Below are 57,004 nucleotides of genomic sequence, written 5' to 3' on the forward strand. Positions count from 1 at the left end.
CAGCATTTAGTTCATTTTGAACTTTTTGGAGTTTATTGAACAAATCTTTATTAGACTTACTCCATGTTTTTATCTCTTTGTCACATTCTATTCAGACATCATCCAAGGATTTTTTAAGTTTATTAATCTGATATTTCGATTCATTCTCAACTCTTTCTAATATTTCTTTATGCTCCTGATTCAAAACTTTAATACTTTTTCTCATTAGCATAATTCATAATTTTATAGTTCACAATACTCTTTTCCAGCTCAACAATCTTCTATCTCGTCTCCTTTAGAATATCTGCCATTAAAAAAATTGATCAGTTATAGGCTCTATGCAGTGAAAAAAGATCAATCTTCATTAAGCTCCATAATCATGGCAGATCTAAGATAAGAACTTCAAGAACTTCAAGAACATATATGAGATGAGAATAGAGAGAGAAAGTCAAACATTCAATGCTCTGGTCAACTCTCTTATTACGTATCAGAATATACAATAAGCTCTCTTCTTACATTTACAAAGACAACACCCTATTTATAGGGTCAAACTTCTAAACATAGTCAAAGTCAAACATGTCTAAGAAAAGTCAAACACGATGACTTTTACAATTATAGACAATATTTAACTTTCAAGACGAATATAATTTAATACTGATTTTCAGTCCTAACATGTGACATCCATCATTTTCGGAGCGCTCGGTTAGCATCTTTAAAGGGTTCTTATATTTAGGATTATAATTTATTAGGGTCTACTCATATTGATTAGAAATCAATTGACTTAGCTCCCAAATTATAGTTCAGAAAACACTGTTCCAACGGGTAACTAATAAAGTAACTTATGTAATGACAAATATATTAAAAGTTCTCTTAAAATAAATAAAGTTGATATTATAAAAATTCAAATTTAAAAATATAAAAGTTTCATTTGAATGTACAAATGATTTTTATAAAATTAGGAATTTTGATTTAATAATAAATAATTTTATCGGTGTTTGATAAAAATTTATTTAAATTAACTTTTAGTTGGACTGTAGTTTTATAAGAAAATAAAAATAAAAATAAGGTGGTTTGGGCCTTGAATGGGCCGGCCCCTTTATCCACATATAAAAACTCCACTTCTCTTGAAAACTTTCATTTCATCTTCATTTTGTATCACTCCCTCTCTCTCTAAAAACTTTTTGTCTCCCACACAAGCCAAACCCATTTTCAACATCTTCCTAGATTCTTTAAATCTTGAAGAACATTCAAGTGTTCAAGAAAAATCAAGCAAAAAGGTAATAAGATTAGTCTTATTAGTTTTGAATCTTTTACAATAATATTTCTTGTTTCTTTATACTTCCTTCTCCTCTTTAAGCTCAAAATTTTATGGAGAGTCTAAGATGGGAGATTATTCATCAAGACATGAAAATGTTTCCAAAATGGTGATAATCTATGATCTAAAAACTTTGAACTCAAGAAAATGGGGAAAATCGCATTGCATGTAGTATTTAATCATTAAAAACGATATTTTGAAAACCAACAGATTGTTGGTCAACATATTCACTGTTTGTATTTTCTAAAAATAAGAGTCCAAAATATTTTAATCATCTTTTGGAATCATTGAAAAACATCAAGTGTAGACCTTCCATTTTGACCTCAGTTTTGATAAAATGCAATCTGTCCAGATTGCTTGATATGAAGAAAATAAGTTGAACATATATAAATATTAAAATATTACTAAAAAGTTAGAAGTTGTTCAACATAGTAACATTTGAGGTATAAAAAGTTAAAAGGAAAATAATTTTTGGACGGTTCCTTTTGACAATGATTGGCGAAACCAAGATTCCAAAATCGGACTTTGCATGTCTGTCCAAAAATTAACTTTTGGTGCAAAAGCTTTAATCTTTAAATGCATAAATATTGGACTATTGAAAATATATCAGCTTTAATCTATAAAAACTCATTGGCATTACATAAGGTATAAATCTCACTTTATCTTTAGTAAAACCCGATAGGTGATCTAACTGGATTTTGGGTGTTTAGGACATTAGGGCGGACGTTTGGAGCTCTAAGCATCATCAAAACCTTGGATATTCATCTATGAACTTGTGAGTTTTCACGGCCCCACTTTTACTGCTTTTAGTTATTTTTAACTGCGGGAAAAACATGAAAGAATGCAAACTATACTGTTTAGTTKTAAAACTAATGGACTAAAGAACTGTTTAGTCAAAAGTTGTGAAAATCATGAAAAATTGATTGTTATTGCACTACCTATAAATGATAAATTGATGTGCTTGAGAGGATATTTCAAAAAGTCCCCTTCCGTACACGCTACTAGTTATCTCGGGCACGTCCCTGGGCCGTGGTAATTGTGGATAGCCGCTATTGTGTTGACAGTCCCACCCAAAAAAGGGTGCACATTACTTATGTTTTTCATAGTCTACTCATGTGTGCGAATGGGCCACCGTTGAAGTAGTACTGATACGAACCGTGGTACCTAAGTGAGTGAATGGGCCACTTATGGTAGTTCGTAAACTAATAGGGCACATTGGTCAGGTAAGGCTCTGTACCGTCTCAAGTTTTTAAGCATCGATGGAAAAATTTACATTTATATTGTGCATGTTTTGTATAAGTTTGCAAGTTGTGATTTATGCATTGTAAATATTTTGTGCATATGAAAACCCGTGAACTCACCAACTCTTGTAGTTGACGTCGTTTTATGTTTCATGCTTTTCAGGAATTTAAGTAAGAATGGAAGTTTTGGAAAATCTTATGTGATAACACATGTTCACAAGTTTTAGAAATCTCTTTTTGTAAATGATGTTGTTTTCATCGTGAACCGTAAATTTATGAATTTGTAAATTATCATGGATTATGTATTTAATGGTGTTATCTATCGATTCGAGCTATGAAATGCTTACCTGTTACGCCTCTCGTCTTTTCGCTTTAGCGGGGTGTGACAATTGAAAAAGGGAAGAACTGGTTTGTAGAGAGTGTTCTTGGTGTTCTTGCTTTGCACACAATAGAGAGATAATTTGTGTATAGCTTTCATTGTGTAAAGAATAAATGAAAGGGTAAGGGAGGTATTTATAGGTGAGGTGAGAGAGAAAGAACAGAGAGAAAAAAGACGCTTCGAAAAGATGTGTAATTATGATATCTTATGCCCGTCATTTTAGAGTGATTGGTTTGGGAAGAGTAATGGACAACATGTGTCAGAAAGACGCGCATGAAATTAGTCCATTTATTCAAAAATAATAATGACGTCATTAAATATGAACGGTCATTAGCTTTTTATTTTTAAACATTTGGATCACTGAATAAGGAAAGTGTTCAATGATAGTTTTAAATTTTTAAGAAGGAAGGGATGAGAAACACTGAATCATTTCACTTTGTATCACTAAGTGATGCTTAGTGCTAAGAGGGTTAATACTCAGTGTTCAACATTCCAAGTTCGCTGACTAAAGATTGAATCTTGTTTTGTCAAGAGGTTTAATGAACAGGTTAGCTAGTTGGTACTCAGTGGGTGTAATATTTTGTTTCGTTAATAGTTGATCAGAAAAAATTAGTATGGAAAGTTTAGGGTTAGTGTTTGACAATCAAAATTTTGAAAAGAGTCGATCTATGATTCTTATATTATAAATTATTCTTGATTAAAGTGTTGCGTATCCTTATGTATTAATATGTGAGAGGGATTATTTTAAGGTTGAATAAGAAAAAGGAGGGGCGGCTATGCACTTACTATTTATAGCAAGTGCATATGAATGGAAAAAGTTTACTGATTTTGGAAAGTCTTACTCTCTCTTCAAAAAAAGTCTTCAAGGATCAAAGAATAGTCAAGTTCCCAAAGATTCAATTCAAACGAAAAAAGTGAGTCATTGCCTTATATGTCTGGTTATCGCACTCTTTCTACAATTTAGCATTTGAATTAATCTTCTGATGTTTACCTATATGGGTATACTATTATATTCATTGTCTGGATTGTTTTATAAACCAAACTCACCAGATAAGTAATGTCCGGATGAGTCCTCTCATCCGACAAGCAATGTCCGGATGTAACATCATCTCCGGCTAAAGTATCATTCGGAATACATCATCTCCGACTAAAGTATCATCCGGAATACATCATTTTCGGCTAAAGTATCGTCCAGAATACATCATCTCTGGCTAAAGTATCATCCAAAATATATCATCTCCGGTTGATGTGTTGACCGGATACAATGCATCTCCGGTTGATGTGTTGTCCGGATTGCAACATCTCCGATTGATGTGTTGTCCGGATTATAATATGAATTTCACTATATTATCTCTAGAGTAAATAACGGTGTAACCGTGAGAGAGGAAATGGAGGTGTAACTGCGAGAGAGTAAATGGTGGTGTAACCGCAAGAGAGGAAATGGCGGTGTAACCGCGAGAGATGAATGATGAAATCTTATATAAGATTCAGATTTAATATATCTTGGAATTTGAAATATACATGTTTTGTATAAGGTAAATATACTCACTACACCTTCGGGTGTAATACTCAATTATTGGACTAATCTATTTTGCAGGTCTTCCGTCATATCAGGATAACGACAAGGGAAAAATGTATAGAAGTGTTAATTAGATGAGTGGATTGAAACTGATAAATTTTTTGTTAATCCATACTGTTAATTAGATGAATGGGTTGAAACTGATAAAAAAATTTTAATCAATACTTTCTTATGATATGTAAACACGAATTTTTGAATGTACTATGACTTTTATGTTGTCATACAAGTATATGTATTGTGTTTTTGTATCAATATATGTTGTGGGATTGTTAAAGTTGGTATCAGAGACTTAGTTTAAGAGATCTGGGTATTTTATTAATAGTTAGACTTAAACTAGAGGTGTGGAATATGTGATAATACGTTTCCCTGGGACTATGAACATGAGAATGTTATAGTTAAACCTGTTGTGGGAATAATTATGATAAAGTTAGATTACATGTGATTAATGTAATCGTAAGTTACAAATACTTGACCCATGGATAATCATATTTTCATACTTTGGTATGTGAATAACCATGTATGTGTTTATTGTTACAGAAAGGACGTGAAAGTATTGTGAAAACTAAGAAAAGATGGCAGATAATCTTAATCGATTTGGAAGGACTTCTACTGACCATGGAAGAGGTCGGGGAAGAGGAATGATAAACAGAGAAGAGGATCTAGAGAATGCTATGACTAGTAAAACACGAAGTCGAAGTCGGGGACAAGGAAGGGGAAGAAATACTCAACAAGAAACTCATATGGAACAAGAACTATCAGCACAAGAAAGTTCCAGGTCAGGCCGTGGAAAGGGCAGAACAAGGGGTAGAGGTCATGCTTATGACCCAGGTTATATTACGCAGGAAATGTTAGCAGCTGAACTAGGAAAACTTCAGGAAAGTTTGGTAAATTTGCTGGGACGTTCTGCACATCATGACCCAGAAGAAATAAGGGATCCAAATTATCAAGAGGAAGTCGGAGCTAGTACACCGACAACAAATACATCTGTACCCCCTACTTCATCGTCAGTACAAAAAGGAGGGGATATCAAGATATTTCTTTCTTGTAAGCCCCCTAAGTTTTCCAGAGAAAGTGACCCTGTTAAAGCCATGTGTTGACTTAAATAAATTGAATTAAGTATGCAAACCAACAAAAGTGCAGAGGAAGATAAAGTCATGTTTGTTGTGTCTCGATTGCGATCAAGCGCACTATATTGGTGGGGGATTTTGTCAAGTTTGGATCCAAATAATTTAAAGACTATGTTGTGGGAGGAATTTGTGGTAAAATTTAAGATTCAATATTGTCCCGAAGCAGCTGTTCAGAAACTAGAAGATGACTTTCTTCATTTGGAACAGGGTAACATGTCAGTTCGTCATTATTCAAAAGTTTTCATGGAACAGTCTCGGTTTGTTGAAGCGTATATTTCAACTTAAAGAAGTAAAGTTAGAAAGTATATCTGGGGTTTGGATTCTAATCTCCGAAAATATGTGATATCTAGAAATCCAACTACATTTCAGGCAGCGGTTGATGCTTCAGAAATTCTGGAACAGGATATCAATCGCCAACCACAAGAAAGGGTTGGGGATAAAAGAAAAGGGGAAGCTATAACAACTGATTTTTCGTTGGCCAAAGATTACTGAAAATCAAAATCGACCAATCTCAAGGTTTGCGGATAAAGTATGTATGCAATGTCATAAAGTACATCAAGAAAACTGCAATACAGAGTCACGAACATGGTTCAAGTGCCAGAAATCAGGGTATATTGCTAGAGATTGTCGAATGGTACGAAGATGCTTTACATGCAATTCCTCTCAAAATGTAAACGCTGATTGTCCCCAAGCTAAGGGACGAGGATCTAGTTTTGTTGGGGGCTGAGGACCTGGTTATTCTAGAGGCTAAGGATTTGGTTATGTTCCACCTAATCGTGGGCCAACAGTTAATCGTAAAGCTCCGAGTGGTCTTGGGGAAACAAAACATGGTGAGAGGACTGCTAGAGGACGAGTCTTTCAAATGACGAGGGGCGAGGTAGAAGACCACCCTAAAGTGGTGACAGGTACATTCTTTGTTAATTCAATATGTGCCAAAGTTTTATTTGATTCTGGTGCAAATCGTTCTTTCATATCGCCATCATTTGTTAATTGCGCGTACTTAGAATCTAAAGCGTTAGATGAGGTATTGATAGTAGAAACAGCAAACGATAGTGAAGTGTCAGTTAAGGAAATAAATTATAATTGTACCATAAACGTAGAAGGGTGTGAGGTACCTATATACAACTATTTTCCATACCGATAAGAGAGTTGATATAATCGTGATGGCGTGGACTGGTTAGCTAAAAATCAAGCTAATATAGTCTGTATTGAAAAAATGATTCATATAGATCTAGCGGGGAAAGGACCAGTTATAATCTATGGTGATAGGCGGGATTGTCATTCCAGCCTTATCTCTGTTTTAAAGGCTCGAAAGTACATACATGTGTTAGTTTTCTTGCCTATGCAATTGACATGAAGAAAGAAAAGAAAAAGATGGAGGATATTCAAGTTCTAAGGGAATTTTCGAAAGTATTTCCAGAAGACTTGACAAGTTTACCTCCTGATCGATCAATAGAATTTCAGATTGAGTTAGTACCTGGGTAGCGCCAGTTGCACATACACCGTACAGGCTAGCTCCCTCTGAATTAAAGGAACTGATGTTGCAGCTGAAAGAGTTGCTAGATAAAGGCTTTGTTCGACCAAGTACCTCTCCATGGGGTGCGCCAGTGTTATTCGTGAAGAAGAAGGATGGATCAATGAGAATGTGCATTGATTACCGGGAATTGAATAAATTACCAATAAAAAATAAGTATCCTCTTCCGAGAATTGATGATGTGTTTGATCAATTGGTTCGGGCTACTTATTTTTCAACGATTAATTTACGATCCAGTTATCATCAATTGAATATTCGGAACGAAGATGTGTTAAACGGCATTTTGTACACTTTATGGACACTACAAATTCTTGGTTATGTCGTTTGGACATACAAATGCACTTGCAGCCTTTATGGATATGATGAATAGGGGGTGTCGCCCATATCATGACAAATTTGTGATTGTCTTCATTGACAATATTTTGATATATTCTCGATCGGAAGAAAAACATGCTCACCATTTACGATTACTTCTGAAATTACTATAACAAGAAAAGTTGTATGCTAAGATGTCAAAATGTGAGTTCTGGCTGCGAGAGGTTCAGTTTCTGGGTCACGTTATTTCCGAAGTGGGCATCAAAGTAGATCCTTTTAAGATTGAAGCCATTGAAAAATAGGAAGCACCAAAGACCCCAACCGAAATCTGAAGCTTTTTGGAATTGGCAGGGTATTATCGCAAGTTTATACATGAGTTCTCTCATATAGCCACTCCATTTACTAAATTGACAAAGAAGAATGTAAAGTATGAATGGGAAGAGGCTCAAGATCAAGCTTTTCAAATGATAAAAAACAAGTTATGCAGTGCATCAATTCTATCTTTGCTAGATGGAATGGAAGATTTTGTAGTTTATAGCGATGCTTCGAAGATGGGTCTGGGTTACGTATTGATGCAACGTGGGAAGGTAATTTCTTATGCTTCAAGACAAATAAAAGATCATGAAAAGCAACATCCTGCTCATGATATGGAGTTAGCAGCAGTAGTGTTCGCTTTAAAGATATGGAGGCATTACTTATATGGGACGAAATGTCAAATTTTCACAAATCATAAGAGTCTAGAACATTTGTTCCATCAGAAGGATTTGAAAATGCGCCAAAGACGATGGTTAGAATTGGTTAGTGATTATGACTGTGAAATATTATACCATCCGGGAAAAGCAAACACGGTGGTTGATGCTTTAAGTCGTCAAGAGAAAAGTGGTATCATCAAAGCTATAGCTTTATTGAGTTATTACCAAGTATTCCAGGAAGAGTTGCAGGAATTTCAATGTGAACATATGGAGGATAAGATTAAACAAGAAAGACTTGGTGGAATGGTATATGAATTTTCAAAGAATGGTAGGGGATTATGTAATTTTCAAAACAGAACTTGGGTACTGTGTTATGGTAATCTCAGAGAACATATTTTAATGAAGCTCACAAATCACGTTTTGCTATCCACCCAGGTACAAACAAAATGTATTAGGATTTGAAACAATATTAATGGTCGCAAGACATGAAGAAAGCTATAGCTAAAAATGTTGAGCAGTGTATGACCTGTTTACAGGTAAAGATATAACACCAACGTCCATATGGTAAATTACATTCCTTTGAAATTCCGATTGGAAATGGGATCATGTTACTATGGATTTCATAACCAAATAACCGAGAACACCAAGAGGTTATGATGCCATATGGGTTATTGTAGATCGATTATCCAAATCTGCGCATTTCTTATCGATAAAAGAATCGTATTCAATGGAAAGATTGACAAAATTGTATACTGATGAGATAATGACCCGTCATGGTGTTCCCCTATCAATAATTTCCAATCGACACAGTCGATTCACTTCTATGTTCTGGAAAAGTTTTCAAAGAGAGATAGGTTCACAGATTAAGTTAAGTACAACTTATCATCCTCAAACGGATGGACAAAGTGAACGAACTATCTAGACTCTATAAAATATTCTTAGAGCTTGTGTTATTGATTTTGGGGGATCATGGGATAGCATTTGACTTTTGTAGAGTTTGCATACAATCACAATTATAGTTCTAGTATTCAAGCTGCACCTTTTGAGGTTTTGTATGGACGAAAATGTCGAACTCTTTTGTGTTGGAATGAGATAAGTGAAAAATAGTTAGCTGGACCTGAGATAGTGTAACAAACAACGGATAAAATTTGCCAAATCTGGGAACGAATGAAAGTGGCTCAAGAACGTCAAAGAAGTTATGCAGATAAACGTCGAAGGCCATTTCAATTCCAAATGTAGATAGAGTAATGTTAAATGTATCACAGTGGAAAGGGGCAGTCTGTTTTGGAAATAAAAGAAAGTTGAGCCCAAGGTATATTGGATCCTTTCCTATCATTGAAAGAATTGGAGAGCTAGCTTACAAACTAGAACTTCCATTGGAGTTAAGTGGTATTCATAACATTTTTCATGTGTCAGATATGAGGAAGTGTTTAGCAAATCCTAACATAGCGATGCCTTTACCACAAATTAATATTGATGAGAAATTATGTTTTGATGAAACCCCTGAAGCCATTACTGACTTCAAGGTAAAGAAACTGGGAAATAAGAAAATCAAATTAGTGAAGGTTCAGTGACATTATCATAAGGGGTCGGACGCAACCTGGGAAGCAGAGGCAGATATGCGAATGAAATATCCTTATTTATTTACTTAGTAGAATTTCGTCCTGAATTCCGGGATGAAATTCTTCTAAGGAGGGGATATTGAAATATTTGGTTTCGTTAATCATTTGTTCAGAATAAATTAGTATGGAAAGCTCGGGGTTAGTGTTTGGCAATCAAGATTTTGAAAAGAGTCGATCTATGATTCTTATATTATAAATTATTCTTGATTAAAGTGTTACGTATACTTATGTATGTATACGTGAGAGGGATTATTTTAAGGTTGAATAAGGAAAAGGATGTGCGGCTATGCACTTGCTATTTATAACAAGTGCATATGAATGGAAAAGGTTTACTGATTTTGGAAAGTCTTTCTATCTCAAAGAAAGTCTTCAAGGATCAAAGAATAGTTAAGTTTCCAAAGATTCAATTCAAACGAAAAAAAGTGAGTTATTGCCTTATATGTCTGGTTATCGCATTCTTTCTACAATTTAGCATTTGAATTAATCTCATGATGTTTACCTATATTGGTATACTATTATATTCATTGTCTGGATTGTTTTATGAACCAAACTCACTGGATAAGTAATGTCCGGATGAGTCCTCTCATCGGACAAGCAATGTCCAGGTGTAACATCATCTCGGGCTAAAGTATTGTTCGGAAACATCATCTCCGGCTAAAGTATCATCCAAAATACATCATCTTCGGCTAGAGTATCATCCGGAATACATCATCTATGGCTAAAGTATCGTCTGAAATACATCATCTCCGGTTGATGTGTTGACCGGATACAATGCCTCTCCGGTTGATGTGTTGTCTGGATTACAACATCTTTGAGTAATGTGTTGTTTGGATTACAACATCTTCGATTAATGTGTTGTCCAGATTATAATATAAATTTCATTATATTATCTCTATAGGAAATGGCGGTGTAACCGCGAGAGATGAATGATGAAATGTTATATTAAGATCCAGATTTGATATATCTTGGAATTTGAAATATACATGTTTTATATAAGTAAATATACTCACTAGACCTTCTGGTCTAACGCTCAATTATTGGACTAATCTGTTTTGCAGGTCGTCCGTCATCTCAGGATAAAGGCAATGGAAAAATGTAATGAATTTTTAATTAGATGAATGGGTTGAAACTAATAAAGTTTTTGTTAATCCATACTTTCTTATGATGTGTAAACATAGATTTATGAATGTACTATGACTTCTATGTTGTCATATGAGTATATGTATTGTGTTTTTGTATCATTATATGTTCTGGGATTGTTAACTTGGGTACGAAGTAAAGTTTAACATCACCATTCATAACATGATCTCTGATAAAATTAATATATGATCTCTATATGTTTGGCCTTAGAGTGAAGTACAAGATTGTTTGCAATGGCAATAGCACTAGTACTATCGCAATAGATAGGGATTTTAAAGGGCTGAAGATCATAATTACTAAGCTGATTTTTTCATCTAAAGAATTTGGGCACAACAACTTCTAGCGGTTACATATTTAGTTTCAGCAGTTGATGTGGACACTGAATTTTGTTTTTTTTTGCTTGTCTAGCTGACCAACTTTCCACCAAGAAGCTGACAACCTCCTGTGTGCTCTTTCTCTGTATCTTGCAACCTGAAAAAAAAATCACTATCTTCATAACCTATTAGGTCAAAACCTTAGTCTTTGGGTTCAGATTGATATCGTGCATAGAGACAGGTAGAATACATGATGTCAGGTCGACTAGCTGTAAGATATAACAAGGAGCCGATCATTCCTCTATAAGCGATATCATTTACAAGTTTCCCATTTAGGTCATTATTCAGCATTATAGGGAGGGGGAGCCAGGGGAGTTTTAATAGATGAACTGTTGGTTAGTTCAAATTTATTCAACATATCCCTAACATACTTACTCTTACTTACGAAATGCCTTTACCAGATTGCTTAATTTAAAGACGTAGGAAATATGTTAGTTCTCCCATCATGCCCATCTTGTATTCTTTCTTCATACATTCAGAGAAATGAAAATACAAAGAGGGATTAGTGGATCCACATGTAATATCATCGACATAAATTTGGACAAGAATGATGTGACCCTTGACTTTCCTAAGAAATAAGGTTTGGTCAATCTTTCCACGTACAAATTTATCTGAGATGAGAAATGAAGAAAGGGTGCCACACCAGGCTCGGGGGGCCTATTTTAACCCATAAAGATCTTTATCCAATCGATAGACATGATTTGGATACTTAGGGTCAAGAAAACCCTGGAGGTTGTTCAACATAAACTTCATCTTGAACTTTTCCATTTAGTAAAGCGCTATTTACATCCATTTCATAGACTTTGGAGTTCTTATGGGAAACATAGGCTAAGAAGAGTCGAATTGCTTCGAGTCTAGCCACTGGTGCAAAGGTTTCATTATAGTCGATGCTTTCTTTTTTTATGTATCCTGAGCAACAAGTCGAGCCTTGTTGCTCGTTACAACACCTTGTTCATCCAACTTGTTTCGATAGACCCATTTTGTGCTTATAACAGTTTTGTTGAATGGATGTGCGACAAGATACCACACTTTATTTCTATCAAACTTAATGAGTTCTTCTTGCATAACATTGACCCAACTTGGGTCAGTGACAGCTTCATTGCTTTTTTGGGTTCAACTAAAGAAAAAAAGTTAACAAATAGACAGATATGTGATCCCATATTTCAAGTCCAATTAACAACTCAATCAATATGTGTCGACAAGCTTCCATTGATGAACTTTGGGGAGAACAGTGTTCTTGATTACAATCTATCAATATGCGTATGAATTGCATCGGTCAAAATGTCCTAACCTACAACTACCAACTACCAGTTGCTATTTATTGCAACCCCAAAATAGAAAGACATCAAACCAAGCTTACAAAAGGAAACACTAACTAAACAATTACAAAGCATATTAAAACAGTTTAAGCATCGGGACTTGAATACAACATTTTTGTTCCAACAATCTCCCCCTTTAGATTCAAGTCCAAAACAACAGCAATCTTCAGAGAACTTTAATTCTTTAAGATATGGTCTTCAAAGCTTTTAGCAACCTTCAGATCTTTAAACAATCTCTCCCAAATGACTTTCCTTTTTTATCAACAAAATGTCAGATAATCTCTTCCTTTGATGAACATCAGAAAACTTTATATCCCCCTTAAACTTTACAAAAACTTTCTTTTCAAAAATTGAATTATCTTCATATTCACTCTCCCTTGAGCTTTGCAGCATAATAATCTTCAACAATTATCAACAATTATTGATCAACTCCTTGAAAACCTTAACACCTTTCCCGATCTTCAGAAATTGACGCAGAAATCTTCATTCATTTTCAATATAAACTCCCTTATGATGAATATGAGGAGCATTTACATCATTGCTCTGAAATGACTGATACGTGTAAGAATGCCATCAATTCATAAAAAGTTAAGCAAATCTTTTTAGATTCGCTTATAAAATCTTTTTTGATTATGAAGGTGAGGGAAAGAACTAGATTCAACTTATGAACCTGTTTTCAATCTTGATAAAAAGATTGGCCTGTGAATATAACTGATATATTTAGTACAACGAATGCACTTCATATATCAGACTTTTTAATGTTTATCTCACCAGGACTTCCATTCAATCATTGATAGCATTAAAAAGCATATCTATGAATGTTATGATAGAATAACAAATATTCTATAAATTTGTGTAGTGGAGAAATGATAAAGCAACTAATGCTTCAGATTAGGCTCAAAATGATAAACAGTGTGGACTACACAAATTTATCAGACTCAATTGTAATCAATAAGACTTGAAGGGGGGGGGACAAATATCCTTCTTTTTTCAATATCAGTTATCTCCGAATGAGAAATCGATAGATTATGAGCTGCGTGCACCTAGTGTTATTGAAACACTTATCTTTTAAGAGATAAATGAGTAGCTGGTGGGGTTTATGACAAGAGTTGGCCTGGGCTTGCCTTTTTCAATATTAGTCTCCAAAGAGTTGAGAATTAATAGATTGTGTGGTTGCCCGAATTATAGTAGATAGAACATGATTCTTTTAATCATTTAATTCTGGATATAACTCTCATCAATTCTTTTAGCTCGCATCAACTACCCTCTCATTTATATTTTAAGCTCTACACACAAACCCATTTTTCATTTAAGCTCACTCAGATATGGATTTCCTCTTGGGTAGGGTTGTTGGTTCTGATAGTCCATAGAGACATTTCTGTTAAGCTCTCAGTCCTTTCTAAAAATTCACATTGTAAGCTCATTTGATCACAAATGATTGATCAAAAATAATATTGTAATTTTCTACATTTGATCAGATGAAAATTGATCAATAAAAAATGTAGCAATTAATCACATGATTAAATAAAGAGTGACGTTCAAAACAGATTATTCAGAAAAATTGTGAGAAATGAATGAAGATCTATAAGAACAAGTTTACAGATTTATACAATTAAAGAATGAAGAAATATGAATCAATCAAAGACTTATTATTCAAATAAGCTCAGAAAACAACATTGAATACAAACGAGTGTATTATCACTGAAAACGATTTATCATTTTAAAGACATGATAATAACGGTTTAAAGAACAACTGAAACATGTATTGGAAATATGTACGAAAAGAAAATATGCAAGTACGATCTCAATGAAATACCTGTTCAGAAATAGTACTCGTTCCTAAAAAAATAACAATAAAAATCATTTAAAATCACACTTATTAGAATTGTAAAACATTTAAGTTCAAAGAAGTGGTTTCAACATTTATGAAAACAATTTTATACACATAGAAGTTATCCTTCTATGTATACGAATAATAAGATTAGAAATTTATACCTGTTAGAATCAGATCAGAAATGAAATGATAATTGTGATGCTCCCCTGTGAATTCAACTCATACACAAACAAATTAGTATATTGGACACTCCCCCTTGACATAATCAGAGGATGATCTCTTGTCTTGTGTACAAAGTGGAGGATAAACATCATTATGATTACTCTAATATTGCAGTTTGAGTCCTGAACTTTCATGTTCAGAAGTCACAAAACTAAAGAGCAGGTTCTCAACTAAATTGTTTAGAAGCTAAATCACTGAAGTCCGAGTTCTAGATTGATTTATCTAGAAGTCTACAACATTGAAGACCGAGTTCTAGACTAAAGTATCTAGAATTCTTCACAAAAATCACTTTAAAACACTTGGGCTAGCATCAGGAAGATTAGTAGATATAACTTTATCACGCCATTCATACATTTGCTTAGGAACCTATTTCCACTTCAACAAAGTATGGTTCCTCTTTCTTTTGAAAAAAATTATATGAAATATTTTTCTTTGAAGCACGAGAACCATTTGCAGCTATATATTTGTGAAAAGGAACAAATAAGGATTTGGACTTCTTAGATCTGGTCGGTTTTTTGCATTTGGCATTGATGGCGAAAGAATTATAACCAAAATAGTTGTAAAGAAAATATTTTGGGGCTAAAGAAAGTATATCTAAATGAGTAAAATGTTTTGAATTTTTCAACTCAGCATTCAAATTACATTTCATTTTTTAAACTTAAGCACATTTGCAACTACCAGGTTTAACATTTGAAATCTTTGCAAAAGAATTGATTTTGAAAGAATTAACACTTTCTTTCTGCAAGTCGTCTATCTTTCTCCATAAAAAGCCAACAACTTTCAGATTTTTGACAGATAAGAAATTTGAATTCACAGCGGATTTGACAGTTGAACACCCAGACATTTTAGATTTTTCAGATTTTAGAGAAGTCTGAAAATAATTTTTAGAATTTAACCTTGAAGACTCTCCAACTTCAAAAACACTTTCATCAAAATTGATATTATCAATAACCGTGCATTTGATTTGAGGATCAAACTGAGGAATCACTGAATTTTTAAAATCTGAACTCAAAGGTTGTTTGATAACTTCCTCAAGCTTCATGATTTGACTCATGAGCTTGGTTCTTTCATCAAAACTGGAATTTAAATCCTTTTTGAGATCATAGATCTTTTGTAAATTAGACTCATGCAGTTTGTCTTTGCAAACTAAAGACATGGTGTTGGAACCCAGATACTCTTAATTCACATAAATATTGTTTACTTAAAGTAAGAATCAAGAACAACAATGTATTTCTATTGATTAAACAGGATATTCAAAGAAAAACGCAAAGCAGTAAATAAAACTTTGAAAAATGCCTCAACCCTCTGTAGAGATGCAACGACCTGTTGTAATGTTGTTGTATTGGTTGCCATCAATTCCATTTGAGTATTGATACGAGAAGCATTTATCGAAGACTCAGCTCGTAGTACTGCCAAGGATGCTCGTATCTCATCCAGAGCAGGTGTAGAAGGTGACGGCTCTACACGGGCCATGATGAGTTTTAGCTCTTCCAAGGAGCAACGCATAGAGGTGAAAAGGGAATGGAACTCTTCCCTAGTGACATATACAGATGGTGTAACCTCTGGCTCAACACATGGGCCAGATTGAGTCCCTGTTCCAAGGATGCCTTCATTCACGACTTGATTGACGTTAGTCAGGGAAGGACTTCCAGAGGATCCTCGTGGTTCTCCTTGAGGAGAATTCACTACCTCTGTTCTGTCAGGGAGAGTACCCAAGGCTGGTTCAAAACCAGCCAGAGGGCTCTCCATGAGTGGAATAAAAGACTGGTCGAGAGTCTCAAAGTCTGGTGCACCTATTCCTTGCTCTGAACAAGGTTGGGGGTCTACTCGTGCAAAGGAAACAAATTCCTCTGCATAGGAAAGTGGCGTGATATGGGGACACATATCACTTATGTTTTCAAAGGTTGCACCCTTTTGAGAGGGTATTCCCTGTGGCGAGGCTTCCCTTTGGCTAATATAACCAGAGGCAGATGCGACCTCTGGTTGGATAGGTTGGTTAGGGTTCGAGGTGTGCGCCTCTGTTTCAATGATCTCCGTGTCTCAACCACCGGAGTCAGATAATGTGGTTGCACTGGGAGTTGGGTAGGTAAATCTAATGTGCTTATTTAGCCTAGGCTGCTCTGTCCCGCCCTGAGGCAGAGCAACTGCTGCACCTCCTCCCTCTTCTTCATCTTCTTCTTCCTCGCTCTCTTCTTCTCCCTTACTTTCTTTTTCTTTCTCACTCTTTGCTTCTTCACACTCTTCCTCTTCATTTTCTTCCTCCTCTTCTTCACTTTCCTCGCTTGTGTAAGACCTTGCAGCATCGTCACAGTGCTCTTGGTCATCCTCTTGGTTTGGACTAGAGGGGTGAGCCAAGGTTTGACGAGCCTCTTCTTATGCTTTGAGTCTGCCTCTTCCCTCAGGCGAGCTATTTCTACTTGATGAGCCTTTTTCTGCTTATTCCTTCTCTACTTTAACACGAGCAATCTCAGCTAATCTTTCTTGCTCTGCTCGTTCTGCCGCCTCCTTTTTCTTCTTCTCCGTCTCAGCTTTCTTTTTCATTGCTTCCTCTAGTTTTCTTTCTTTTTCTTTCTCTTGTTGTACTCTCACCCTTTCTTTCTCAGCTCTCATTCTCTCTTCTTCTGCTCTTATCGTTTCTCCCTTTGCCTGAGGCATTGATGTGTCCTCAGTTCTCTCTTCTTGCTCGGCTGTTCCTATGCGTAACGGGGTTCGAGACACTGGTCCTAGTGTCTCGCGTATACGTATGTATACTCTTCTAATCTCCTTGGACTTCATATAGCTCATGAGCCTCTTCAAAATAGGCCTCTCTGCTTCTTAACCTTCCTTGTTCACTATTGGTCTGTATTGAGTGAGCACGTTTACCTTGGGAGGAGGTAGACGACCCATGTCAATGTTGTTGTCGTCGAGCGCTGGTCTTAGGAGAAGACCCAAGAATCGGGGAAATAATAGAGGCGACAACTGTCTTCCTTTGGCCACTTCTTGACACTTCTTGGCCATGGCTGCCTTGAACTCTGTGTAGAGTATCAAGGAGTAGTCAAGATATAGGTCGAAGAAAATCTCGTGGACGATTTGAAGTACGCTCATGGAGCACATGTCGAGGCTCCCTATCTTCCCTGTCAGCAAGCGGTTGACCAATGTGAAAAGTGTATTCCACATCTATAGTAGGTATTGACGACGATACTGGGACGGGTATTGAATGGCCTTGTTGTACCCCAAGAACTTCAAGAAAGCTACAATTTCATCCCCGGATGGGAAAGGAGCATATTCAGAAAGTCCTAGGTCAGTTTTCGTTGGGATTTCAAGAACCCGCAAAAACATGGATCTTGAAATACGAACTATGACAAACTCCTATGTGGCAGAGACAAAGATTTCTCCTACGATTCCTCTTTGAGATTCAGTAATGGAGCAGGACTGCCAGTATTCTTGGATGAATCGTTCGGGAACCAGGTCATCCATGTTGGTCAAGGCTGGGTTCAAGAAGTGGTTTTGGAGGATATTGATGATGGGATGGTATTTGGTATCGAAATTTTTGAGTTGGAGGCTTAGGGCATGGTTATTTAGTTTTATCGGAAGAGGAACTAGGTTTTGACTGGTATCTTCCATGGTTTTGTGGGTTGTGGTATGAGTTTGGGAGTTTTCTGATTCTGAAGAGGACATTGTTGCAGGTTTTGGGTTTGGAAGCAGATGATAGGCTTTTAGGGTTTCAAGAAACAGTTCTTGAATCGAGAAATGGGATGAAGGAAAGGATTTGTGCTACTTACTTATCAAACAGGATGATCGGATGAAGATTGAATCGATCTTTGAGCACTGGTTTGAGAGCTTCAAGTTGTGGCAATGGCGGTTGAAGGTTGAAGACGACGGGAGTTCTTAAGAATTTTTTGTAAGCATAAAAGATTAATTTGGGGGTAAATATTTGTTTAAATAGGATAAAATTAACACTTGAGTGTTTTAGCGCCCCAAACGTCAGGTAAAACTGAACCGGTTCTCTCAAAGCCTGTAAGGGCATGCCACGTTGATTGTCAGCTGCAAGTGGCGCCTCCCACGTTTGAAAATATAAGCTCACAGGCGGTGACGCTTATTATGGGTGACAACTTTTATTAAACAATTAAAATAAACCTTACGCCTTCTTAATAAAATAATATATTTTAATTTTCAAAAACAACAAGAAAAATTTCCAAGTGTAAATGCTCTGGTTCGAGAAAAGTAGAGGTTTTGATAAGAACCAGAGTACTATATGCGGAAGAAGGCATACCTTGGGATCTCAGACAGAGATTCGTGATTCGACTATACATGTCCTCTAGAGAAAACTTTGCTATGTTCAGAGGCAGAGGCTCTATATAGTACATACAGAGGCTATGTTCTATAATCATGAGAATTTTAACGCAGAGGCTTTGTATCGTACATACAGAGGCTCTGTTTGATATGATTTCGTGCTCCCCCTTGAGTTGAGCTTTTCTTATCTGCTCCCCTTGAACTATGCTTGGATCATTTGTGATAAGTAGAGCATATGCATAATAATCAAGGTACAGAGGCTATGTATGTACTGTATAGAGTCTCTGTATTTCAAAACAACTAGGACAATGAGTAAGAGTCTCTGCATGAACTATGCAGAGGCTCTGTCTCATGGATCAATACAAATAAAAGCAGAGATATGCATAAAGGGATGCAGTGGCTCTATATAATGCATACAGAGGCTCTGGTTTAGTTTGAAAGATTTAGCATACCCAACTTGTTAACAAGAAAATTAAATCTCTTTTCATCAAGAGCTTTTGTAAAGATGTCAGCAAGCTGTAAATCTGTACTTACAAAGAACATTTCAATCGTACCTTTCTCTACATGGTCCTTGATGAAATGGTATCGAACATCGATGTGCTTTGTTTTTTAGTGTTGCACAGGGTTGGCTATGATTGCAATAGCACTTTCTGAGTCACACAGAATTGGAATCTTTTCAAACTCTACGCCATAGTCTTTCAGTTGAGGCTTCATCCATATCACTTGGGAACAGCAGCTGGCTGCAGCTACATACTCTACTTCAGCGGTGGAAGTAGAGACGCAGTTCTGCTTCGAGGTCCAGCTTATGAGCTTGTCCCCAAGTAATTGGCAGCTCCCTGATGTACTCTTTCGATCGAGTTTACAACCTGCATGATCAGAATCTGTGTACGCAATAAGATCGAAACCAGAATGCTTTGGATACCAAAGACCCAAAAATTGAGTCCCTTTAAGGTATCTAAAGATTCTTTTTACAGCCGAAAGGTGAGATTCCTTTGGATTTGCTTGAAAATGGGCACAGAGACATGTGGCAAACATTATGTCTGGTCTACTAGCTGTGAGTTATAGTAATGATCCAATCATTCCACGGTACGTCTTAACATCCACCGGTTTTCCAGATGGATCTGTGTCAAGCTTAATACCCGTAGCGATTGGTGTTCTCATGGTGGAAAAGTTATGGAGTTGGTACTTCTTTAATATGTCGGAGACATACTTAGCCTGGCTAATGATGATACCATCCTCCCTCTGTTTTACTTGCAAGCCAAGGAAGAAGGTCAATTCTCCCATCGTGCTTATTTCAAACTCGCTCTTCATTAACGCAGAGGACTTATCACAATGCCTCTGGTTCGTTGAACCAAAGATGATGTCGTCCACATATATTTGTACTAAGAGCATCTCACCTTTATACCTCTTAATAAACAAAGTTGTATCGATTTTACCTTTTTCAAAACCATTAGATAAGAGGAAAGATGAGAGACGTTCATACGAGGCTCGAGGTGCTTGCTTAAGTCCATACAGAGCTTTGTCTAAGAATAGACATACTCTGGATGTGTAGAGCTTTCAAACCCTGGAGGTTGTTAAACATAGACTTCCTCCTTCAGCTTACCATTCAAGAAGGCTGACTTTACGTCCATTTGATAGACTCGAAATCCCTTATGTGCAGAGAAGGCTAAAAATAAGCGTATAGCTTCTAGCCTTGCTACTGGCGCAAAGGTCTTGTCATAGTTTATGCCTTCTTCCTGGTAATAGCCTTTTGCTACGAGCCTAAATTTATTTCTTACTACGATCCCATCCTCATCCTTCTTGTTCCTGAAAACCCATTTACAGCCAATTGCAATTTTATCTTTTGGTAAAGGAACAAGAGTCCATACCTTATTTCTCTCGAATTGTTGGAGCTCTTCTTGCATGGCATCAACCCAACTTGGATCTTATAGGGCTTCATGTACTTTCTTAGGCTCTACCATGCTAAGGAAGTTTACGAATAAACATTCATTAGCTATGGCAGCCCGTGTCTTTACCCCACTTGAAGGTTCACCAATGATCTGGTGAAGAGGATGATCCTTTGTAAATTTTGTTCTTGGGATAGATAGAGAAGTGAGGGATGTTTGATCACGTTCCATTGGCATATTTGGCATTAAGCTCGTTGATGGTGAAGAAGGCTCTGCTTGCTTCCCCTCGAATGACGGTACAGAGGAACCAGGTGCAGAGCTAGAGGTGTTATGCTCTGGTTCTACGTGAATGGGCTCTGATGCAAAGCTTATTTGCTCTGGTTGTGGATTGATATAATCTTTAGAGGAAGCAGAGGTGTGTGAAGGACCAGAGTCAGATGCGCTTGTCGTTTGTGATCCTTCACTTAGACTGGCAAATGCATCTCCTGGTGCACGTACAGAGATTTCTTCGTCACCATAGAAGTCTTCAAATAGGAGCCTGAGTTCCAATTCCCTTGACTTCATTTGAGAATTGGAAGTCTGTTGATTAAGATCGAGTCCGGAGCTGAGATACGCTGAAGTGAACTGTTCTTTATCGTTGAACGAGACGTTGATGTTTTCCATGACCATCTTGGTTCTTTGATTGAAAACTCTGTATGCATTCGCTTTTGTTGAATAACCAAGGAACTTTCCTTCATCGGCCTTCTTATTGAACTTGCCAAGTTGATCTCGATCATTTAGGAGGAATCATATGCAACCAAAGACATGTAAAAATTTTACGTTAGGCTTTCTTTGGTTTATTAGTTCGTAGGGCGTCTTCATGTGCCTCTTAACCACCATTGCTCTATTTTGAATAAAGCAGGCAGTAGAGATTGCTTATTCCCAAAAATGGGTTAGAAGACCAGAGCTGGCTAGCATGGTGCGTGAAGCTTCGACCAAAGTTCTGTTCTTTCTTTCTACGACACCATTTTGTTGTGGTGTTCTTGCTGCAGAGAAGTTCTGATTTATTCCTTCTGTGTCCAAGTATGCATAGATCTTGGCATTCTTGAACTCTGTTCCATTATCACTTCTCAGCTTTTGAATTTTGTTTTGTAGAAGTACTTGAATCTTGGTCATTAATTTGATTAGTAGCTCCGGTACATCTGATTTCTGCCTTACAAACTCAATCCAAGTATATTGTGAGTATTCATCAATTAAGACTAAGATATACTTCTTACCAGACAAGCTTTTGCACAGAGATTGTTCCACAAAGATCCACATGAAGCATGTGTAGAGGTCTGATGCAGGACACATCTGTCTTAGTTTTATGGGATGCTCTTTTGAGCTTTCCCATTTCACACGCAGAGCAGAGATGGTCGTTTTCGAACTTTATGGCAGGAAGTCCGTCAACCAAATTATGCTTCAGAAGCTTTTCTAAATTTTGAAAATTGAGATGCGACGGCTTGTAGTGCCAGAGCCAAGCTTCTTCACTCTTGCGAGACACGAGCCAGAGAGTCTCTGAGTTGTCTCTTGGTGAGAAGTTCATCAGATAAAGATTGCCTTTTCTCTTAGCTCTTAACAACTCTTGACCTGATTCTGACATAATAGAGCAAGCTTCCTTTTGGAACTTGATATTATAGCCAGAATCACACAGTTGACTTATGCTCAAAAGATTATGTTTAAGCCCAGAGACATAAGCAACCTTGGAGACAAAAACCTTACCTTGTAGTAGATCCCCGTATCCCTTTATTTCTCCTTGTTTATTATCCCCAAAGGTTACTTTTCCTCCAATCCTCTCTTTGTATGAGGAGAGCAACCTCTTATTGCCGGTCATGTGTCTTGAGCATCCGGAGTCAAGATACCAAATGTCCACATGCAGCTTCTTCAAAACAAATTATAGGGATTTAGGTACCCATTTCATAATGGGTCCTCGATGATTAGGGACAGAAGGTTGCTTTTTAAGCTTGGAAAGAGGCTTCGTCTCTTGACCAGAATTAACAGACTTGGCTTTAGGAGCCTTCTTTCTCTTCTGGGTCCTCTTAGATTTAGACTTTGATGACCCAGAGAGTAGACAGTTAGGGTCAGAGAGGTATTGTTTTAATTTCAACAACAGAGAAACATATTCACAATTATGAAAACATTTTGAATGACAAAATGATTTATTAGCTTTAAAGAATAAATTATTACAATCATTCCTAGCATTGGTAGTTCTAGAAAACTTTCTATCTAGATTTGATTGTTTTAACACAAAATGGGTCTTCCCTGATTTCTTCTTTCCTACTCCTTTGGCCTTCAGAGGCCTCTCTGAAAAAGAGGAACTAATGTTAGAGCAAGCAACGGATTTTCCCTTATGTTCCGGAGTGAATTTAATTAGCTTAGATTTGGAATTTGAGCCCTTTGAAGCAGAAGAAACTGACTTTGCACTCTTTACCCTGTACTCAAACTTGGGAGCAAATTTAGCATTTGTCGACATGCTTGCACGTCTAGAACCTAGGAGAATCATTTTCTCAATAGGGGGTTTTGCAACTTTTGGTTCTTTGGCAAAGACCTCTGTCTTAACTTGCTCTTTAAATGAATTCACCTCTGACTCAGAGTCAGAGTCAAGAAAATCCTTGTGTGAATGTCGAGATACAAAGGTATCATTAAGAACTTGATGTTCTCGTAAGCATGAGCTACAAGCTTCATCCGTCTTTTGTTTTAGTGGACTTTCAAAAGTATCTGAGGAGTTACACTCAAAAGAATCTGCATGTCCATTAGGAGGATAGTTCAAGGCCTCAAGCAAGTCTTGCTCGAAGACCTGTCTTATCGTTTATGTAAAGTCATCCATCAATTTCGAATCCAGAGTTTTAAGAAAATTACCTGTGGATGAACTCTTGATTTCATCTAATTCAGGTTTGACAACCTCACTTTCAGCCTTAAGATATTCAAGATTTGTAGAGCCAAAACAAAAATTCTCATTTGTCTTTTGTATGCATTTTAAATCAACTTGTGGAACACATTTTGAAGAGTAAGAGATGTTTTTGAATTTCAACTTAGGGGTTCTGGCTCCGCTTTCAAGCTTACATCTTTTAAACGGTGAGGCTGTATGCAAAATAGGAAAATCTGGTTATCGTTTTTCGACCAACCTAAACACGGATTCAAGAGTGTTTTTCCTCTTCCAGGAGAGGTCTAGGTCTATATAACCTATCCCTGCTTTATCCTGTTGAGAGTTAACTTTTTCATACACCTGCTGAGCATCTTGATATTTCTTAATCAAGAGCTCTTTTCGTTGTAAGCTCTGGTGTAAGAACTCCCTTTTCCTTTTCAAAATAGTCTTTTAGGGCCTCAAAGTTTAGTCTGTCTCTCTCTTTTTCTATAAACTCTGTATCCTTTTTCTTTATAGCCGCTTTTAATTCTAAGCACTCTATCTTAAGACTTGTTTTAGTGGATCGTTTTGTTTGTAAAAGCTTTTCATTCTCCACTGATAACTCTTGTTTTTCTATAGTCAGTAGCTCTGTCTCTCGTTCAAAAAATAGTTTTTCCTTTTCCAAGGATTTTCGTTTAGATTTTTCGAGAGAGAGCTTTTGCTGTAAATTGACGAAATCGTTTGTCAAAGCAGAGATGCTCTCTTCCAGTTCAGAGTGAGAGTAACCAGAGATAGAACATACATGGGAGTCGAAGTCAGATCCAGACTCATTCTCGACAGCCATTCCACATAAATTGGCTTGATCTTCTTCATCAGATGAGGAGTCAGAGACCCAATTCTCTTGTTCTACCATGAGACTCCTTTGTGATCGATTATGCTTGTACTTATTTTTGTAGTACAAATCATCTTTCACAAGAGGACCTCTGCACTATTTGGAGTAGTGCCCCATTTTTCCACATCTGAGGCATCGGACGCCTTGCTTCTTTTGTTCCGACTGCTCTTCCTCCTTCTTGTTGGGAAAAGAAGGAGGGTTCCTTCCATTGAAAGACTTCCCTCTGCTTTGGTCGTTTTGTCTTCCTCCTTTGTTGAAGACTTTCTTTCCAAATTTCCTTTGGAATTCCTTGGTGATCAGGGCCAAGGATTTTGCAAAGGCGTTAATGTCGTCGTCTTCAAAGCTAGATGCTCTGTCTGTATCATCATCACTCTCCAAGATGAGAGCCTTCTTTCCTTTCCTCCTTTCTTCTCTGGGTCTTCGTTCTCTATGTGGCTGGCATGTTTTTGTCTATTTTGAAGCAGAGACAAGAGCAAGAGGTCCACCCAGTGCGACCTTCGCCTTCTGCACCTCTTGTTCTTGTGCTTGCAACGTCCCATATACATCATGCAGAGTCCACTCCTCCAGATTCTGGTTTTCCTGGAAGGACATTGTCAGATTACCCCATTCAACGTTCAATCTCTTCAAGAAGAGCATGTTGTTCTCCTCTTGAGTTTTGTTCACGTCACACTTGCGACATTTGTTGATCAGAGTGTTGAAGCGATGATAAGTCTGTTCTAAAGATTCATCAAGGAGTCCCTGGAAGCTGTTGTGTTCATTGAGGCACTGGGCACGACGATTCTTCTTCATCTTGACATCCCCTTCCAACTGGTTGACCAGTTGATCCCACAAATCCTTCGCCGAGTCGCACGCATCCAGTGACTGAAAGATTTCGTTGGGAAGTGCCATGATAAAAAGTCATTTGGCCTTTTGATCCACCTCCACTCTTTGTTTATCTTCATCGTTCCAGTTACGACGAAGTTTGGGAACTCGCCTGGCAGGTACCTCAACTGTGTCACCAGCAACAAGAATCCTAGGAATGACGGTAGTAGGGATGTATGAGCCATTCAAGATTGACTCATACAATTCTAGGTCAAGACCCTCATAGAAGTTAATCATTCGGATCTTCCATTGGGGATATTCTTCCCTAATGAGAGTCGAGGTTTTGTTAAGGAGCCGACACTATGCATGGAGTTCCATGATTGAGAAGACGACATTTTGAATTGAAATTTTTGAGAAAAGAAATTTGACAAGAAAGAAGATCGACTTAAAAATGATTTCCAGATTACTCAAAAGCAACCGTTTTTTTTAAATTGGAAAATAGAGGAGTGATAAATCTTTTAAAAATGAATAATCAAGAGAAAATTAAGAGTATTATTCAGTCGGATATCGATCGACAAATCAATTGATGTGATTAGCAGGCTCTGATAGGAATTGTTGGAACCCAGATACTCTTAATTCGCAGAAATACTGTTTACTTAAAATAAGAATCAAGAACAACAATGTATTTCTATTGATTAAACAGGATATTCAAAGAAAAACGCAAAGCAGTAAATAAAACTTTGAATAACCGAATGCTTTTATTGAAAATGATGAATAGTTGAAGAACAAAAGTAATCTCACAATAATTTGCGTATAGGATAAGTCGGCTCCTTCAGGTACTATGAACCTGAGGCAGAGGCCTCCTTTTATACATCTAGGTCTAACAAACTACGCTACAATTTAGGCGTGGAACTCTGAGATGACTAGTCTGCATCCTTATCTTTGACTTTCCTTGATTAGCGGAGCAGACTTGGTCAAGCCGCCTTTAAGCTGCTAGACGCTTGCGAGAATGTTTGGGCTAACGCGCGCTTTCCGTGAAGAAGGTAGTCAGATGCTCTGCATGAACATACAGCTCTGCATGTACTGTGCAGAGGCTCTGCATGTACTGTGCAGAGGCTCTGGGTCTTGGAGTTATTGCTTTGAATCAAGCGCTTATGCTTTTTGGCGCACAAGGGTTGAACGTTACGGAGATGGAGCACAAGCTCTGAATGAAAGGAACCTTCACTCTGAGTAAGAGCTCTGGTCCTCGATCCTCTGCATGAGAGCTCTTAGCCAGACAGCTTCTATAGACTAAGTCCTATTTTACTAGAGCAATATACTTCTTACTTACACTTTCACAAATTGCGGTCTAACACATGGTCAGTTCAGAAATTTCATCATTAAGCTTTTTAACTTTAAGTGAAAATTCATTTTGAGCTTGTTCCATAGATCTCTTCTCGGACTTTAATTCCGCCTCAAGTTCTAAGATTTGCTTCTTTAAAGCAGAAATTTTAGCATTTGAATCAAATTCAGGATTAGAATGAATTACTTAATCATTTTGCTTAATAATCTTTTCATTTGAGTCAGAATCATAATCACTTTTGTTTTAAATTCAGAATCTGAGTCATAAAGCACATTTAAAAAAATATCAGACTTCAAAGATTCTTCATTTTATGAAACAGATTTTGAAGAAAAGTTAGAATTTTCTGTGGGATAAAGTGTATCAGTACCAGAATAAGAATTCGAGTTTTCTAGTTGCGTAACTAGAGTTTAGATCATCATATTTTAATCCCACAATTTTGAAATTTGATGTTTTTCAGAACTTTCTTCATTTGATTTGTGCAAATCACATTTTGAATATATAGGTGATTCAAATTCAGCCTTAATAAAAATTTCTTGAACAGAAGGAATTGAGAATTTCGTTGACCCCGTTTCATTAAAATCATATAAGGATTTTGGGGTCTTTTCAAAATTTTCAGAGTCAGCTCAGATTGATCTCTTTTGAAATTTATCTCTTCCAGCTGTTTGATTTTATCATATAAATGACCTCTTTCTTCAAAAATCATATCAAATTTTAATTGGATGTTGACTTTCTCACCCTCTGATTCATTCAAACTACTTTTCAAAGTGATTATTTTATCTTAAAGATCAAATATAAGATGATCTTTTTCCTTTTTAAGCTTTTCTTTCTCTATTTTCAATCCCTCACTTAAGCTCTTATAACCTGCACTTTCAGTTTGAAAATTTAGCATTAGAAATCTTTCAACCATAATCCATTTCTTTAAATCTTCAAAATTCAAGGATCCAATCTCATAATAAAATGACATAGTAACTCAGATGTTGAGTCCATGTTTTGACAAACCTTTGACATTTTTAAAATATAGACTTGAAATAAATGATCTTTTCAGAAAAGTAAACTGGGATTGGTTTGAAATCTTTAAGAATAATGTTCCCCTTTTACGACTTAGCACTAGGGGGTCCCACTAAGATTATCGGATACCAATGATTAATGCTTATCGGACACAAAATCAAGGATATCGGACAACAAATATATCAAATGCCCTTCACCGAACAAGACTTTATTGATGAAAGGAGTTACCGGATAATGATATGTGCTCTGATTAGACAACAAAGGAATTACACTTCACCGAAAAAATAGGTGTCCGATAAGAGAGTAATCGGACATTAAGGTGTCAGATGAGAAGATTATCGGACAGAATTGACCGATGAGAAATATGAACGATAAGACAATATCCAGACAATTCAAAAATTGAGCGATAACAAACGATGAATAGAGTCTCCGGATGACTCTTTGTGCGATAACCAAGGGTTATCGGACAATGCTATCCGATGAACAAACAAAGCAAGGATATCAGACAATGAGATATCTGATCAAAATTCAAACGATGAGCAATTCAAAATAACATCCAAGTCACAAACTCAATGAGCGTTAAAAAGAACACTCATCAGAAGATGAATATTCTTTGTCCGATGAAGATAACTTCGAACCAGGAACTTTAGAAAATCACCCAAACAGCCCAAAAATTGCAAATTTAATGCAATTTCTTGCATAGATTTTTTTTGCAAATAGTGCATAAATAAACTGAACACAAGCATATGCAACAATCATGGATTAAACAGTCCAAATTGATCAAAATTCGCAAGAACAAAATCCCATTAAGATTGAAATAGAAAATCAAGAATTCAACAAAGATTTCTAATCCAAATCCAATTGTGATCCAGATTTCAAGTCCAATTAACAATTCAATCAATATAAGATCAAGAACAATAGATTTCAATGTGTCGGCGAGCTTCCATTGATGAACTTTGGTGAGAACAGTATTCTTGATTACAAACTATCAATATGCGTATGAATTGGATATGTCAAAATGTCCTAACCTACAACTACCAACTACTAGTTGCTATTTATAGCAACCCCAAAAGAGAAAAACAATAAACCAAGCTTATAACAGGAAACACTAACTAAACAATTAGAAAGCATATTAAAACAGTTTAACAGCGAGCCTTGAATACAACATTTTTGTTCCAACAAGATATTACCCAGACCTTGACGAGTCTGAATACCTGTGCTTGGATCACGAAGAATTTGACTGTAAAATTTTTATCACATAGCTGACTGATCCTGAGAAGATTGTGCTTCAATCCTTCAACATATGCAACACATTTGAAAATGGTTGCACCGTTGGTTAATATACCAAAAGGACCTCTTTCATCTTAATATTCTAAGAGCAAGGTTTTGTCTCCGGTCATATGCCTTAAGCATCCACTATCTAGATACCGAATACCTGTGACTACCTGAGTAGAGGTTGTGACTACCTGAGTAGAGGTTGATGAAGAAGGATCACTAGAGGATGATGTCTCTGATGGTTCATCCTTGACATCCTTGGCCATAAGACATAGATAGGTCGTGTCTTCCTCATCTAAAGATGATTCATCAGAGGAATAAGCCAAGTCATGTTATTTAGTGATAAGTCATTTACCTTTAGGCCGGATGTTCATCATCTTTTTATACTTCTCCTTCAGTTTCAAATATTTATCGTCTTTAGGCCTGCAACAAGATGAGGTGTTAGAAGATGGCTTCACAGCTTTATTTGACTTGCATTCACTTGGAAAGTGTCCTTTGCATTGACAGTTAATGTTGATCCTCTTCAATGATTTGATGATGATCCTTTTATCTAATGGATAGTACTTTCTCTTTACTCAGTTTCAGCGATCATCACTGAGTCTGTTCAGTGATCGCTGAACAAGTATTGTATCTCTCAAGAGACAAGTATTTTTCAAGAAGACGAAACTCACACCACAAGAACCTTCAGTGATATCGAAGATAAAGCTGAAGACAAAAGACAAGCATTCATGATCCGATGCGGTTTTGGTAATAACAAGCCTGTCTACAAATGTGTGAACTCTACTCACGATTCAGCATACACTAAGGAAACGTTAGATTTATTCCAGTGTCAGCGATCAAATGAATCTTGTTGATCAAGAGTATTTTTTTTTCTTATCCTTCTACACACAAAGAACAAACCCATACCTCTAAAAGTAAAGCAATTGTACGGAGTCACCCTATTGTCTCCAAACGTGCTTACCTACTTTATGAAAAACTATTGTTCATATACTGCAAAAGCTTGTACTGTCTGACTTACATTTAATGCAATGTATAAATAGCTGAGAAGTAACTCCTTCTCAAATACTGGAAGATCAAAAAATCTACCCAAGAAGAAACACCGTCATAAGCACAAGTTTCTTAACCTTTCGAAGTTATATTTACTTCAAGTGAAGTACACTGACTAAGTTCTTCCTTTAGATAAGTTATTAACCTTCTTTTCTTGCTTTTTGTATCTTATGTGTTCCCTATATTGTTTTAGATAAGTTCTATATCTTATCTTATTCCAGAAACAATCTGTAAATTATGTATTGATCTTCTTTATCAATAAAGGAATTCAAAAAGTAAAAAATATTGTGTTTTTGTATTCATTCCCCCTTTTACAAACTATTACCTTTAAACTCTAGATAACTTATTTACCATTCAAATGGCATTGCAAAATACAAACACCAACTTTCACAACAATGGCTCTCTAGACAAACCTCCCCGGTTTATCATACACAACTTCAGTCTTTGGAAGAATCGAATGTATCTTTTCTTGGAAGGTGTGAATCCTGAAATTCCATATTATATTGAAAATGGATTTTATGTTTCATTTGCAGTATCTCCTGCAGTTCCTACAACTGCTACAATTTCTGCCATTCCTGAAAGGCAGATTTCAAAACTGCCTCATCAATGAAGTGACAAAGACAAGAAGAAAAAGGCTTTAGATACTAGAGCTAGATCTATAATAGCCATGTCTATTTCTGACGAGGTTTATCACTCCGTTGTGAAGTAAAGAACCTCGAAATCCATGTGGGACACTCTTTTCAATATGAAGGTACATTTGAAGTACAAGAATCGAGGAAGATTAATTTAGTAAGAAAATATGAAAGTTTTCTCTGTGGAAAATCTGTATCCTTGTCTGAAGTACATCAATATTTGAATTGTCTTCTTATCGATTAAAGGACAGTTGTAAAAGAATATTCCAACTCTGAAAACCTGACAAAGTTCTTAGAATGTTTGCCAAAAACATGGGATAATTACACCATGTGTCTCAAGATGTCTGAGGATATGTCCTCCCTATCCCTTAGCACTCTTTATGGGATATTGCTTAATCATGGGCAATATCGTCAGCTGAAAAAGAATCTTCTCAAAGATTCAAGAGAAATGAAAAGCTCTAATTTATCTTTGATCTATGAAACCCCTTCAGTTGTTCTTTCTACTTCTTCAACTCCTTCTGAGTTAGATCAATCTAACTCTGAGGACTTAACAGACGTTGGTATATCATAGTTTGATGAGTCTCTGGCCCTCCTTATAAACTATTTCAGAAGGTTTGCCAGAAAAAGTAATTTCCATAAATCTCCTTCTCTAACTATCACTGACAAGCCAAAGTCAAATCCTATTGACAAGGCATCAACTAACTGCTTTAACTGTCAACTCGAAGGACACTTTGCAAGTGAATGCAGGTCAAAGAAATCTGTGAAGTCATCTTCTAACATCTCATCCTCCTTCAGGCTTAAAGATCATAAATATCTGAAACTGAAAGAGAAGTATAAAAAGATGAAAAATTTCCAGCGTAAAGGCAAATAACTTATCGTTGAAGAACATGACTGGGCTGATTCCTCTAATGAATCATCTTCAGTTGAGGAAGACACAACCTATCTTTGTCTTATAGCCAAGGATGTCAAAGATGAACCATCTGAGACATCATCCTCTAGTGATCCGTTTGCTTCAACTTCTACTCAGGTATGTAATATGAATGACCCTTCTACTTCTAGCTACAATAGCCTATCTGCACTATGTTAGACCCCATAACTCTTATTTGTAAAAGTAATGAAAAACAACAAGTGTGAAGGACCAGAAGGCCGATGGAAGACTGCCATGCAAAATGACTAAGTGTTCAATACAACCAGAAGGCCGATGAAACGACCAGAGATGCGATGAATCGAGCATCTTCATAACCCCTCTGGTTACCAACACTTGGAGTCTTCTACAACAGTTCAACCAGAGGCATACGATGAAGATATCAAGATATGGTTGAATAACGTTCCATAGAAGACAGCTGGAGATGACGAATCGACAGCTGGATTCTACAAAGTTTTATCTTATTTACTTTCCATGTCAAGATAAGCTTTATCTTTCCTAGAAGATTTGCTAGATATTCTCTCTAGATAGTTATCTCCTTGTTTAGCTTTCTAGTATAAATAGGTGTTAGGCCTATTGTAATCGATTACCCTTTTCACAATCATTTTGGAATAAAGTGAATCTTCTGACACTCAAGTATATTCTTTGAATATTCATATTTATGTTCTTAAGTGTTCATCATTTTATTCATTCACACGACATAATTAGGTTATCCCTAACTTAATTATTAGTGTTATTGAGAGATCTAGAATCGAGAATTGGAATCAGAGCCAATTGATTGTTCTTCAATCAAAACGATCATCAAAAATTCTCAATTTGCTTTTTCTATTCGTTCTTGAGTTCATAAAATTCTTCTCTAAAAGTGCAATTTTTCTCTTCCAAATCTTCAATGGCCAACTGGAATTCTTCTTATAGTGTTGGTTCTCTCACCAAACCTCCAACTCTTCAAAGAGAAGAGTATCCACAATGGAGGATAAGGATGGTGAATTTTCTAGAGGGGATGGACATAAATCTCCTTAGATCTGTCATGGAGGGTCCCTACATACCTCAGACTCTTGTTCCAAGAGTCCCAAGAACGAGCACGACAACAGAAGTAGCAGCTTATTACATGCCCAAGGACGAGATAAATTGGGATGAAGATGACCTGGAACGTGTAGAGGCTGACAAAAAGGCCAAAAGATTGATTATCATGGTCATTCCCAATGAAATATTTCAATCTCTCGACGCATGCACCACAACAAAGGAACTATGGGACGATCTGGCAAGTCAACTAGAAGGAGGCACAAAAATGAAGAAAAATCGTAGAGCTCAATGTCTCAACGAGTAAACTAACTTCAAGGCTCTTCCTGATGAACCGATTCAGAAGACGTACGATCGTTTCAACACACTGATCAATCAATGACGTCGAAACGACATCTCTAGAATGAAGGAAGAAAACAATGTGTTATATCTTAAAAGTCTTGGCGATGAGTGGACTCAGATGTCGATGTCCCTCCAAGAAAATCAGGACTTAGACAGCTGGTCACTTCATGACATCTATGGAACACTTGTTGTACAAGAAAATGATATTATGAAGAGTAAAGTGTCCATCGGTGGACCTCTTGCTCTTGCTGCAGAAGAAAAGGACGTTTCAAGGACCTCCACCAGAGACCACAGGAGAAAAGGCAAGAAGGCACAGGCAGTAGAGTCAATATCTGAAGACGAGACATTTGATTTCGATGATGATCTCAAAGCCTTTGCCAAGTCTCTGGCCTTGATAAGGAAACAGTTCCAGAGGAAGTTCATCAAGAAGCCATTTGAATGAAGAGACTCCAGAAGGGAGAAGTTCCAGCCCTCCTATGAAAAGAAGCCGATAAAGTTCCATCAGAGGGAAGAAAGAAGAGAGAAGAGAAGAGAGAAACGGAAAGAAACAAGACCTTTGCTGCTTTAGATGCAGAAAAATCGGTCATTTCTCAAAAGAGTGCAGAGGACGTCTTGTGAAGGATGCTGACTATTACAAGAACAAGTATAAATACAATCCTAAAGAGCGAAGCCTGATGGCTGAAAAAGAAAATTGGGTGTTTGATTCTTCGTCTCTTGAAGAAGACAAGGCACTCATTTGTCTCATGGCCACGTCCAATGCAGAATCCGCCTCTGTCTCTAATGAACAGGTATGTGAGTCTTCTATCGATGAAACCAACTCTGCTCCATCAGAGCTATTGTTAAGGGTGATGAAACTTTCAGAGGATTTCTTAAAGCTTAAAGAAAAAAATAAATTTTCAAAAATCTGAATGAATCAAAGCAGAAAAAGAAGTCAGTTTCTACAAAAGAGAGACTGATCTTCTAACCGAAGAAAAAGTTGAACTCGTTAAAGAAAAGACTCGCATCGCATTACTTAAAAAATCAAAGGAAGAAAAACTTCTGAATTTAAACAAGAAAATAACTAAGGACTTAGAAAAGAAGGCAAAGGCTTTAAAAGAATCTGAGGCAGAGAGGCTTAACTCAGTTGCTCTCAAAGATTTCTTTCAAAAGGGAACGGAGATTCTTCATCAAAAGCTTCAAACCAATGAACTACTGATGAAGAAATATAAGGATGCCCAAAACGTCTACGAAAAACTTAACGGTCAAAAGGATACTCAAGGAATTGGATTCAATGAATTGGATTCAATGAATTGGACTCTTTCATCGAAACAAAGAAATCACCCTTGAATCCACCTTCAAACTTGGATGCATTCAAAAACCCGACTTTTTCCCAAAACCCAAAGCAAATTTCAAAAGGGTTAAAGTCGATGGAAAAACTGTTCTCTTGATATAGGATTTTGACAATGTGGTGTACGAGAGCAGCATAAGTAAGAATTTTGATGAAGGGAATGATGCCTCCACACCAAAGACTGATGGAAACCTTATGGTTAAACCAAAGCCTCTGGTTATCAATTCCACTTCATCAGCAAGTGTTGTTGATGAGAAAGAGAATCTTAGTAAGGAACCGTCATCTGATGAATCGATGAACCATCCAAGTGATATTGGAAGTTCATCTAAGTCAGAAGCGATGGAACCCCCAACAGATCACTCTGAATCATCAACCTCTGAACCCACTCCTCCCGCAAACATCCATGAGCATTTTTGATTTCGAGAAATCCACGAGAGACTTCTTTGACTCTGAATCTAAAGAAGAAATAGTCTGTGAATCACCAGAGGACATTGAGGATAAGAAACCTCAAACTTTCAAGGCCTCAATGAAATCTAATGTTCCAGAATCTATGAAAACTTCAGACAAAAGGAAAGGAAAACTAAGTAACACCAAGTCTGCCAACGATATCTCACAAGGCCCAAGTACTTCATCTAAGTTCATTAAGTTTACTCTCCCGCAGAAACAGAAGTGGCTGCCTCTGAACATTCTAACCAACACTTTTCTTCTCCTTCAGCTGAAGAAAAGAAGCCCTTCCTCAGGAAAGAAGTAAAGACCAAGCCTACCATAAATAAAAAATCTGAACTAGATATGAAGTTTGTAAAAACAACCCATGCTATGACAGGATTTTCATCCCCTGCTTTTACTTCTCCTTTTTCATCGAATAAAAAGGAAGTTAGACATTCATGTCCTAAAAATCTTAATTGCCAATGTTTAGCTCTTTTACAAAACCTGAGGTGTAACACCCCGTTAAAGCGAAAACACGAGATGTAACAGGTAAGCGAGCAGATATTAAATAACACCATTCAAGTTTACAAAATTCGAATTTAACATCCATAACCAAGTTGGAATAGATTAATTCTTTACAAAAGTTTCAAAATGAACTTAATCGGTGTCGTCACATATATGCTYCAAAACTTCATTTCTTACTTATTTCCTGAAAAACATGAAACATAAAACAACGTCAACTACAAAGAGTTGGTGAGTTCATGGGTTTTCATAAATATGTATAGGTTTCTATGTTAACGTTGGCCACGTTATCATAAAAACAGGATATATATTTAAAACTAGAGTAACCACCAAGAACTTTGGAATAAAATCTTAATCAATCAAAAAAAAAACCAAAAGTAATCTGTAAGATACTTCCACCATTCAATGGTAATCATCCGAAATCGGATTAAGATCTAAACTCAAACTCCTAACCAAATTCTTTCGCTACTTAGAAATGGCACCAACAACAAGAAGGTCCTCAGGGGAAATCAGTCAAGACCCTAACCTTAGGAGGGTGGTAATGTCTGATGTTGGAGAGGCACTCCAAACTATGATTCCTGAATTGTTCGAACAAATGAAAGCCGAGCTGAAGATTGAGCTGGGCCAAATGATGGATGAAAGGATCACTGCCTTGGGAGCAAATCACAACCAAGGACCGGGGAGAGCTAATGTTCTTCGAGACTTCATCGCTAGCAATCCGCCTAAGTTTAAGGGCCAGAAGGACCCTTTAGAAAGTACACGCTGGATAACTAACGTTAAAGGTGCATTCCGCACAAGCTTTTGCCCTGCAGCAAACCTATGCAACAACCCTACTGCAAGGAACTGCAAAAATTTGGTGGAATTTGACTTGCAAGACCATCCCTGAAGAGGAGTTGAATGCCATGACTTGGAATGACTTTAAAACACGATTAACCGAGAAATTCACACCACAAATTGAGGTGGACCAGGTCACCAAGGAATTCCTCGACATGAAGCAAACGACCGAGTCGGTAAACAAAATCACTGATAAGTTCTTGGAAAAAGCCCTATTCTTCCCCCAGTACGTTGCTGACGAAGCAATGAAGCTGTTTCGCTACACCAAGATGCTCAAACCAGATATTAGAGCTTTTGTCGCCACAGCAAGACGCAAGACTTTGGCAGAGGCTATAGAAATAGCACGAGCCCGAGAGCTAGACCTAGACAGAAAGAGAAAGACCGCACCATCCCATGAGGTAACTGCAACTAACGAGAAATTCAAACCCTCTGAACCAAAGAACAAAAGCAAATCATCTAAATCAAGGTACAAAGAAAATTTACCATTATGTGAGAAGTGCAACAGACACCACTATGGGAACTGCACCGAGCTGGCATGTTACAAATGTGGAGGTAAGGGACATCTGACTAGGGAATGCAAGGAAACAACAAAAATGTGCTTTAATTGCAACAAGCTCGGGACATAAGTGCAAATTGTCCCCAGCTATCGGGTAAACTAATGCAAACTCCTGCACCAGCAACTCTAAGGATTGCAGGTGGAGCGTCAAGAAAGACTGAGGCTCCAAGTGCCCAAGGACGAGCATTTCAGCTCACTGTGGAGGAAGCTATGGTTGCACCAGATGTGGTAACAGGTACTTCCTCTTCATATCTGAACATAATAAACTATTATAGGTTGCATGCAAGTAGTAATTGATTGGATTATAGGTACTTTCCTTGTTAACTCCATACCAGCGCTAGTTCTATTCGATTCGGGAGCAAGTCACTCCTTTGTGTCTCTTGCATTCAGCAAAAATTTCCAACTTATTCTTGAACCACTAGACAAACCCCTAAACGTAGAGATCGCAGATGATAAAATGGTGAATGTGTCTGAAGTCTATAAAGATTGTGAGATAGAGCTCTGCAAGACCAGGTTCACTATAAATCTCATCCCAATCCCGATGAGAGAAATTAATGTGATCGTTGGCATGGACTGGCTAGGGGACATGACGCTCACATCGGTTGTAAACTGCAACAAGTCCATCTTCAAAACCCAAGTGGGGGAGAACTGATTGTCCAAGGAGAAAGGGAGAAAGGAAGAAAGGAAGGACGCTTTTCTGTTCTGCAGCAAAAGCTCGAAAGCATTTACAACATGGTAACACCGGATTCCTCGCGTACGATGTGGATAGTCAAGAAGAAAATGCGAAAATGAAAATTGTCGATGTTCCCGTAGTAAAAGAATTTCCCGATGTATTTTCGGAAGACCTACCCAGAATTCCTCCCCATCGGCAGGTTGAATTCAAAATCGACCTTATGTCAGGAGAAGCACCAATAGCTAAAGCACCTTACAGACTTGCACCACCCGAGATGCAAGAACTGTCTAACCAGCTTCAGGAACTTCTTGACAAGAGGTTCATCCGACCAAGCAACTCCTCATGGGGTGCACCTATCCTGTTCGTCAAAAAGAAATATGGGTCACTCCATATGTGCATTAACTATAGGGAGCTCAACATGGTTACCATCAAGAATAGGTACCCACTACCTAGAATTGATGATATTTTCGATCAGCTACAAGGAGCAACATGGTTCTCTAAGATTGACCTGCGATCGGGTTATCATCAAATGCGCGTCAAGGAAGAAGATATACACAAAACAACCTTTAGAACAAGATATGGTCATTACGAATTCGTTGTAATGCCATTCGGACTCACAAACGCACCTGTCATGTTTATGGATTTAATGAATCAAGTTTACTGGCCATGCTTGACAAATTCGTTATTGTGTCCATCGATGAAATCTTAATCTACTCAAAGACGAAGAGGAACATGGGAATCATCTACGAGAAGTTCTTGAGACCTTGAAGGAGGAACAGTTGTACGCAAAGTTTTCAAAATAAGACTTTTGGTTACGAGAAGTCCAATTCTTAGGACACCTTGTTAATCAAAATGGTATCATGGTTGACCCTGCAAAGATCGAAGCAGTAATGAAGTGGGAAATTCCAAAAAGCCCCATTGAAATCAAAAGTTTACTTGGTTTAGCCGGATACTACCGCCAATTTATACAGGATTTCTCAAAAATTTCATCGCCTTTGACAAAGTTGACTACGAAGAATGTCCCTTTCAAATGGAACGATGAACAACAAACCGCTTCCAAGACACTTCGTCAAAAACTTTGTGAAGCACCAATATTGACACTACCCGAAAGGGTAGAAGGCATGACTGTTTACTGCAACGCGTCAAATCAAGGTCTAGGAGCTGTACTAATGCAACGGGGAAAAGTGATAGCATACGCCTCAAGACAGCTAAAGACCCACGAGGTTAAATACCCAACACACGATTTGGAGTTGGAAGCATTAGTTTTCGCGCTAAAAATCTAGAGACACTATCTCTATGGAGTAAGGTGTACCATCTACACCGATCACAAGAGCTTGAAGTACTTCTTAGATCAGCAAAACCTCAACATGAGGCAACGAAGATGGTTAGATGTGGTGAAAGATTATGACTGTGAGATTCTTTACCACCCCGGTAAAGCAAATGTTGTGGCCGACGCCCTAAGTTGGAAACCCAATCAAGAACCTCTCCCAATCTCTTGCATGAGAATAACCACAGTCACACCACTTTTGGAGACGATCCGAAAGGAATAAGAGGAAGCCATCAAACCTGAAAACCACAACAAGGAACGTATCAAGGGCCAAAGTACGAATCTCGTCAAAGATGGTCGTGATCTTTTAACACGATATAACCGCATTTGGGTTCCCAAAGCGGGGGAAGCCCAACAAACCCTATTAGAGGAAGCTCACAAATCAAAGTTTTCCATACATCTCGGGGCTACCAAGATGTATAGAGGCTTGATGGAAGACTATTGGTGGCTGGGTATGAAGAGAGATGTAGCAGGGTACATGGAGAAAAGCCTAACTTGTCTGAAAGTTAAGGCCGAACACCAGAAACCGCATGGGAAGCTTCAGCCACTGGAGATACCAGAATGGAAGTGGGAGCATATCACTATAGATCTGATCACCAATCTGCCTCGAACCCAAAAAAATTTGACTCTATGGGTCATCGTCGATCGATTAACCAAAAGTGCCCATTTCGTACCCATTCGTGAGAGTTCTTTCTCAGAGGTACTAGCTAAAACGTATGTCAAGGAAGTAGTGTCACGATATGAAGTGCCAACGTCTATTATATCAGACAGAGACACCAGGTTCACATCTCGATTCTGGGGGAAATTCCACAATGAACTGGGTACAAAACTTCGATTCAGTACTTCTTACCATCCCCAAACGGATGGACAAAGTGAAAGAACAATCCAAACACTCAAAGATATGCTCCGAGCATGTGTGATAGACTTTGGTGGCAGTTGGGTTACTTACCTTCCTCTGGCGGAATTCTCTTATAATAACAGTTACCACTCCAGTATTGGTATGCCTCCTTACGAGATGTTATACGGAAGGAAATGTAGAACTCCTACCTGTTGGGGCGAAGTAGGTCAACGAGTGTTGGGCAGCACGAAAATAGTTTTGAAGACGACTGAGAACATCCAGCAGATAAGAGAAAGGTTACGAGTGGCTCAGAGTCGACAAAAGAGTTACGCCAACAAACGAATATCAAATTTGGAGTTACAAGTACTTCTCAAAGTATCGCCTTGGAAAGGCATTATCCATTTTCGAAAGCGTGGAAAGTTAGGCCCCAGATATTTTGGTCCTTATAAGATCATCGCACGTGTGGGGAAGGTAGCATATCGTTTGGAGCTACCTGAGGAGCTTAGTCAAATACACAACACATTTCACGTGTCACAACTACGAAAATGCCTGGCGGATGAGACTGTCGTTGTGCCACTTGAAGACATCCAGGTGGACGATAAGTTGAACTATATTGAGAAACCAATTGCCATCTTGGAACGAAAAACGAAGGTCCTGCTCAACAAAGAAATAGGGATTGTAAAGGTTCAGTGGCAACATAGACGTGGTTCCGAGTGGACTTAGGAACCAGAAGAGGAGATGCGCAAAAACTACCCAGAGTTATTTGAAGAGTGAATTTCGGGGACGAAATCCTGGTAAGTGGGGGAGACTTGCAACGCCCCATTTTTAATTACACAATTAATTATTTATTTTGTTAGGAAAATATTAAGGGCTTAGCAAATGACTAAAATTGATAGGTTGCATTCGTAACATTAAAATGTCAGGGTTAATTATGAGAAACTAAAATGGAATCTCGGATAACCCAAATGTTACAAGTTATAGTCAGGGTGTTTTAAAAATAAGAGAAGGAATTAGAAGACCCTAAAGTGTCAATATATAGAAGTTGCAAGTAGCTAGTTGATGATTGGCCAACCTTGAGGAGTTACACATATTGAATGTCATGATTTAACTCACTTAACTCCCAAGACTCATAGTCTTCCTCATAGGTTTCTTYTTCTTCTTCACTTATAACTCTAACACACAAACACACACATATCATAATCACATAGAGAGAAAGCTAGGGAGAGGGATTTAGTTGAGTTTCTTCAAGGACTGATCATAAAATGTAAACCTTTCCTCCCTTGGTATTTCTAGGCTGTAAAACAACCCCTATGCATGTCAAAGAAAATATCACCATAAATTGTAGGAACCTTATTAAGTTCTACAATTTTTACATAAGAACCATATATGTGTGTAGTTTATTTGGTTCGAATAAACCAAAACCTAGTTCGGACTTGAACTAGGTTAAAAACTAGGGTTTTTACCCGACTGTCAAATACGTTTTTGAAATCATCCACTGTTTTGTTAAAATCACGGTAAATCTCTCGTTTAACCAATGAATATGAGGATTACATTTCTGAAAACCTAAGTAAGTCTAGTTTCTTCCAACTTTATACCACTTTTCCTAAAAACAAAGTTAACCATAGCCAAAGTCACCATCTATACAAGTCTGTCTAGGTGACTTGTATTATGGTGACTGCTGTAAAGCATCGACTTTGGAATTTTACTGAGATTCACATGTTTATCCTATGAGGCTGATTTTGGGAACATACCATGATGTGTCTATTTTGTGTAGTTTTAGTTTCATGAAATATTACTGAGTTTAAATTGGTCAAATCAAAGTTTTCCACAAACTGGTCCGAAACCGTAACTGCAGAGTTGTACGAACTTTGAAAAATCACATAAAATCATTCGTGTTGAATTGGATGATATGCTTTATATTTCCGAAAATCCCAAAGAGTCTATTTTCATAATATTTAAAAACATTCTGAAATAGAAGTCAATAATTGGCTCAAAAACCCCTAAGAAGAGAAAGGTGTCGAAGTTAAAACTAGTAAAGATAGGTTAATATGTTAGGATTTTATCCCTAGAGGCTAAGTACATTATTAAACACTTGTGTAGGTTTTCAAGCCTTAAATATGAACTTGGATAATACCCAGATGTTCTTTCAAACAGGTGAGTTTCACTCCCCCTATGTATGTATGATTATGTATACGATATGCATGAACACAACTCCTCATTTCATAAGACTCCCTCGTAAATGAGACTACGACTTGGTCTGAAAGGGCTACTACGATTCTGGTCCGGAAGGGCTACTACGATTTGGTCCGAAAGGGGCTGCTACGATTGGATCTTGATAAAGATCACTAAGAATATATATATATATATATATATGTAGGACCGTGTTTTTCACTAAGCGTTAGCTTACCCTCCCATGTTCATCCCTTTCAGGTACTTCTAGGGTTGATAAGGGGAAAGCTCTAGCGTGATTACGACCTCCGTCGCATTTATCACCAGTCTTTTGAGATGTCGTTTATTTACAGACTTCCACTACGTTATTATGGTTTCATAATTATCACGTTGAACTAGTTCTAACCGTTTTTATACATCATGTTACTTTTGAACATGTTTGATTGTATTGAGTGAAAAACTTGTTTTGCCTTTTGTTTAACGATACGAATGTGGTAACACTCTCTTATTTCCCTTATATTATTGTTTTAGAAAAAACAAAATTTGGGGTGTTACATACCAACTAGAATATGTGAAAAATGATTCAGAAAGACTACTTGTTACATGTAGAAAAGGTCAAAAATATCACACATGTTCTTTTAGATTGTGGTCATCTTGGATGCAAGAAGAAAAGTTGTTTCAAATTAAAAGCATTAATCATAAGCACATATGTAGTAGATACTATAGTTTTGGATCCCTGGTGACACCAAATTGGATTGTAAAGCATTATGTTAGAGAACTCATTGACGGGCCGTTCATAAAAATCAAGGATATGCAAGATGATATTTTGAATAAATTTATGGCCAAAGTTAGCAAGTGCCAATGCATCTGGGCCAATGCATTCGGGCCAAGTCCATGGCACTTCTTGAAATTTGCATTCCTTGTCTGCATTCCATTGTTTCCATACACTTTATCAATAAGGATCTAGAGGATTATGTTGGTAAATGGTTTACTAAGGATCTCTTCAAAATGACCTATGAAAATGTTATAAGACCATTGAATGGGAGCAATATATGGACTCCAACACCTTACATCAAACCAAACCCACCTAAGGAGATGAAAATGCTTGGTAGACCATCCATCAAAAGGAAGATCAGAATTTGAGAGCCAAGGTACAAGAGTGACTCAATCTGGGAAGGCAATGACATGTAGCAATTGCTTGGAAATGGGGCATAATGCTAGGACTTGTAAGAATGAAAAGAAGAACCCACCACCTAAACTTGTTAAGCCGAAAGGTAGACTAAGACTCAACATTCCAAAACCATCTACAACAAGAAGAGCCGATAGAGGTGGAAGAGGCAATAGATGTGGAAAAGGCAATAGAGGCGGGAGGATACCATCATATGTAGGGGTATCTTATAATCCTATCACGGGAAAAACAATGATTGGGGTAAGCCATTATTTATTTTCCAGATTCAAATAACATTTTTAATGATTTTTGTTTACACTTTATTTTCATCATTAAAGACATCCTCAGGTGTACCACAACTAGCATGGCCTGAAGGCATCATACCGTAATCAGTTTCAAGAAAGGTTGTTGTTAATGATAAATACCTTGATGAAGATGATACTACTGCTGGTGATGAAGAACATTATGAAAGTGATTATGTTGTTGGACATCAAGAAGGGTTACAATAAAGTCAAATGGTTATGTCTCCACTAGAAATTAATGATGCAAATGAAGAATAGCTCATACCATAACCTTTAACATAGATTACGCATTACTTTGGTATATTTTAGCGCAACTTTTGGTATGTTTTGTCGCAACTTTTGGTATATTTGACACAACTGTTGGTATTTTATTGGCACAATTTTTGGTATATTTGGCGTAATTGTTGGTATTTTTTTATGCAACTTTTATTATATATCTTGGCTCAACTTTTGGTATGTATTTTGGTTCAACTTTGAAAAAATTATACCCAAATTTGTATGCAGATTATTATGCTTTGAATACAATTTTTGTATGTTTTGGGAAGAATAATGAGAATGGTATATTTGTTTCGTTTTTATAAATGTAAGTACTTTTTTCGTCCAAAAAATGTTTAAGGACTTAATCGTTCAAAATATGAAAGTTCATTGGGTTTTTTCGGACTTTTTTCATTATTTTACCACATTAACCAGTTTTATATGTCATAAAGATGTTTTTAACAGGTTTTAGAAAGTTCAAAAAGTTATTCAACACGTTTTGGAATGTCCAATGACTTATTTGTTCTAAAAAATTGTTCAAATACTTAATCGTTCCAAACACTAAAGTTCATTGGATTTTTGAAAAAAATTTCCCTTAAAATATAATAATTCATTGGATTTTATATTTTAACTTTTCCCAAAATTATTTTAATATACATTCACAAGTTTCCGTTTTATGTTATCTAGATGCACCAAAAATGTAGGAAATATTCAAAACACCGTGTGTTTTCTTACGCAGAACACATTTTAATGGAGTTAAGGGCTAATCACAATATATAGAGAGAGTGTTTGTTTTAAATGCAAACCATCACATTTGTACAATCAATGCAACCCAATATATTTCATTATGGAAATGATGAAAGTTTATTTATTATGATTTAAATATTTATGAAGATGAATAAGGCTCATTAGTTATGATCAATACTTTATATTAGTAAATAATCAAAACTTCTATGAAATTACATATTCATCAAATTAAATGGACGGTTGAGATTGAGTTGTATTGGTTGTACAAATGTAAGGGGTTGTTTAATAACCCACCTCTCTCTCTCCCTCTATATATATATATATATATATATATATATAGAGAGAGAGAGAGAGAGAGGAGCGATTAAACGCAAACCACCCAATTTGTACAAACCGTGCAAACCTCATTCAACCAATCATAATTTTTTTATTTTGTTCATTTTTTTGTAATTATGAGAGGTTGATTAATCACTTTTATTGTGGAGCGTGTTAATCATGGGTATTATCATCTCATTATTTTAATTTTAGAGAAATACATGAAACAGTTTCATTAAAATTTCATTAAGTATTATATGAAACAATTTCATAACCATATATGAAACAAATTCATCAAAAAAAAGTATTATATAAAACAATTTCACAAGATTAAACAATTTCATTAAAAAATTTCATAAAACTAAACAATGAAATTGACGGATGAGGATAGTTTGCACGATCTGTACAAATTGGATGGTTTGTATTTGATCGCTCATCTGTATATATATATATATATATATATATATATATATATATATATATATTGGCACGTTCAAATGAAAACCGTGCATTTCTAAGAAACCGTGTAAACTAATTTCGACCAATAGGAAAATTTCATTTTTTTCTAATTAAATTTAATCAATAGGGGTATTTCGGTCATTTACAATATTTCCTATTAAATATAGAAATTATTAATAAATCTTAATTAAGGAAACATAATTAAGAAAATTTTATAAATGGTAATATTTAATTAAATTTTAATATTTAAAATTTGAACTGAATATATCGTGATGCAATTGAATCTGCTGGTGAATCTTGAAGATTGTAAGCCATAATGTAATGAATTCATCAAATCATAGTTGGACAAAAAAAATTAATACAAATGAAACAGGTTTCATGAAGGTGAAAATGGTTCATGTCGCAAATAAAAAATGAGTAATGAAACATTTTCATGGTGAGCTCGTTGCATTGATGGTGTAGTTGATCCATTTAGTAGGTGAAGTGGAAAATGAAACGGGTGCATAATGTATTTGGTTTGTCATGAAATAATTGCATGATGAAACGGGTACATGATGAATCTGGTACAGAATCTTGAAGATTGTAATCTGCTCTAGAATCTTGAAGATTGTAAGGTTTAAAGAAATGAATTCATCAAATCAGGGGTGAAATAAGAAAATTAATGTACATGAAATAGGTTTCATGAAGGTGAAACTGGTTCACGGCGTTATTGAACATGAGTAGTGAAACGGTTGCATAATGTATTTGGTTCGTCATGAAATAATACATGATGAAACGGGTACATGAAGAAACTGCTCCAGAATCTTGAAGATTGTAATATGCTCCAGAATCTTTTTGATTGCAAGGCTTAAAGGAATGAATTCATCAAATTAGGAGCAAAATAAAGAAATTAATTTACATGAAACAAGTTTCATGAAAGTGAAACTGGTTCATGGCGTAATTGAACAATGAGTAATGAATTGGTTTGATGGTGAATCCCGTTTTAGTGACGTTGAAATGCAAAATAAAACGGGTGAATAATGTATGCGGTTCGTCATGAAATAATTACATGCTGAAATGGATTAATTATGAAACCGGTGCGTCTTGAAATCATTTCATAATGAATAGGTGCATATTTACATGGTTGTGTGAAGGACATTAAAACAATTTTAGGATAAGGAATAAAAAGGTCGTAACATTAGCGAAAAGTGAATAAAGTTCATTATCAATATCATGAAATAACAAATGACGCATCAAACCATGAGTAAAATTTCATGTTTTATCATAAAATTCTATGAACGCAGTAAATAGTTAAGACAATGAAACTATTTCATGTTGTATTATAAAATTTTATGAACTTAGTAAACAATGAAAAATTTTCGTTATCTAAATGTAACGGATCCATCTACCAATATAATGAAAATTATGAAATATGATCAGTATTACATTCCGATATCACCTCTGTGCTTGCAAAGGCTATAGAGAAAAACCAGTATACTTAAGCGCTCCATAACCGATACACTATTGAATCAATGCATTATGAAACAAAAGTGTCTGCAAAAGTGAACATTACCAGACCAGATGTCACTGCTTCTCTGTCACTGGTTGTGACTTTACCTTCAAAAGTGAGGGAAACAACTCTTACCACGGTAAGCGTTTACTCGGGTAAATTGTTCCATACAATGTCATTTTGGTGGACCAAAATCTTATCCGGTAAGTAAATAATAGTGTTAAATTTTACCGGTAAGCACTTACCGGGTAAGTGTTTTTGTAAACAGCCCTTAAGTATTGATTTTAAAGGCCACTCAATAGTCAATACCGTCTTTCATTGTAATATTGCTTTTAAACCTTATAAATATCAGGAAGCATAATCCTAAAATCTGTAGCATGCAACCAGTTCATTTATCGTTCTCACTATCAAAGCTACAAACTTTCAAAGAAGGTTCAAGTCCTCCAACTTACAAAAAAATTGAACATAAACTACCACATTCGAATCCTCTGTTTTAAGGCTGAAGAAAGCATGAAGGAAAATTATTTCCAAATCCCAAAAGTCATGGAAAACATAAAGGAGTAAAACAAGAGAATAAGTTATGCAAATTTACACCATAGTTAAACAAACAATGTTTCTTGAAATGAATTTATAAACCAGCAATATTAATTAAAAGAAATGGCAATTGCACCGGATGCAATAAAAAAACCAGTGTCCCAACTCATGATTTGCTTAAAAAATTTATTAACGCTACTTCTTCTTGTTGTCTTACAAGATCGAGGTGACTAAAAATACTATTAACATCAGCTGCCGGAAGAAATCTAGAACAAATGGATAGTTTGCCTCCTTGTATGCTTACTTTAGTAGAACCACCATTAGATTGAACAAAAAAAGAATAGTGAACATATTCAAGCAGATTTCACCATCGTATTGAACCTGAATTGATGTCAGCATAGCAGCAACTTCATAAATAGGACTCCACAATTTTTTTTGAGGGATGTCCAAGCATATGCTTCCATCTGCATAAACTGGTACATAGCAAAGAGCTCATGGAAATAACAGATCATAAATAACACAAATATATAAAAGCAAAATGCATAATGGAAAATGTCTTGTTGTACAAATGTCTTGTTTATTCTGTGTGGAACAGATTTTTTGAACCTCTTATAAAGAAATGCATTTCTTTTATGATCTACACATGTTCATTGGTATTGCAAGTGTCGAATTGAACTTTTAAATGTTTGCTAGCAATGCCATTTTATGATATATATAATTAGTTGAATTGACATTGGTGTTATAATGAGAACCTTGGTGCAATACTATAAGGACACACTATGTTCTACTATCTATTGGTTACTACCCTAAGGACTTGGCCATAAACTGTGTTTGGTAAAAGTGAACAACATTTTCCAGGCAATTAACTAACACTAAGAACAATCTCCAGTGTCTACCAGCTCTGCCACCCATTTGACCACCAGCTACCACTACCAGATCGGTGAGCCTGCTGTACATAAGGAGGCATGTCCGACTACTCCTGTTCCCTTTTGGTAACTCCTAGAATTTCAATGATCACTGTTGGAGGGCAACAATGATTAATTAGTCATGTTTCATTTTCTTCTTTTTATTTATGTTTCTATCAAAGACCAGAAAATGAAACCTGTTCCAAAATGAATGTTAGCCTAAGTGACCAGTCTACTTGCTTCATGCTTTTTTGTTTCTCATTTGCTAGTCGATATTGAAATAAAGGCACAGAGGTATGTATGCATTGCAGCAGGCTGTTGCTGCAGCATTCCATTGTTGATGAAGGAATCATATTTTACTACTACACACATTAGTAATTATATCCGTTAAGAATATGTGGTTTTAATCGTAAAGAAGATGAAGGAGAATCAGACAAGTCAGGCATTTTTACAAACACCTGGCATACAAGCTGTGATGATAGGCTTATATGCATAGGCAAAACACAAAGAGAACAAAGTAGGTAAAACAACAAAATCGAAATCCCATTTCATATGGTAAGCAAACGGTAACATTCACATAACCAAAACACATAAATTTTAATAACAACCAAACAACATATAAATCTATTTCCAAGACTACAAACCACACACAGTACCTCAAATTTTCAAAATGATGTAAAAGAGGATTATTACCTATAACTTGTAAATAGCCTGGGGCTTCCTTCATCGATCGTTAAACTAGACAGAAGAAAGAAAGTTATAATCTCATCAGAAGTGGTTGCAGAAATCAAAATTGAAATAGAGCATACCAAAAAGAAGAGGATACCTCCAAATTCTAGGGTTTTAAAGAACCTGTGAAATTAAATCAACATGGAGGAGGGAGCTATATGTATTAATGAGGTTCTGATGCATCAAATCCCTTTGATACATATCAGTTCTCTGATCGGGGTGATACATCCACACCACCATTGTTATACCAAATGAGGTCTGTGAAGAAGAAAGACCTCTACTTTCTAACCCAAAATGTTTTTGGTCGCAGAGAAAGGATACATAAGAGAGGAAATTTTTTGGTCTTGGTGGTCACAGAGGTAGGAGAAAGAGAGGAAGAAACCGGAAGAAAAACCGGGCCAAAATGGTAATTTTTGGTGTTTGGAAACCATTGCATAAATAACTTACATTATGCATAATAATTTGTAATTAAGAGTTTTTAAAATTTGTTGCATAAAATGATGGTACCCTAAGCTTTAACACTTGTAGTTAAGATATTGGTCTAAATGCTTATTAATGTAGTATAGATGTGTGTGTATGTATGTGTGTGTATATACATATATGTATGTATGTATGCATGCATGTATATATGTATGTATGTATATGTATATATATGAAAGGGTTCAAACGAGAACACTTTTGATTTACAAAAATGTGAGAACCCTTATAAGCCACGTATTGTGTCTTAAATCATAGGTTAAGAAGGTTTGAGGAAATTTTAAAAATTAAATAAACATTAAACAGTTTTCAAAAATATTAAAACCATTCAGGGATAAAATTGAAAATAGGAATGAAAAATCAAATAACACGATTAGATTGTTTTGATAGTCGGCAACCGTCATTATCACAACATCCGATAGGGAGTAATAGTAGGATGAATTCAGTAACAATATATCACAAAGGACTTGATAGATTTAGCGCCAAAACATGTTGTCATCATTGGAAGCGTCGACGAAGAAGGGGAACAGGCGATTTCTAATAGGTATGAGTTACGTATCACGTCTTTATCACATATTCAACATATATTGACTTTGAATCGGTAACAGACGATGGCTTCACATCCATATCACATGATTATCATAATAGGCTTACAAGACGATTAGGGAAAACCCGAGAAGTCATTACCCTTATTGTGTATCAAATTGGCTACTAACAAATTTTTTGCATCAATGATGTGTTGTACACATGATTCTATCAACCTAGTACTTCGATTGTAAACAATCACACGTTTATCACAGTGACTCGTAACATCGATTTTGTATCACTAGTTTATATAGTCATTGATTTTGCCTCTTCACACTAATTTTGTTATTTGTGATAGTGGTTCTTAAAACTGTTTTTGCATTAACGGGTGTATTGTAGACATGATTCTGTGAACCCATTATTTTGATTGTTATCTATCAAATGTTTATCATAGTGACTATTAGAATTATTTTTGTGTCAATAGGACACATGATTGTGTAAACCGATTACTTCGATCATAGACAATCACATATTTATCATAGTGACTCATAACACGAAATTTGTATCACTGGCTTATACGGTCATTGATTTTGCCTTCTGACACCGATTTTGTTATTTATCACATGTTTATCACAATCATTTTGTCATTGTTTTTTATTAATATATCATATCTTTATCACATTTATGAACTTGGTTTGATATTCCAACGAGTAATTGACGACGGAGACAACACATTCATTACTTGGGTGTGATATTTTAATCGACTGTGCTATGTTATTTATCTTCTTTAAATTCCTGGTGTTCTCAAACGGAATTATATTAATGTGATGTGGATAGGAACGATGCGGAGAAGCTATAAGATATTTCCTAACAAAAGGTTAGACAAGTATACTACCACAATAGACGACTTTGTAGATGTTTACAATGTGAGTGAAAATGAACCAATAATGAACATTGGGTAAGGGAGGCGAATTGTGACTGTCAGCTTMACTAGAAGCGGTAAAAGATCTATTTTTTGGTTGTCCATATGTGTAATTGTAGTTTGTTTTAATCAACATGTGATATGTATACTAGTATTTGATATGTTTATTACATGGAGTTGTATCACAAGTGAAGCATCACTGATTTTGTATCATATATTTATAACATCGCATCCTRTCACTTATTTTGTATCACTTGGTGCATTCAACTRTGAGCTTAACTAGAAAAAATAAACGATCATGTTTTTTGGTTGGGYAGATATGTGGTTGTASKTGGTCTTCTCATATGTTATAAGAGGTGTAACACCCCTAAAATARGAGTAAATWTAAGCCGCAAAACAAATATGAAATAAYTACCTAAATATTAARGATMACCTAAAACGGGGAAAYGTAAAGTGTTTACATCACAAAATATGGATAGTAGATAACAACCTACTGATCTAAACCAAAATTAGGTGAAGATTAACATTGGATGTCACTACGATCTCCAAAAGAATTCTATTCAATGTGTGAGGCTAAATATCTTCAAAAGTAGTATTTGCCAAAATGCCCTTATTGGCCATCATCGCTCCGCTCAAGCCTTAGTGGCCCTGTCATCTTAAGATTCTAATATACATTTCATTTAAGAAAAAGTGTTAGGCTTGACGCCTACTGAGATCAAACAATTTTGTAATATAAAGTTGGAACTCATGAAACCGGGAGTATAGAGCTTAAACGAGTAAAAAGTTCACACAATTCCAACATAAGGACTATAAAGTCAACAATACSTCTTATGGTGACGGAGAGACCCGTTTCCATTGATCGTGGCGGAACACAAAAGTATGTTAGAAATCTATGTTTTAGAGCTTCTATTACAGAACATTGGCCATCGAGTTCAACCATCCAAGGTGTATAGTTTGAGTCCTCTAATGAATTAAGACATGCTTAATTGCTAGAATTAAATCATTACAGGTCACACAGTCATAAAGTTCAACCACCCATAGTGTATAGTTTGAGCCCTCCGGTTATTGATTTCTCATATCTAGCTATTTCATGAGAACAACTATCCCATCTTATATACATAAGCTCACTTCTATGTCGATTGCATTATAATGTAAGCATATTATTACATTAAAACAATTAAMTAATGTCAAACACATAGTTTACATCACATAATATCATTATTAAATCCTTAAATCCAAGATTTAACCAAAAATGGTTCAAAGCATCATAACCTCAAGTAATAGTCAAAACCATGTATTAAAATTCATATGGTTTTTATAGTTCCAAAAACCCAATGTGATTTCATCTCCCAAGTGTTGATAGCTTCCTTTTTCWAAAACAGATAACTCGTCGTGGATCTTTCAAATCAAACATAAATCTAAATYATGAATTTATATTCTTAAATATCACAYTTAAAATRATATTACACTTTTATACAAGATCAAAGAAACCAAGTATCCATTTTGAAAAGACAGACCCCCAAAATCTCCAAAAACACCCAAAAGGGTTATGTGGCTTAATACACTTTTTGACCGCCCTCATTTTACAAAAAAAAAATATTAGTTAAAACAAGATATGGAGTGATATTATGAGATTTAAGTATTTAAACTTTTTGAATTGTGGTGTGATTTTTTGTTATTTACAATTACGAGAAGATGATAGAATAAACAATATATGTGAGTATATATTAAAAGAGAGTGTATTTCTTTGAAAAAATAGTTGGTTAAAATATAACTTTTAACCGACCCTCCTTTTTTAAAAGAATATATACTTGAAAAGTACTCGCGCAATGCAAGGAGATAAATCTGCATTCTAATATTTAGTTTTTATTCTGTATCTATCGACATAATACGATTTTATATGGTTTTGAGAAAACGATAATGTTTTTATTTTTAAATGAAATATAAATTTGAAAATAGCATAAAAATTTGAAAAAAAAATAAATCGATATTATTATCAAATTAACTATTTAATAGTTCTCTTTTTTTTGGTGTAACTTCTTTAATTCAATTTTTTTATTATAAGTTAATTTAGATTTAATAACAAAGAAATTTAATATAATTTTTTATAAAGATAATAATTAAAAACTCAATAATTATCTTAATTATATTTTAGATTTTATATATTTAAAATGGATGTTTATCCTATATTTGATTATGTTTATCTGCAGTTAGTTACACAAATTTAAAAATAAAGCTTTAATAAGTTGTACTTACGCAAAATTACTTATAATCTTGAATTTTAAGTAATATGCATCAATAAACAGTATTTCATGCATAAAAAATGGTTTTTAAGAGTTTTTTTGTCAAATATTTTATAATATAGTATAGATATACACATATACACAAATGTATTTATATTATATTATAAAACATTTGACAAAAACTATTAAAAAACCATTTTCTATGCATTAAATATTGTTTATTGATGCGTATTACTTTTCAAGATTACAAGTAAATTGTGCGTAAAATACAACTGATTAAAGCTCCATGCTTAAATTCGTGTAATTAACTATAAATAAACATAATCAAATAAAAGATAAACATCTCATTTTAAATATAAAAAAAACTAAAATATAATTAAGATAATTATTGAGTTCTAACAAAATATTTAGCTATATTATCTTTATAAAAAGTTATATTATTAAACCAAAAATAAAAAAATGAATTAAAGAAATTACACAAAACTGAGAAATTTTATATTGTTAGTTTGGTACTAATATCAATATAGTTTTTTTTAAATTTTTATTATAATTGCATATTTATATTTTATTCAAAAATAAAAATATTATCGTTTTCTCAAAACCACATAAAACTGTATTATAACATCGATTGAGACAAGGGTGGTACATGATTGGTTTGAGTTTGACTCCAAAGGTCAAAAGTGTCTGTAGGTCCCAGGTTCAAATCCAAGAAGGAACAAAAATCCCTTTGTGGCCATGAAGGTTCAAATGCGGTGACTCCGGGCTACCTGCAAAGCAGGTGGTTGCCCTGGGATTAATCGGCTCGCATAACGGGTTGGATATCCAGGTTAATCAAAAAAAAAGTTAAAATGGAACATTGAAATCGAGATGTATTTTGCTACATTGCGCGAGTACCATTTTAGTATATATATATATATATATATATATATATATAAACACACACAAATTATATAGTTAAATACAAAAAATGACATGATCATGACAAATATTAATGGTCAAAACCATAGTTTATAACATACTTTTGAAAAAAAAATCTATATCTATATATATATATATATATATATATATATAAAATGAAGATGGTAGAGTATGAAATAGTATTATAAGATTTTAGTATTAAAAATGTTGATTTATAGTGTTGTTTTCGTTATTCATATTGATTGGGAAAATGATAGAGTGAAAACTTTATATATATAAAAGAAAATTAGTAAATTTATGAAAGGTATATGATATTTGAATTGTGGTATTGTTTACATTATCTCACAATCATGAAGAGATAAGAGATTGGAGAAGGAAAAAGTTTAAAAAAAACCAACAAGCTATTTTATTTTGAATGATTAAGTCATCGAACTATCTTTTTGAATGAAAAAAAAAAAAACTCATTAAACTTTCTTATTTTGAATGATTAAGTCCCTAAACTATCATTTTGAATGAAAAATCATTAAACTTTCTCATTTTAAATGATTAAGTCTTTGAACTTTTTTTTTTCAAAAAAATAAACCATCAAACTTTTTAAAATTGGTTACTCACATCCTTTTAACCCAAAAAAGCCAACATATAACCGACTAGAAAGGTTTTAAAGTAAACCTAAATTAGTTTTACCGTGCTCAACGCTACGCCATTCAAACGCTACACAAACACCAGTATTACTCCCCATCGTTGTCTGTTCTCCATATCATCTATTACGTTGTTGGCCTTTGTCATCGATCTCCCTCTTTTTTTATCTGTATTTTCATCTTTTGATTCTCCCACTTTTGATAGATAAAATAATAGATCAAAAAGAAGGAAATTGATGGTAGTGGTCAATAGTGTGATAGGCGATATGGAGAACAAACAACGATGGAGTGACGAGGAGTGGCAGGGGTAATGATACCGGTGTTTGTGTAGGGTTTGAATCACATAGGATTTGGGAACGATAAAACTGATTTAAGTTTAGTTTTACTTTAAAACATTCCTAGTCAGTTACATGTTGTTTTTTTGGGTTAAAAAGATGTAACCAATTTTTAAAAGCTTGATGGTTTATTTATTGAGAAAAATTTCAGGGACTTAATCATTTAAAATGAGAAAGTTCAATGGATTTTTTTAAGTCAAAAAGATAGCTTAGGAACTTAATCAATCAAAATAAAAAAGTTTAATGGTTTTTTCATTTAGAAAAATAGTTCAATAACTTAATCATTCAAAATGGAATGGTTCGTTGGATTTTTTTGAATTTTCCCATTGGAAAATGACTGCATATATATGAAAGGAGGATATACGCTTTTGAAAAATAAAATGCTTAGTTGGCCAAAATATGCTTTCGATTCATATATTCCAAAAACAATCGATATAAAAATAAATTTTAAATGAATATTTATATAAGAATGGAAGATGACAGAGTTCTAAATGCTATAATAAGATTTGAGATTTAATTTTTTTGAATTATGATGTTATTTGGGTTATCCAACTCTGCTCTGAAAATGAGTGTCCATTCATTTAAAAAAAATCAACTTTTACAAAATAATCAATAAAATTCAAATGTCACATTATTTTTAACATGAATTTGGATTATTATGCAACACACGAGGTCGAACGCTAGTTTTATATAAACATTGCATACATTTGTTACGTTTTTCTTATAGATATTTGTCAACTATTGATTGCAACATTCAAAAACTTGTGTTTCTATTACGTTAACAATCACTACTAAAAAACTGGATATCACCAACGGATTTTTCTGACGGAATTTTTGTTGGAAAATTACCTATGGATTTACAATGAATCCCAAAAAAGTAAACTTTTGTTGACTTATGCCATAAATTCCGAACAAATCCATCACTGAATTTTTAGAAAAAAGAACAAAAATTTATTTCGATAAATTTTCTAACGGATTTTCGACGGATATTTACTTATTTATTATTTTTTAAAACAAATCTGTCTAAAATCCATCACAAAGTTGGTGTAATATAAAATAAAGTTAAGTAGTGTTAATTAATTAACATTTTCAATAGATTTTTGACTATTAATTATATATTTAATAAAAATCCGTAGAAAACCTATGAAAAATTATTTACAAAAATATTTTTTTTATTTCATTTCCTCCCGTAAACTATTTCTAAAAGAAAACAAAAAAAATCTAAAATATCTATATAAATACTATATTATAAAGTATTTGACAAAAACTCTTAAAAACCACTTTTTATGCGTAAAGTACTATTTATTTATGCATATTACTTAAAACTCAAGATTGCAAATAGATTGTGCGTAGGTACAACTTATTAAAGCTCTATATCTGAATTTGTGCAACTAACTGCAGATAAATATAATCAAATACAGGATAAACATCTCATTTTAAATATAAAAAATCTAAAATATAATTAGGATAATCATTGAGTTCTAACAGAATATTTAAGTATATTATCTTTGTAAGATGTTATATTATTAGTCTATACTATATTATAAAGTATTTGATAAGAACTCTTAAAAACCACTTTTTATGCGTAAAGTATTATTTATTTATGCATATTACTTAAAACTCAAGATTGCAAATAGATTGTGCGTAGGTACAACTTATTAAAGCTCTATATCTGAATTTGTGTAACTAACTGCAGATAAATATAATCAAATACATGATAAACATCTCATTTTAAATATAAAAAATCTAAAATATAATTAGAATAACCATTGAGTTCTAACAGAATATTTAATTATTATCTTTGTAAAATGTTATATTATTAATCTATACTATATTATAAAGTATTTGACAAAAACTCTTAAAAATCACTTTTTATGCGTAAAGTATTATTTATTTATGCATATTACTTAAAACTCAAGACTGCAAATAGATTGTGCGTAGGTACAACTTATTAAAGCTCTATATCTGAATTCGTATAACTAACTGCAGATAAATATAATCAAATACAGGATAAACATCTCATTTTAAATATAAAAAATGTAAAATATAATTAGGATAATCATTGAGTTCTAACAGAATATTTAATTATTATATTTATAAAATGTTATATTATTAGTCTATACTATATTATAAAGTATTTGACAAAAACTCTTAAAATCCATTTTTTATGCATAAAGTACTATGTATTTATGCATATAGCTTAAAACTCAAGATTACAAATGGATTGTGCGTAAGTACAACTTATTAAAGCTTTATATTTGAATTCGTGTAACTAACTGCAGATAAATATAATAAAATATAGGATAAACATCTCATTTTAAATATAAAAAATCTAAAATATAATTAGGATAATCATTGAGTTCTAACAGAATATTTATTTTTTATCTTTGTAAA

The 57,004-nt window shown here is 35.2% G+C and overlaps 1 protein-coding gene across 1 annotated transcript; it reads right to left on the reverse strand.

Moving 5' to 3' along the window:
• Positions 1-17,108: 17,108 nt before the first annotated feature.
• LOC112502875 (vicilin-like seed storage protein At2g18540) lies at positions 17,109-17,447 on the reverse strand. Its single transcript, XM_025106888.1, has one exon. The coding sequence runs from the start codon at positions 17,445-17,447 to the stop codon at positions 17,109-17,111; it is 339 nt and encodes a 112-aa protein (XP_024962656.1).
• Positions 17,448-57,004: the final 39,557 nt, after the last annotated feature.

Source organism: Cynara cardunculus, unplaced genomic scaffold, assembly GCF_001531365.2.
Source record: "Cynara cardunculus var. scolymus isolate 2C unplaced genomic scaffold, CcrdV1 Un_Scaffold_2113, whole genome shotgun sequence".
Lineage (NCBI taxonomy): Eukaryota > Viridiplantae > Streptophyta > Magnoliopsida > Asterales > Asteraceae > Cynara > Cynara cardunculus.

Excerpts from the sequence above, each read along its gene's own strand:
- LOC112502875 (XM_025106888.1), bottom strand. The coding sequence starts at position 17,447 with ATGAAGTCCAAGGAGATTAGAAGAGTATACATACGTATACGCGAGACA.